The 72,089-nt window shown below is 40.8% G+C and overlaps 1 protein-coding gene across 1 annotated transcript; it reads right to left on the bottom strand.

Annotated features, from left to right (window-relative positions):
• Positions 1-22,487: 22,487 nt before the first annotated feature.
• TMEM170B (transmembrane protein 170B) lies at positions 22,488-46,886 on the bottom strand. The gene is made up of 3 exons (XM_070747259.1): positions 46,265-46,886; positions 31,249-31,419; positions 22,488-26,588 (listed from the first exon to the last, which is right to left on the bottom strand). The coding sequence occupies exons 1-3, from the start codon at positions 46,536-46,538 to the stop codon at positions 26,458-26,460; spliced, it is 576 nt and encodes a 191-aa protein (XP_070603360.1). The 5' UTR covers positions 46,539-46,886; the 3' UTR covers positions 22,488-26,457.
• Positions 46,887-72,089: the final 25,203 nt, after the last annotated feature.

Raw genomic sequence — 72,089 nt, 5'->3', positions numbered from 1 at the left:
AAATAAAATAATAAAATAAAATATAATATAATATAAATAAATAAATAAATAAATAAAAAAAATAAAAAAAAATAAATAGGCACCGATCTACAGGAATAGATTCTTTAAATTTTAAGCATCGTAGCTAATGGAAAAGCAATGCTCCCCCCCATCCCTTGTGCCTTACAGTAAATATTTAAGCTTGCTGTAAGCTCCTCCATAGCACTAAATTCCTGGGGCAAATATATTTCTGAAGCTTCCTTGGCACATGACAGGAGAAGATGTCATAATCAACCACATCATCCCTCAGTGACACTTTTGAGGATTTAAAATGGAAAAGGAAGCTCACATTTTCAGTTCCCCTTCTATAACTGTCAGGGAAAAGATTGATTGATTTAACCTGCTCATGACCCATCTCCTGTTTGCAGCTAGTAATTAGGCAGCTAGTGTTACGGGCAATCTATACTTTCACACAGGTGCCGAACCAGCTGTCGCTGCTTCCCTTTTACTATGGAAGGAGCTGACTGAAATCTGAACAGTCAGGTTTGAAATCCCCTGACAGAAAGCCTTCAGCACAGGAAACACTTTTATTATATATGTATTCTGAGTTGGAACAGAAAAACAACTTTGCATTAACGGCATGGCCAAACTATAGGTTACTTCCTCAAAAAGGCCTGTTGTTCAAGTTTACATTTGGCCTCACACTTTTTTTAACGTCAATTCATATTATTATTTACTTTATATCTGTCAGGGCGAATGGAAGAAGCAGACAGAAGTGGTTTCAAAACAAGAGCTCTTTATTTGGCAACTACAGTGGTACCTCGAGATACGAGTTTAATTCGTTCCGGACCTGGGCTCTTAAGTCGAGCAGCTCTTATCTCGAACGACTTTTCCCCATAGGAATTAATGTAAATAATTTTAATTGGTTCCAGCCCTCAAAAAACTCACAAAGTTAGTCTAAATTATGCAGAAAGACATGTTTTTAATGAAGAAATGTACATGTACATATAAATGAATAATGAAGTTTCTTTCACTTAACTTGTAAACTTTCTTAAACTTTTAAATTTACATATGTTCAACTTCTCTGCCACCCAATCCTGTAGGACAGAGGTCCCCAACCCTTTTTGCACCAGGGACCGGCTTTAAGCGATCAAGAGAGGAATGGGTGAATGAATGGACGGAGGGTGGGAAGGAAGGAAGGAAAGAAAGAGGGAAGGGACAGGAACAGAGGAAGGAAGCAAGGAAACTTATGAAAGGGGAGAGTAAGAGAGGAATGAGTGAAGGGAGGGAGGGAGGGAAGAAGGTGGGAAGGAGAAAGAAAAGAAGAAATAGAGGAAGGGAAGGTAAAAGAGAGAAAGAAAAAGAGCAAGCAAGAAAGAAAGTGTTCTGTCTGGGTTCCCCCAGACCTCAACACCAACTGGAAAAAACAGCCAGACACTCTGGTAAAAGCCAAAAGTATTTTATAACTGGAAAAAATAAGCACAGAGGAAAACCTGTTCTTTCCAACAGACAGGATATAATATGGTACAGCAGGGTCCTGATGTCCAGACAATACAGCAAGCTTCTTGCTGGCACCCCCCCCCCCCAAGGTTTCAATAGTCAAAAGGCACAAACCAGGATTCCAAGACACCAAAGTTCACAGTCAGGTCCCACGACTCTCAAAGATAAAACTCCACAAGCCAGGAAGGGTGGGTCTGCCTTTTAGCCTTTCCCAAGAGCACCACACCCAAACCCAGCTGCTGCCACTTTAATGCTTAAAGTATCTAGCCAATTGACTCCGTCTCTGATTAGCTCTCCGTTGTCGCAGATCAATTATGGCTTGTGCACTTTCCTCTAAGGAATCCAGGCTGCTTGCTGAGGAGAGCTCCCCCTGGTGGGACTCTGGCTGTCCTCCCTCTTCTTCAGCCTGGGATTCCTCCTCGTCTGTCTGCACCTCCTGTTCCTCAGCCTCTCCCTCTGAGCTGGAAACCGACAGAAGGTCAGCCGTTCCCGGAGGGGCCTCAGACGGAACCACAACAGAAAGAAAGAAAGAAAGAAAGAAAGAAAGAAAGGGGGAAGGGACAGGAACAGAGGAAGGAAGCAAGGAAACTTATGAAAGGGGAGAGTAAGAGAGGAATGAGTGAAGGGAGGGAGGGAGGGAAGAAGGTGGGAAGGAGAAAGAAAAGAAGAAATAGAGGAAGGGAAGGTAAAAGAGAGAAAGAAAAAGAGCAAGAAAGAAAGCTGCAAGCACCCCCCCGAGGCCCCCAGGCCGGCTGCAACCTTTTAAAACACGCGCGCCGCTTCGCAGCTGTCTCCTGAAGCCGAACGCGGAAGTTAGCGTTTGGCTTCAGGAGACAGCTCCTTGGCGCTTGTATCTCGAATTTGGGCTTGTAAGTAGAACAAAAATATCTCTCCCCTCCCAGCTCTTATCTCGAGTTGCTCTTAAGTAGAGCAGCTCTTATGTCGGGGTTCCACTGTACTTACAATCCAGCAAAGCCTCTGTCTGACAGCCAGCCCTTTTGTAGGGAGCTGCCAGATAGTCCAGCCAATCGGCAGTCAGTTTTTTCCCTCCAGAATGGAGGACCTGACTGAAACCTATATGTTCAAGTCTGAGAATGTAACACTAACAGAGTCGGCCTACTCCAGGTCCCGTCAACTAGACAATGTTGTTTGATGGGATCTAAGGGAAGGGCCTTCTCTGTGGGGGGCCCGGCCCTCTGGAATCAGCTCCCCCCAGAGATTTGCACAGCCTCCACCCTCCTCACCTTCCGTAAAAGTTGAAAGACCTATCTGTACCGCCAGGCTTGGGGCCATCAGACTTCAGCCCCCTGGCCGATGTGTGTAATATGTCTTGCTGTGTGAATGGGAATGAATGATTTTAAATGTTATTAGAGTTTTTAAAGTTTTTTAGCGATATTAATTGAATTTTCTTTAGATATGTACATTGTATATTGCTTGATATGTTGTCAGGCACCCCGAGTCCTCGGAGAGGGGCGGCATACAAATCCAATCAATCAATCAATCAATCAATCAATCAATCAATCAATCAATCAATCAATCAATCAACCAACCAACCAATCAACCAACCAACCAACCAACCAACCAATCAATCAATCAATCAATCAATCATCTTTTTGTGTTATGAGATGAAAAATATCTTTTGTGTGGAAAACTAGCCCCAAATGAAGTTACACACTTTAAATCACTAACTGTTTTCAGATTAGTACAATCTACTTTTAACGGAAATACCCAGGTTTAAACAGCCTGTGGCAGTAGTGGGTTTAATTTACCTTCGCTATCAGTTTGGACTTACCGCTACCAGTTCTGAACTACAGGTGGCGCTTCTGCGCAGATCGGCTGTGATAACGTCCAGAGCCTCCTGCTGCTGCCACTACCAGTTTGCCCAAACCAGGGTAAAATGGTAGCAACCTACTACTGGCCTGTGGGTAAGATATATTTCTCAACAAATATTTCTCAGCAAATATTTTGCTTGTAGAAACAGAAGGAGAGTGCAATATTCTCGGAGAGGGTCGGCATACGAATCTAATAAATTATTATTATTAATTATTATTATTATTATTATTATTATTATTATTATTATTATTATTATTTATAAAAGGTACAATTTTTGACTAGGTAAAGTGTCTTATTTTCAGTGCTTCTTTCATTTTATATAATCATTCAGTTTTTGAGATTTCTATTACATTGATTGACTGGTTACCATATTTTTGGAGTATAAGACGCATTGGAGTATAAGACGCACCTAGATTTTATAGGTGGAAAACTAGGAAAAAGGTATTGCGAACAAAATGGTGTCGTAATATATTACTTAATAAAATACCAGTGTAGCAGAACTTTTTTAAGCCTTAAAGTTTTGGATTTTTTAAAAAAATTCTCCTCACCTCACCTTCTTCCTTCGGCAGCGACTGTCCTCCTTCTCTTCTTCCTCCTCCTGCTCCCACTCAAATTCCGAGCTTTTATTTCTTTCCTAATGGGTTTGCCCGCATTATTTGCTTTTACATTGATTCCTAGGGGAAAAATTGCTTCTGCTTAAGAACTTCTCTACAGTGGTCCCTCGACTTGCGCGTTCTCGATTAGCGCGAAACGCTGCAATGCGGTTTTTCAAAAAATATTATTTAAAAAAATAAAATATAAAAAAAAAATTTTTTTTTATAAAATATTTAAAAAAAATTTTTTTTTTATTCTGTTCCCTGAATGGAGACCGCCGGCCGCTCAATCGGGCCGGCAGGGAACAGAATGGAGCCTTCCACGGCGGGGCTGGGGGAGCCGAGCCCAGCCCCGTGACATTCGCTTTCCTGCCACCCGCAGCCGAGTGATCGTGGGCTCCTTCGCAACCTCAGAGAGCTTCCTGGTTTTCGTGAGCTTTCATGCCCAGGAAGCTCTCCGAGGTTGCGAAGGAGCCCAGGATCACTCGGCTGCAGGAAAGCGAATGTCACGGGGCTGGGCTCGGCTCCCCCAGCCCCGCCGCGGAAGGCTCCATTCTGTTCCCTGAATGGAGACCGCCGGCCGCTCAATCGGGCCGGCAGGGAACAGAATGGAGCGTTCCGCGGCGGGGCTGCTATGGGGGGGGAGACGAGCCCAGCCCCGTGACATTCGTTTTCCTGCCGCCGGCAGCCGAGTGATCCTGGGCTCCTTCGCAACCTCGGAGAGCTTCCTGGGCATGAAAGCTCACGAAAACCAGGAAGCTCTCTGAGGTTGCGAAGGAGCCCACGATCACTCGGCTGCAAGCGGGAGGAAGGCGAATCCCACGGGGCTGGGCTCGGTTATCCCCCCGGCTCCCCTCCTACCAGCCCCGCCGCGGAAGGCTCCATTCTGTTCCCTGAATGGAGACCGCGGGCCGCTCAATCGGGCCGGCAGGGAACAGAATGGAGCGTTCCGCGGCGGGGCTGCTATGGGGGGGGAGACGAGCCCAGCCCCGTGACATTCGTTTTCCTGCCGCCGGCAGCCGAGTGATCCTGGGCTCCTTCGCAACCTCGGAGAGCTTCCTGGGCATGAAAGCTCACGAAAACCAGGAAGCTCTCTGAGGTTGCGAAGGAGCCCACGATCACTCGGCTGCAAGCGGGAGGAAGGCGAATCCCACGGGGCTGGGCTCGGTTATCCCCCCGGCTCCCCTCCTACCAGCCCCGCCGCGGAAGGCTCCATTCTGTTCCCTGAATGGAGACCGCGGGCCGCTCAATCGGGCCGGCAGGGAACAGAATGGAGCGTTCCGCGGCGGGGCTGGGGGAGCCGAGCCCAGCCCCGTGACATTCGCTTTCCTGCCACCCGATTGAGCGGCCCGCGGTCTCCATTCAGGGAACAGAATGGAGCCTTCCGCGGCGGGGCTGGTAGGAGGGGAGCCGGGGGGATAACCGAGCCCAGCCCCGTGGGATTCGCCTTCCTCCCGCTTGCAGCCGAGTGATCGTGGGCTCCTTCGCAACCTCAGAGAGCTTCCTGGTTTTCGTGAGCTTTCATGCCCAGGAAGCTCTCCGAGGTTGCGAAGGTTACATCTTCCGCTGCCAGCCAGGCCATGCTGGCGGCAGCGGAACAATCGCTGGCTGTCAACTTTTCTTTTTAAAACTGGGCAGGAGCTGACTTGCCTCCCCAGTGCTAAAAAGAAAAGTTGACAGCCAGCGCTGCGAAACCGCCGAAACCGGAAGGGGCGAGGTGGGGGAGAATGGGAGGCTCAGCATTCCGTCAGCCGCAGCGCTGGCTGTCAATTTTTCTTTTTAAAACTGGGCAGGAGCTGACTTGCCTCCCCAGTGCTAAAAAGAAAAGTTGACAGCCAGCGCTGCGACTGACGGAATGCTGAGCCTCCCGTTCTCCCCCACCTCGCCCCTTCCGGTTTCGGCGTTCGGCAACGGAGTCCGGCGCTGGGGCCATGCGGGGCCGCTCATCCAGGGGGGCGTGGACTGGCAAGCGGCAAGTGATCTGGCGGGAAGACCAAGGGAAGGTTCCTTCAGCCGCCCAACACCTGATCCGCTCCGCAGCGCGGCAGCAGCGAGGAGCCGAAGATGGGGTTTCCCCTTTGCCTTTACCCCATCTTCGGCTCCTCGCTGCTTCGGCGCTGCGGAGCAGATCAGCTGTTGGGCGGCTGAAGGAATCTTCCCTTGGTCTTCCCCGCCGCCCACACGCAAACTCCACCATCTGCGCATGTGCGGCCATGAAAAAAATGGCGCACATGCACAGATGGTGGTTTTACTTCCGCATCCAGTATAACGCGGAAATCGGTTAGCGCGGGAGGTCTTGGAACGTAACCCCCGCGCTAATCGAGAGATCACTGTACTTAAGAACCTGGTCACGGAACGAATTAAGTTCTTAAGTAGAGGTGCCACTGTACTGTATATATATAAACAAAATCTGAATATAATTTCTTAATATATTGCTGTGGCGACATTAAAAATATCAAAGGCACAAATCTTACTGAGAACTAAATTTGTCTCTGAATTCAGTGACAAAGGACCATTACTGCTACTCCACTTAATATCAGGCAGGCTATAAAACTGAGCATCTTGTTTGCTTTGGAATGGTTTCACAGTATGAAACGAATGGGTAAAGGCTGCCATCTAGTGGCCCATCTGTAGAACTCTGAAGGTTGCTCATTATACACCAATTAATGTCTTTCAAGTTGGTATTCTGTATCCTTAGCAGACTTTTTTGGGGGAAATTTTGGGAACCTCCTATTCTGGTTGGTTTTCAGAATGTGAACTGCAATTGTTCTGATAGCACATAATTTCATCTATGGTTAATTAGTAAAGCAGCAGCTTTCCCCGCCTCCTAAATCCCACCAATAATATTTGGTACTACTCTGTATATCAACATGAAATTTACATCAAGATAAGATTATAAAAATAGCTCATGAATTCAATGAGCAGTTTATTCTACTTATTTTAACAAGCTAACCTTAAGGGGAAAATGTTGCTTCAGCCTTGGTGATGCAGTGGTTAGAGTGCAGTACTGCAAACTACTTCTGCTGACCACGGCTGCCAGCAGTTTGGCAGATCGAATCTCAGAAGGCTCAAGGTTGACTCAGCCTTCCATCCTTCTGAGGTTGGTAAAATGAAGGGCCAGATTGTTGGCTTATACAGCTTAGAGAGGGCTGTAAAGCACTGTGAAGCGGTTTATAAGTCTAAATGCTATTAAATTTCATTGCTAAAATTACCAGCTGGTTTGGAAGAATCAGAAGTTGAAGGGCCTTCTCCAGCAGCTGGTAAGAAGCTTCAGGATTAGGTTAGCAATCAACCGCCTGAGGCTGACTCAGACATCAATCATCTGGTGCACAGTGAGAAGAATCAACTGAAAGATCACCCAACACTAGGACACATTGAAGAGTTCCATCTGTGACCAGCCTCTCCTGGAACTGCTGTCAGAAACAACCATCTTCACTGAGAACAAAAGTGTCATCCTTCACTCCAAGTTGCTTTATTTCTCATTCTTTGATTCTTGTTGTGAGTGGTCCACATCTGGCTCAGCTGGCTACAGATTTCAAAGGCCAGGAAACGAACGCATATTGGTATCTTAGGCCCGTATTCTTGGCACCCAAGTCTGAGAGTGAGTGAGGGGGAGTTAGAGACTGGGTAGAGACCTACCAGAGAATGTAGTTATGGTATTGCCGCACGAATCCCAGCGACCGGTTAGGTCCTACAGAGTTGGCCTTCTCCGGGTCCCGTCGACGAAACAATGTCGTCTGGTGGGACCCAGGGGAAGACCCTTCTCTGTGGTGGCCCCGACCCTCTGGAATCAACTCCCCCCGGATATTAGGACCGCCCCCATCCTCCTCGCCTTTTGCAAACTCCTTAAAACCCACCTCTGCCATAAGGCATGGGGAAATTGATTCCCCTGGGCCGTTCCCGTTTCATGTATGGTTTTTGTCTGGGATGTATGATTGTTTTCATATTAAGGGTTTTAAATTGCTTTTTTAACTATTGGATTTGTACTGTGTGTTTTTGTTGTGAGCTGCTCCGAGTCTCTGGAGAGGGGTGGCATACAAATCTAATAAATGATGATGATGATGATGATAATAATAATAATAATAATAATAATAATAATAATAATAATAATAAAAATAATAATAATAATAATGAGTGAGTCAGAGGAAGACAATGGGTAATCAAAGGAGGAGTGCCCCCTGTTAGATGCCAGAGTTAGGAAAACGGTGTCTAGACATGAGTATCTGAAAAGAAGGGGTTCTTGGGATTAATAGCTCTATGGGACACTTTGCCAAGCCTTGTCACTATATAAGGGACTGTCTGAGGGAAAGTGGGCATGGTGAACAACGTTTGTATCATGGCGCTCGGAGAACTGAAGCTGAAAGGACTTTCTACTTCCAGATCTTTGTCATCCTTGGCAGTTTCATGTTTTGTAAAACTGTAATGAATGGTAAGTTTTAGTCAAACTGCCAGAAACATTTCAAGGACTGAGATTAATGACTCTCTGGCTCGCGGCCTGGACTTCTCTTATCTGTAGCTCATTATTAGACAGGAACGCTGCCAGCCTGGAGTTAACCAGTTTATTGCATGAACTTGTTTTACCAATAGACTTTTGTTATGATCAAATTTTGGAAGCATGTGTGGCTTTCTTATTTCTGATCATTGACCCACCCAGATAGAACAATTCTTGGTTCTTCAGTCTTGAACTGACTGACCTCCTGGGTCAGGGGTCAGCAACCCATGACTCTGGAGCTGCATGTGGCTCTTTCATCCCTATGCTGCAGCTCCCCTTCACTGGTCAGCTCCACAATTGATAGGGCTTTTGGTTATGACAGGTAGAGGAAAAAGAAAAAGAGGAAAAAGAATAGTGGGGGAACTGGACTTCCGGTCAGCAGAGGAAAAAGAACACCACTCTAGGAGGAGACTTCTGGGGGAACCGGACTTCCAATCCACTCCAGAATTTAATGGGGGGTTTCTGGTTAAGACTTTTGTGGCTCTTTGAGTGTTTAATGTGCCGACCCCTGTCCTTGGTGAAAGGACTTCTAGATTGTTACTGCCTTTGCCTTGCCTTCCCTCTCCTGAAAAATATTGCAGTAGCGTGTGCATTTTCTACCGACCAGAAGTTGAAAAGAATGGAATTGTAGGAAAAAACTGAGTGAAATTATTACTGCAGCACTTGGCCAGATACTGAAGATTGTTAGGCTGATAGATCGCAAGAATGGAAAAATGATAGAGAGCAACAACAAACCTTGATGGATTTATTCAAGCTCTGTTACCAAAGCAACAAGGGGTGAAACCTATCTTAAATCCATAGCTTGTGAGCAGAGATGTGGATAAAAGAGATGATGTCTCATTTATGATTAGGAGATGGGGATGTTGGATGAAGACAGAATAACAGGGAAATATGGCAAGAGGCAAAAGATATGTCAGTTCTGGAGACCTCACCTATAAAGATATTGACAAAATTGAACGGGTCCAAAGATGAGCTACAAGAATGGTGGAAGGTCTTAAGCATAAAACGTATCAGGAAAGACTTAATGAACTCAATCTGTATAGTCTGGAGGACAGAAGGAAAAGGGGGGACATGATCGAAACATTTAAATATGTCAAAGGGTTAAATAAGGTTCAGGAGGGAAGAGTTTTTAATAGGAAGGTGAACACAAGAACAAGGGGGCACATTCTGAAGTTAGTTTGGGGAAAGATCAAAAGCAACACGAGAAAATATTATTTTACTGAAAGAGTAGTAGATCCTTGGAACAAACTTCCAGCAGACGTGTTGGTAAATCCACAGTAACTGAATTTAAACATGCCTGGGATAAACATAGATCCATCCTAAGATTAAAAAAAAAAATAGTATAAGGTGGATCATGATGTCTTTTTCTGCCGTCAGTCTTCTTTGTTTCTGATTCTATATAATATGATGTGAGGATGGAGGATATTAATGTTTGTCCTCTGCCTGGTCAAATCATTCTCTTTGACTGCTATGGAGCTGATTAATGTCTCCTTTCTCCAGAGTGGGGAGGATTTTAGTCAATTGGTTTACCTCAAGGCTGAACCATCTGCTTGGTTTCAAGAGAATGTTTATATTTCCACACACAGACACCTGAAATAGCAGATGTGTCCAAACATTGTTAACTTGCTGGAATCAAGAGGCACCTGTGATTTTGGATAAAATTGTTACTGTGGAAAAAACTGGAGGAGGAAACTGGTATGGATGTGTGTGCTACCTTGAGTTTTTTGTAAAAATAATAAAGGTGGGATACAAATTAAGTGATGTAGGTGGAAAACAAAGGAGAGTCTGTATAAAAACAGGTTATGACCTCAGGTTCAGGTCTACATCAAGGTCATTAAAACAGAAAAACTGTCACCCAGCCATGACTCAGAACCCCTGAGGGAGGGAAGAATATCTGAAGTATATATAGAAGGATGTGTGAAGAATTTGCAATGCATCCTAAAATAAAATAATTTAGATTCACTGAAAGGTTGACACTAGCTGGGCAGGCCTTTATTATCTCTCAGGATTTTCTCGGATGAATTTTAATGTTAATCCGAATGATGTAGAGAACTGCCAGTTATTGTTCTGTCTGGGTCACTCTAGAAGCCAATACCAACCCAAAAAGAGAAGCCAGACACACTGGTAAAAGGCAAAGGCAGTTTTATAAAATTCAAGAAAAACACAGGTAACAGAAAATGTCCTTACAAACAGGAAAATGCTGTATCTTCAGATATATTCACGAAGGCCAAAAGTCCATGCAGCAATACAGAATTCTTGCTGCCAAGCCAAGGCTGTAGATAGCAGACCTACACCTCCCACGGATCTTCCAAAGCTGCTGGGCCACAAGCCAGGAACAGAGACGCCGAGAAACAAGACAGGATAACGCCACGCCAAGCTGATAACACTCCACATGGCTTCAAGGCCTTGTCTGCCTTTTAAACCCTGCTGATGAGGACCACACCCAAACCCAGCTGTTTCTAATTCAATGGTGAAAATATCTCTTTAACTGCTCCTTTCGTTGCTCTGAACATTGCTGTCTCATGTCAATGACAGCTTGTGCGTCGTCACCTAATGACTCCAAGCTACTGGCTGGGGAGAGCCCCCCCCTGGGGCTCTCATGCTGTTCTCCTTCATCCCATTCCTGATTTTCCTCTCTCCTGTCCGACTGTTCAGCCCCCTCCTCTGCGCTGTCATCCTCCTCCGGGCATGGAGCCAGCAGACACAGCTGGTCCCTGAGCAGCCTCAGGCGGAATCACAACAGTTATGGTTTAAATTTCTGCCACTCCTGGCTCCAGGGAAAGGACAGGTAGCTGGGAAGAAGAGTAATAAAGGTGAACACCTAGAAGAGGTGTTGGTGCACCCCCTGCTCAAAAAGTTATTACTTGACCCAGGTATATTAGGTAATTCAAGGCCTTTTCCTATGTCTCTTTTGAAGGGAAGGTTGCAGTTAAGAGGATCCTGGAGAAGCTAGACCAGGACTGACAAACTCCCAGCCTGTGGACCGGATACGTCACACGCTGGCCACGCCCAAGCCTGGGGGGGGAGGAGTCACGATATGTCATGTGACGTTACCGTGATAATATGAGTTTGGCACCCTTGAGTTAGATTATTGACATATATTTGAGACTGCATTCAGGTATGATCTTGGCACTGAGAATATTTAATTATTCCTTTTTATTAGTTTATAATATAAAATACAAAAACAAATAGGAAAAATAGGAGAGGGGAAAAGTGTAGAAAAGGAAAAAAAAGAAAAGGCAATGACTTTTGACTCCCTTTGGTGCAGTAGAATAAAATAGTCAACTTCTTACTTTTACATAATAGTATAAACTAGCCATTTCTACTATGACAGATCTATTCAGTAAAACCTAAAATCATGTTTCATCCCCCCCATATCAAGCACAATATCCAGATACAGTTTCCCAGTAGAATCAAAAGTAGTAGTGCTTTTTTATTTTATCAAAGCAGTCAGTTTAGCCATCTCTGCTAACTCCATCAGCTTTTGCAACCATTCTTCCATTGTGGAGGTTGAAGGATCCTTCCATTATTTTTGTGCATAAAAAAAATATGAGAGTTAGCCGGAAAGTAAGGTTACACAGCACGTAGCTCTCATGGGGAATGTTCAGGGGAGAAGTTGGCATTACTATTGTGTAGTGGGAAGCCAGCGGAAGAGAACAAGCAGCGGCAGTGGTCAGTAGATCATCGACTGGTGAGATTAAGGTCTTCATTTTGTTTCCCTCCAAGTGTGAAGTGCGCACTGCAATACGTTACCTGAATATTAAGGGCATGAACACTGCTATGATGGGTGCCCAAGATGCTTACTGAAGCGCATAAAATTGACAGTCACTGCCACGTGAGAATTTCTTGACTGTTTCGAGATTGAAGGCAAGGCTTTTCTTAACTGTATAGTGACAGAACATTCCCCGCGAGACCTACGTGCCTTGTAACCTTACTTTCCTGATGACCCTCGTATATAACATCACGGTTCCAATTCCCCCTCCCACCCCAGTCTTTTTTGCATGAAACCCAAAATAAGATTAGAACTGCTCCTACTCTCCTTGCCTTTCGTAAACTCCTTAAAACCCACCTTTGTTGTCAGGCATGGGGGAACTGAGATATCTCCCCTGGGCCTATACAATTTATGTACGGTATGCTTGTATGTATGTCTGTTTAATAATGGGGCTTTTAAAATATTTTAAATTGTAAATTATTAGATTTGTCATGAACTGTTTTTATTGTATTGTGAGCCGCCCCGAGTCTACGGAAAGGGGCGGCATACAAATCTAATAAATAATAATAATAATAATAATAATAATAATAATAATAATAATAATAATATTTCTGGTTTTATCTTTATATTCACTTTTAAGAATCTTCTGTATTAGAATGTGAATCCTACTCTGTGATCATAGTTCCCTCTAAGCCAGTGATGGGCAACCTTTTGAGCTTGGTGTGTCAAAATTCACCAAAAAACCGAGCATAACTCGGGTGGTGTGTCACCTTGAGAAAAAAAACATAATTTTGTGATATTTATAGTTTAAATAACAAATATGTATAATTATTTAACTTACCTGCTTAGTGACTTCTTTGTTAATCTATCAGTTGGTTTCTTTTGTTGGTCTTGCAATTATTTAACTTGTGTGGGGTGCCATGAACTAAGATAAGTGAGGGGGAGGGGGAATTCTTCCAGTGATGGCGAACCTGTGGCAGTCCAGCTGGACTGCCACAGGTTCACCATCACTGATTTAGTGACTTTTTTGTTGCTGAATTTCATTGGCTAAATCTTCAATTGAGGTTGAAGGCATCCACTCAAATTAAATGTGTAGAGACCCAGCTTTTAACAGGAAAGAAAAGGAAATACAAGATTCCCTCTTATTTTTCTTTTTTCTTGTTAAAGAAAAAATATTTCTTTTATTTACAGGCTATATTTTATTCAGAAATCCCAAATGGCCTACAGCAGTGTTTTTCAACCAGTGTGCCGTGGCACACTAGTGTGCCGCGAGACATGGTCAGGTGTGCCGCGAAGCTCAGAGAGAGAAAGAAAACAAGAGAGGGAAAGGAAGAGAGAGAGAGAAAGAGAGAAAGAAAGAGCAAGAGAGAGAGAAAGCAAGCAAGAGAGAAAACAAGAGAGAAAGAGAGAGAAAGAAAGCAAGAGAGAGAGAAAGAGAACAATAGAGAAAGAAAGAAAGAAAGAAAGAAAGAAAGAGAGCAAGAGAGAAAGAAAGAAAGAGAGAAAGAGGGAGGGAAGGTGGGAGAGAGAAAGACATAGAGGGAGGTAGGGAGGGAGAAAGAGAGCAAAAAAGAGGAAAGAAGGGAGAAAGAAAGAGGGATGGAGAGAGAGAAAAAAAAGAGGGAGGGAGAGAAAGAGGGAGGGAGAAATAGAGCGAAAGGGAAGAAGAGAGAGAGAGAATTTTTTTGTCCAAACTTTTTTTAGCCGTCCCCCCCACTTAATGTGCCCCATGGTTTTGTAAATGTAAAAAATGTGCCGCGGCTCAAAAAAGGTTGAAAATCACTGGCCTACAGGACAAACAGTAAGATTTTAAAAAATAAAATACTACAAGGAACAAGGGAGCATCCTAAAATGTTGATCACTCCTTTTTTTTCTTTTAGTTTTCTGAGATCCTTAGTACTTAATACTCAAAACCAAACACAGTGTTCAAGATAAAGCCTCATTGCACTTTCCTACAATATTACTTACACTGCTTTATTTTCCATTTTTTCCTAATATGTCCAAGCACAGAATTTGCTATTTAGCAACAAATACAGTAGTTGGCTGGTGTACTCACTATGGATTGTTGACTATATGAAGAACAGCAGAAATGCACGGAGGAGGAGGAGGAGGAGGGAGCAGGATTTGACAGCTATGAATAATGACAGGCGCTCGCTGAGAAAATGGAGACTACCGGGGGAGAAGGGAGGGGGGAGAGGAGGGGGCGCAGAGAAGGGAGGGGGGAGAGGAGGGGGTGCTACCCCCGCGAGCGAGTCCACGCTGTACTTTCCTATTCTCGCTCTTCGCACGTCCGTGTCCTTTTTTTTTTTGGTGCTCGGAAGTCAACAGCGCGGACCCTTTAAGAACCTGCGCTTGCGCCCTGCTGGCTTTTTTTTTTCCTTCCCGGGCTGGGTGGGGGGAAGGCGAAGGAGGCGCAGGCTTCTCCAAGCGGCAACGAAGGTGAAACGGGAGGGGGTGGTGAGAGTGAGGCGGCTTTTTTTGTTGCTCGCGTTGCGTGCGTTCGGCGGGCGGGCGCGGACGGTGAAGATGGCTCACGCGCGTGCGCCAGCGCATTCTCTCTGAAAGTTTCTCCAGCGGCCGCGTGTCACTGAAAATGGCTACGCGTGTCAGTGCTGACACGCGTGTCATAGGTTCGCCATCACTGCTCTAAGCTGAGCAGTGAGCTATCGCTCACTTAACAATCATCATCAACTCAGAGTTTTCCAAACCTGCCCAGAAGCCGAGAGGGAAAGAGTGAGAGGGAACAAGAGAGAGAGGAAGAGAAACAGATAGAAAAAAGAGAGGAAGGAAAAGAGAAAAAGAATGGGAGTAAGGAAGAGAGAAAGAAAATCAAAATCTAGTTTGAAACTAGCTCAACTATTTAAGTGGCATTTTGATATTGATAGAGTTGCCCTATTATGAGCTCACTGTTATAGACACACAGTACAGTATTTTATTTTGAAATTCTCTGAGGCAAAACAGGGTGGGTTTTTTATTTGTTTGTTTATTATTTCTGTGCCGCCCAGTCCCGAAGGGACTGCCGCTCAGACACTATACTTTTCCGCCCCCCCCCAAAAAAATAGAGGGAACACTGACTGTGACTATAGTAGGAGGAACCCAGCCCTTCTTTCCTTTGATTGATGGTATATTTCTTTCCAGCCATTGCAGTGGTTCTCCTTCTTCCAATTACTGGTGTTGATGGGGAGAGATCAAGTCCTAAGGCCCTCTTGAGTGCCCTACTCAAGGGCAGATTCACACTATTTGCTGGCATTTAGAACAGTTACTAAGACTTAGTTGTTCCGGAAAGCCTTGGGGAGGCTACTAATATGTCCTTGCAATAAATAATCGGCTGTTACACACTCTTCAGAGTAAGGATGAAGAGGAGGAATAGTCCGATTTATATTGCAAATAAAGTTAACTTTGAAAGGATGCTGAGCTTCTGAATCAACCTCCATGCAGACTTTCAGGACAAATGCACTAACAATGCTATTTAATATTCCAATGAAATGAATTAGGTTTCCACTGAATTATATATAGGATTGCGGTTGAAATACAGCACTAAAGAAAATATATGAAAGTTGCTCCCCTGACTTGAAAAAATCAATTATTTCAATGAAAACATTTATTGTTCAAGTAATTTACACAGGGTTTTGTACATATTTTGAGAAACTGAAAAATAGTTTATATAAAATGACAATGGTTCTCATTATTTACATATTATATGTCTTATCTTTTTCCTCCAATCTAAATTAATTAATAAAACATGCAGTATAATGCACTAGGTAACATAAAACTTAACAAACACATTAACTTTTCTCAATATAGAACATAAATATTCCCACTGAGTACAAGACTCCTGAATGATCAAGTCAGTTTATATAGAAAAATTATCTTGTTTATAGTTGCATCTTTGCATCGTCAACTATAAAATTTAAACTTTTATATACTATTCTTTCCAATGAAATGGATCAAATACTTTTTGAGCAAAGGTGAAAGAAACACAACAAAATTGGGTTTAAAAAAAACAAACTAAAATATTTCCTAAACAGTACACACCTTTCTTAATAAAAGTGTATAGTATTCAGGAAATATCCATTTTATAGCACTAACAGAAGAAGAAAGAAATTAACTTAACTTCACTCTTTTAGATGGAACAGGTAGTGGAAACACCTTCACATTAAAATATTAGTAACAGCAAATCTCAATTTATAGCTTTTTGTACACAACTTCTTCACATTAAAATACAAAAATCACTTTCCTGAAGGAAAATGCGTATTGCCATCAGTGCATAAGATACAGTGTAACTTCACTCACATACACACACACACACACACACACACACACACACACACAAATGGAGAGGACTTCATTTTATATTTGGTCTTTGTGTATAAAAATGGTGAACTGTTCCTATACAGATATCCTGCAGCCATAACGTTGATATCTGATATATTAAATCTGAACTTGCAATCTACCTCTGTACCAAAGATATTTCTCACTGATGAAGAACATTTAAACAAGATGTTTAACAAAACAGGAATACAGTACATCTAACAGGTAGTGGAGTTTGGGATTGGATTGTCCTTTGCAGAGATTTGTTCTTTCAACACAATGATTGTGCTACAGTCACTGGATCACTGACAGTTAAGAAAAGAACATTTATACTTAATACACACATTTGGGCCACAAGACAATTTACAAATAATGTCAAAGACTCTGATTAAGAGACAGTGGGCATGGTTCTGGTCAACCCCTTTTAATAGGATGACTTTGAGGACTTTTGGAGAGAGCTAGAATCCAATACTGGATGCCACTGCAAATATTCTCTCCTTCCCTCTACTATCCTAACCCTCCCTTTCCATATTTTAAAGGATTGCACTGACACTTGAAGGACAGGGAAATTCCCTTAAACACACATGGATCTAATCTAATTTGTGTAATAATGAATGGGTTCTAAACTTTTGTGGAAAAAGGAAAAGTAAGTCAAGCTATTTTTTAAACTTCTGTTCAATTGTCTCTGGACAATTGAACAGAACATACCCTTGCAATTTTCAAGAGGTGGTTAGGCACTGCTTCTTTTCTAGTGCTGTCTAGCACAAGGTCCTCTGGCTGGCTTTGTGCTCAAGGCAGGACCAAAACTCAAGTCTCCCAGGTTTTAGCCTGGTATCTTCACCACTACACCAAACTGGTTCTCCATCGTAAGTTATAATCACTATTAAATAGATCACTCTGAGGGCTAGATCTGTCAAGATCAGAGCCCAATGCCCTGAATTACTCTCATATTGTCCTTAGTGTCAGGATATAAACCTGAAATAATATCACAAGTACATTAGAATGCTGAGTCATGGTGCATCAGCAGAATGTTCTATAATCTGATTGGTCAGTACATGTATATAATGTAATACACCTTTTGTGTGGGCATGGTCTGGTTTGATGGTTCAGTTTAGTGGTTTACTATAGTGTGGTCTAATAGTGATTGGTTGTGGTGGTTTGGAGACTGTTTGATACTTTGTGTCCACATGTCTAAAAAAATGAATGTCAAATTTATTGGAATTTGACGGCTGGGTCTACACATGGGTAGTGAAAACAACCAGTGGAATTTGGTTAATGAAGGCAACAAGGAGTCCCAGGATGGCTGTTGTAAAATGATGAAATGACATTGTGTTGCACTCTATGACTCCATCACTGTTATAACTTAAGGACTATCTGTATTGTGTATATTGTATTCTGTATGTTGTTGCTTTGTTTTTATGTTATGAATTACCTGGAGTCATTTGCACCCAAGTTAAATGAATGATTTGTTTCCGGGGGAGAGGAGTGGGGTCAATGGTGCCCGCGGCACAGTTTCCCTCCGTCCATGGGGGAACTCCGAATCCCCGCCATCCAGGGGGTTCTGGTTCCAATGGAACCAGACCGGATCCTTCCCAAAGGGAACACTGCTGGGGGTCTGGTTTGGGGTCGGCATATCCCACCAGATGAACTGGCTTGTCTTGCAATGGCAGCGGTGTAAAATTGACTAGGCTGCCATGTCCAAGCCGATAAAGCTGAGCCGACAATGCAACAAAAGGATTTAAAGTAAGCTCATCTGGAGAGAGGAAGCAAGGAATATGCTGGAGTGAGAGGAACAGAACTAAGAATAGTGCTGGTGAGTGATTTTGCTGATCGGAGCTTGGATTGTTTTTCCTTTTGACTTTAAACAGGAACAAAAGATTGGAAAAAATGGAGAGGAAGCAGCAAATTGGCAATGGATAGCGGAAAGCTTCTGAAAGTATATTAAAAGCCCAAGATTGAGGATTTTAAAAATTTGATTATTGAATTATCTTCATGAATTTTAGTAAATTGATTTCAATTAATTTAATTTAATTTATTAGATTTATATGCCGCCCCCTCCGGAGACTCAGAAAATGAACTGAGAAAATTAAGTTTTAATATATAAACAAGTCAAAATATGTTTGTGAAATTAACAAGATTGCCACCTACTGTTGAAGTATCAATTGTTGGAGAAGATTTTGTTGGACATTGTTGTTGATCTTGGCTCTTGGAACATCTTATCTATACTGATTGTGACTGAATATTTTTAATTATTTCCATCTGGAGATTACAATACATTAACGAGGAGGATTTACATTGTTTTAGAAGGATTATTCCTTCTAAATTACAGAATTACAGAAATATATAGAATATTACATTTAACTTTGTGGATACTACATATTTCTTTGCGGCACAAAAACTGAACTGAGAAAGGGCAGTAAGCATTTTAAAAATAAAAGCAAGAAAATAAAAGAGCTGAAACAAGAAGATGATTGTTAAATGGACACATAGCGATAAATTTGAATTTAATGATTAATTGAATTGTGAGATACACCTTATTTGCAATACTAAAATCGAATTGAGAAAATGTAGTAGGTACTTGGTAAATTTAAACAAGAAAATAAAAGAAGAGATGAAAGAAGAAGGAACAGGTGGAATATTTGGACAATGATAAATTTATAATTGTACAAGGTTTTAAAATGGATTTGTAGAGATAAATTTGAATTTATTGATTATCTGAACTATAAAATTATTATAATGGGAATTATAATGCAAAAGAGAAGCAGGGGGAAATGGAAAATGGATATAATAAAGATATGATTATTAAAGGACTAATTTGGAAAAATAAACAGTATCGAGTATGATTAATATTTTTGGAAGTATCTGGGATTTTAACTGAATAGATTAGGGAAGATTATTATACCCGGATTGTGGGGGCAATATGCTGGCTCTGTTAAAAAGCGCTATTGCTAACATGTAAGCCGCCCTGAGTCTAAGGAGAAGGCGGCATAGAAATCGAATAAATAAATAAATAAATAAATAAATAAATAAATAAATAAATAAATATTGGGATGACAGTGAAAACAAATAAATGAGGGAAGACTATCATACTGAGATGATCAGTGGAAAAATAGATTAGGGAAGATTATTACACTGGGTATGACAGTGAGCATAGATTAGGGAAGATTATTACACTGAGTTTGACAGTGGAAGATACATAGAATAGGAAAGATACATAGACTAGGGAAGATTATTACACTGGGAATGACAGTGAAAAACATAGATTAGGGAAAATTATTACATTGGGATTAACAGTGAAAACAAATATATCAGGGAAGATTAGTATACTGGGGTTGACAATGGAAGATACTTTCAGTGAAAAATAAATAAAAAGTATGTTATGATTTGCTAAATTTGAAATATATTTGCAAAATGAAATAATATAATGCATAAGTACAGAAAGAAGATAAGGCAATTTACTCAATAATATTTTTTGTTTTCTTCCTGAATTGCTGTTGTTATAATTAGATTTAAGGCACGAAATAGCTGATATGAATTGATTTTGTTGTTGTTTGAAGAGAAGTAAATTTGGAATTTTCCTCTTAAAGGGCAGTTATATTAAAATGAGGGTTAAAAATAAGTAAGTAAGAATATAAGAAATGGACTGAAGCACTATGGTAGATTTAGTAGAAAAAAGCAAATAGCCAATAGAAATTTCAATAGTTAATAGCATTTTGAATCTGAATGAGAACAGAAAATCCAAAACAATCTTTGAAATCCAGATGACAAAATTAGAAAAGGAGGTAGCACAAGATAAATAATGTACATCAAAACAAAATAGATATATAATTAAGAATTTTAATTAAGAATTTGGTAACTGACACTATATTGTATTGTATTGAAATTTGAAGGTATGCGAATTTGTACTTCTATAAGAGGTGGAGGGGAAAACATAAAAAGTTATAACCCCCCCAGCACCTCCCCCCCCCAAAAGGAATGCTTTGTTTCCTAATAACATTTATACAGCTTCCCATTTCACACACAACTCTGGGCAATTTACACAATACAAACCATTAAATAGAAACTATGGGAGACCATATTCAAGAAATTATGATCAATGTAACCATTTTGCAGGACTCCCATTTCCCCAAGATCACCATGTCTGCCTGCAAAAACAGGTTTCAAGGGATTTCTGGAAGATCAATAGGACTGAAACTTCAAAGAGAATGATGTTCCAAAGGCTTGATCCCACAGCAGAGAAGCTTGATCCCTAAGTCCTGCTGCCCTTGATGGGACTCATATACAGAACCCAGCCACATGCCATATAGGGCTTTAATTTTGAGTTGAACCCAGAAACAGACTGGCAGCTAATACAAAGAGGAAATGCAATGCAATACCATTCTAGAAGCAGACATGACCACACCGCTGCATTTTGTATAAGCTGAAGCTTTTGGATACTCTTCCTGGAGGTGACCATGCCACGAGAACCTGAGAGTAGAGTTTCCTGACCAAGGAACAGGTGCAAAATTGCACAAAGGGTCTCTTAGCCACTGCCACAAGCTCTTTGAGCAGAATTGTGAATCCTGACATTGTGCATAGGGTCTGTTTGAGGCAGTGCACCCCAAGACCCTAAGCCAGTCAATATTGCCAGGGTTCAGTTCATTGGGATGGAGATTGGGTACGCATTATGGCAACAGATTATCTCACTTTATGTAGAGTTAAACAGTAGCGGAGAGTACCCTACATAATAGGGGTTGAGAGCTATAATTTTCATGCAATGTTAACAGGAATCTTCCAGGTTAGAATTCAGCTCACAGATCTTCACACTGTAAAGAACTCGCAGTTGGCTAGAGAATCTTCTATTATTTGTGCTTTAAGAAACCGTAGAAGCAGTTATGTAAACATAAAGGTGGCAGAAATTTTTGTGATCAAACAATATTTATTATGAAACAACTTCTGAAGCTATTAAGATAATCTGTATCTCTCAAAAACAAGTTACAAGTTTGTCCTATCCCAAGAGCACATTGTATGGAAAATGTACCTACACTTATACAAAAAAGGAATGTTTCTGAGCAATAAATAGTTTTGTAATGACTGACTGTGTAATCTAGAACATCTTCAAAACAAAAATTTAAAAAATATTCCAGAAACATCTAGGCAAACTAATCTAAGCCTTCTGATGGATAATTTTCTGATTTTGATTTTCATTTTTAACTGAAATTCTTAAACTTTAAATGGCATTAATCAAAAGAAAAATAATTACACATCTGGCCAGATATTTGTGTAAGCACTGAGGCCCTGCTCTTATTTACTGTAATTCAATCAGGTACTCATTTGAATTATAGGAGAGGGAAATTCTGCATTTTGCTGGATTTTCAGTGCTTTCTACAATTTGCCTATATTTTATTCTCCAGGTTTTATAATAAAGGGAGAAATAGCTCCTTCCCACACTTTAATCCTATTCTTTTCAGTTAATCTTAATGAAAAAGAAAAAATATTTTGCCGGAGACCCTATAAAAACACATTTATAAAAAAATACTGAGCAACTTTTATTTTCTGTGACTGTATTTGCATCTGAAGTTCATAGTTTTATAGCTGAATTGTAATCTCTAATACTGTTTTCTTATTTCAAAGCAGCTACAAGTTGTGTTGTTAAAATTCAGGAGCAATTGCTAACTTTCCTTCTTTCCCCAAAAGTAGAAACAAAATTTGTATTATGCTTTTGTAAGCTTTAACATAATTATTTTGCTCTTTAAAAACTACTCTCCCACTGGACATGTCCCTAACAAATTAATAAATTAAATCCAGCTATGGATTCATGAAAACCATATAATCCTCACCTTTGCAACACAGGTTGAAAATAAAAGTGAGGCTTGGAGGCACACATTACTTTACCACAAAATCGAGATAGAAAAAAATCTTTACTGAAATAAACAAGCTTGGCCCCATCAAATATTTTATACAATGATGCAAGATTCTAATAACATATGCAAAATTAGTGTCTTAAAATATTAATGTTAATACTTTTATTGAGAGGGAAAAGAGACATGGAGTCACCTAAATGGATAACAAAATTCAACCATAACTAATTTTAAAAATCCGTTTAATTATACCAAAAGCTGATTGCTTGGTTTTACTATAGTACAACAAAAATATGCAAGCTTCAAGTAGAAATAAGTTTATCATACTGAAACAAAATATAGCAAAGTGCAAACTAAAGAGGAAACACTACTGCTTTCCTCAAATTACTCAAGAAAAATATATTTAAAATGCTATATTACAAATAAATACAACAAAGATTGAATCACCTCTTTGGTCCACATGTTTATAAAAGAAACCAATTTAACCTGTTAATCTAAGTAATGTTAAAGAGAATACCGGGAATGCCATTAGATACCATTTTTTAAAACTTAAGTTATGTTATTTACTTTAAAAAAGGCCTGGTAGAGTTTTATTTTGAATTGTATGAATTTTTCAATTGTTCTCAATTTTTTGTTAATAACTCTGTTCATGTTCAAATAATGGTACTGCTGAAGTTACACTGCATTTTTTCTTAAGAATGCTTGGTCCAAGTTGAAACAATTGTTCAAAGACATTTTTGGAGAACATCATAGTTAGTTCTTTGACTTATTTTAGTTCCTGGAAACATTATGGTAATACCATTCATACAAAAAACATTTCACCCTGAACTACAGCATTCTAACATAAACTTATATGGAATTCATACACGCTCAACCTTTTTAGAAGATGAAAATTTGTCCTAGTATATAAGCATTTTCCTTTTATATTATTTTCAAGACTGAATATAAAATAATATTGCTATAAAACACACTTCCTTGGTTACTTCATTCTTGTTTTTAATATATAAATCCATTTTTAAAAGCAATAAATAACTATCACTGCAGTCACTTTAAAATACAAGTTTGATGTATTCTGTTCAAAGGCATGAGAGGCCAAAGATGTCTTCACTAAATGGTATCTATTGTCTATTCAAATGTGTATTTAAATATCCATTACTAAACAAGAACAGTAAGAGGTTCTATACACCATCCTTTTATACAAAATAATAATAATAATAATAATCATATACAGTGATTTATCTACAAAACACTTCATCGCTTTAATCTTACTAGGGGTTATCTATGATTGCCTCCTGTTGTAAAGTAATTTTGCTTGTTTTTCTCAGTAGATCCATTTTTAGATGGCAATGTTATAATAAAGTGTAACATATTCTGAGGACAATAAATGTATTGCAGTATTTTAACAAAAAGTGCATTTCTACTATCATATAAATTATTCCCAGCCTAGTTTTAATACCAATAGAATTTGTTTTATGAAAACTGACGGTAGTTTCATCTGATGAGGCAATCACAAACATAAGAAGCATCTGAGTTTCCAGCATAACAATGTTTCTGCATATAGCCCTAAGTTCTTTATAATTAGCAATTTACAAATACAATCTATATAACTGTCTAGTTCTGGGGCCTGAGAATGTTTGTTTTGTAAAACCATTAGTTTTGTACAGTAACACTAAATATTAAACCAGTTTACATATAAACACAACAGCATTACATATACCATGTTTTGGTGCTCAATAAAATATGGAAAATAAGATGCAGGATTCTTATGATAAATATTGAAGAAATGAATTTCCTCAAACTGAACTAAATTGTCTTTTAAAAATCCTCATGGCTTGAATTGGGGTAATATTCTTCACTTGTGTTTGTTGTTGTCTTTTTAATAGGAACTGCCCTACCACATCCATTACAACATTGCCAAGCAGTAATCCATCAATAGACACAGAATATCAAAAAAAATGGAAAACTAAAAAATTAATTCTAATTTACTGCTCCTAAAATCATTTTATACTACTGCCTATTAAATAAAAATAAATAAATAAATAAATAAATAAATAAATGTATGTACCTTGGTATTTAACTTTAAATTAGCTGCAACAAAACATATTTTATTAAATTCCTAGTATTAATGCTATTTCTACTGCCTTATGACCTTGATTCAGAGTGCAGGGTAAGCACAAAATTTATATTTGTGGCTACTGCGGAGAGCAAATGACAAAGTAGTTCCATATATATTGATTAATTCTTGTTGGAACTGCCTACCATTGCGAACAAAGAGATAAAAGGTAAACAATAAATCTCTTTTAAACCAAGATAAACCTTGATAATTAACATATTAATACATATGAATATAAATTGAGATTTTTACCACAATGTTTAGAAAAGCTCTGGAGCAAAGAATTGTACTATCTAATTATTATTGCTATGGGTATGATCCTATTATCATGACAATGTGGCTGTCTTTTTATCTTTTTAAAAAAGATTTATACATAGGCACAATACCTACTTTAATCTTAGTTTTAAGATTAAATTCACACAGTACAGTACTTCCTTAATGGAGGAAAACACACACAGAGACAGACTTCCACTGTTAATATATCAGGGTTGTTTGTTCCAATTTCCAGCTAGAAATCCCACTTTTTAAGGAAGGAGCATGAATGATTGATGAACCAGTTGGGCAATGAAAGTACCTATGTTTCTATGGTAAAACAGTGTGTTTTTCAGCACACTGAACACACTTTACAAAAGACTTGTAATCTTTTCTAAAAGTTTTTTCAAGCACCAGAACATGCAGTGCAGGCTTGGCTGCTTCGGAGGCCTATCGTATGAGTCAAGACAAAATACAATTCAGTCACTTCTTCCTAATACTCACATTGGTGCATTAAAGTACTTTCTGTTCTTGGTGTTCATTTCATAACATTTTATAATAAAGACAGTTGCAGCCGCTCCACTATTGCTTTTGTTGAAGCACACAAACAGAATGTATCTATTCAAAGCTAAGCTGATAAAAGTCACATATAATTGCTCCCAAGCTATCTAAAAATTGGGAAAATTCTATGGAGATTCTCAATTATGCAGTTCATGTTGCTGCACAGGTGCTTTTCAAAAGGCAACTGGACTTTCTTGGAGGTTTTTGTTTTTTCCTTGAAAGTCCAGAGGCCTTTTGAAAAGCACCTTTAGGATAAAAATTAGGAAACTGAAAAGGAAATGAAACTATCCTGTTTTTAAAATTATAACAGCTTACCAGAATAATTTTGTTCTGAATCACATACAAAAAAGGTTTTCTTTCTTTCTTTTTCTTTGTATTTGTCAAAGTATAATCTGGTAAACATGAGTTTTTCAAAACTTATGGTTTCTACTGGTCTTAATGATATTACTGAATCCTTAACATTAAAATTGGATTTGTAATGGATCATTTCATTAAAGACATTTCATTTTGTATTTTTTGACCCATACAACTTTTCAAAATCTGTAGTGGACTACTCTGTATACCATAAATTATAAGGTGTGAAATGTATAAATAACTGAACCTGACTTTAAATGCATCTTAATAAACCCCTTCATAAAATGCTCTCACTCTGAATCAATAACATTCATATCCTTATTAGAGCTTTGCTTCAGCTACTGAATCTGCTCACATATAACATCAGTTCACAATTGTTTTGTTCCCACGGCCATGCTAATATTCTGTATTGAATGGGATTCAATTAATAATAAGCAAATATCTAGCTGCTGTACCTGAATTTTTAAAACTATGTCTGCAGCATTCAATTACTACACATCTAAATGGTCACATTATAAATCTTTTTTTTAAAATCAATTTCACATTTGGCACATTTATTCATTCTTCAGAAATGCCCCTGTATTTTTTTCAATACCATCACAAACAATGATCACAACACCAACTGTTTGACTGATTAGCAGCTTCACAAGGTGGTTTATCTCACGCTTCTCCTTAATGGATCACACCTTGCCTATGACAGAGGCACATTAGGTACAGTGCAGTAGGGTGTCATTTTTGGACTAGAGGAAAACATTTTCCAAATGGATAAAACCTCTAGTTTGCAGTCCACATACCATGCATTTCCCTGGTAATTCCAATCCATCAGCTACTGAAGCCATTTCTGGAAAGCTTCACTGCAGACTGCTTCCTTTTATGCGCAGCACTTTCGTAAAAAATTCAAAGTGTAACAAGAAGATTCAAAGTGTTGCAAGAATCCTTGAAAATGAAATAATTATTGTCAGTACAGTCTGCCCAACTCCAAACACCAGTGCTTCCATGGGAGCCATGCTTTTCCCAGCCACTCTGTAAATTCCAGCTACTGCTGCACCTGAAAGGGATGAGGAAGACAATTATAATTAGAACCAGATTTTTATTCAAAAATCACCATATAGTCAATATGTAATGTTCCCTTCCTCCATACACAATTGATTTTACAACTCTTATCACACTGGACAGCAAGAGCAGTACAGTATAGCGTTCTATAATTTACTAAAATGTAAACGAACACTCTTCTACACTGTATTTAAGGATATTTAAGGAATGACCCATCAAAAGTAAAAAACTTCTTTCCCATTCATTTGGGGAGAGATGTAAATATATGTTCAGCTCCCCCATTTAAAGTTCCCAACCCATGTAAGAAACTAATAAAAGCCTACACAAAATCGATGATCAAATATAAAGATTTAATTTTTGATTGTTGATTGTTGATTGCTGAAGAAACATCCTAAAATAGAACTCAGTTCTGCAATGATGCTGTTCTAACAACTCTTTATTTATTACTATACAGTCTAGACCGATTTCCTTTGATCCACTGTCTAATTGTTTCAAATGTTTAAACTTTATCAAGCATTCTGCATATGGCTAGTTCAACAAGGCATGAACTAACGTCTACTGAATTGCAATGAGTTGAAACTGTGAGAAGTATTTCAATTTGATCAGTTTCCTATTTCAACTGAGCAGAAAATAAACTTTAAATCAAGAAAAAATCACCAAAGCAACTTTAGACCATAGTTTAATATACTGTATTGGATTGGTTCAAAGCTGGTAACCATACTATAGATAGTTCTTGATTTACAACCATTTATTTATTTATTATTTATTACTTAGATTTGTATGCCGCCCCTCTCCGAAGACTCGGGGCGGCTCACAACCATACTATAGATAGTTCTTGATTTACAACATTTCATTTAATAATGGTTCAGCCTCAGAAAAAAATATTTGTAACCAGTCCTCAAAGTTACAATTGATGCACAGACCCCATGGTCATGTGATCCAATTTGGGTACTTGGAAACCAGCTCACATTTGCAACTAGTTGCAGCCTCCTGCAAATCACATGATTGCATTCTACAACCTTCTGGGTTAGTTTCTGACAAACAAAATCAACTGGGGAAGCAGGATTTGCTTAACAATCGTGACTTGCTTAACAAACATGTGATTAGCATAATGATTGTTATAAAAACAGTCATAAAATCAGATTCAGTCACATAATTACCTATTTAACTTAACAACAGCATTTCTAATCAACCAAAATTCCTGTCCCAACTGTAGTTGTAAGTTGAGGACTAGCTGTATTCTACTTGAAATAAACTGAACCCCCCCCCCAACAGAAAAGTGAACTATTGATGTTTTTTTCTTAAGGAAATAGGGTTCATTCTAATAGTTATTGTTCAAATATCTGAAAAGTAGTTTGCTATTTAATATAATTTTTCTTACAGAAAACTTCCATAAAGTATATCATTAGCATAAGATTAATCTACCATCTTTCTCACTCTACCTTACCGTAACTGTTTCTGTAAGATGTTTATATTCTGAATTAAGCTTATTTTTTGATATGAAGATTTTAAAAATATAGAAAGTTTATTATATGTAAATAACATCCTGTATGCACTGAGTATTTTTTATTTAAAACAACAATTGACAATAGCATTAATCACAATATGTGGGTCTTCATAAGATATTGTAGATCTGAGTATCTTTATATTAAAACTACCATGTGTGTATGTGTACATAATTATTTAATTAAATTAAATGCGACAGATAAAGACATTTCATTTTTATCATATTAATTTTTATAAGAGCAATTTTTGTAATACAAGTCAAATATAAAAATAATAAGAACAAATCTTGGATAATGAAATTACTCATATAGCAAACTAAATGCATCTTTCTTTTCTACTGCAAAGACATAACTGATTTCATATCAAGTGCAAATCTAATTGATGGCTTAATTTATTAAACCAAAATATCACAACTCCAAATCAGTAGAAGATAAAAATCCCAAAAGTGAAGACTGCACATTAATAGCTTGCTTAAAGTTATATTATCAAACATTTTTTACATTTCTGTGAGTATCTCAAAGAATGTATCAAAATCTGTGCATAGGGGAAAATCCAATACTAAATAAATCATAAGTAAATCACAATGAAAGAATTCTATCATCTACAGTTAATAAAGCCAATATCTATACAGCAAGTTGTACTATACAAAATAGTTACAAGGGCATTCCACAGATTGTTGCTCCTAACAAATTTATGAAAATTTCTATAGGGAAATCTACCACACAGGTATACACACACATGCGCGCCAAAATAAAATAAAATAAAAACCATACTCTCTCATATATTTCCCCAAAAAATGACTGTAAAAAACTAATGTCATCCCAATTGTTTTATGATTCCATCTCCTGGAATCACTAATTACTAGCTTGACAACTCCAAGCAATGCTCCTTTTCCATATGCCATTAGTAAATCTTTTAAGAATCCGAAAATCATGAAAAGAAGGTAATGATGCAGCAAGTGTCTAACTTGACCCTGGAGAGAACCACTGTTCAGTACCTTCCACTTTCATTAAGCAATTTTGCTTTTTTGTTTTTTGGGGTAAGTGTGACATATGTGTGTGTGTGTTTGTGTGTTTGTGTACGTACGTACATACATACATACATACCTCAAAAAATAAAGGGGACACTCAAATAACACATCCTAGATCTGAATGAATGAAATATTCTCATCTTTGTACAGAACAAGGATGAATGTGCACAACAGGATGTGAAATTGATTGTCAATCAGTGTTGCTTCCTAGGTGGACAGTTTGATTTCACAGAAGTTTGATTTACTTAGAGTTATATTGTGTTGTTTAAGTGCCCCCTTTATTTGTTTGAGCAGTGTATACACACACACACAAACTTGTAAAGAACTGATAAAGAAATAGAGGGAGATTAGGATAGATCTATTTCAAGCTTTTTAGCTCTCGTCAGCTGGTCATACCTTATAGGATTCAAACCTGGGCTGGAGATTTTAACTTTTAGGTCACAGGCTCTACTCTCTTTTATCAATTGAGCCAGGGGAAATTTAAATGTTTTTAGATATACAGTAATAGTGCACCAATTCTATAAAGGGTCAGATAACATTTATTCTTTTGAGATGCTATTCTTATTAAGTATAACTATTTCAGTAGCTATTTCCTAAAGTACAGTGGTACCTCTACTTAAGAACTTAATTCGTTCCGTGATCAGGTTCTTAAGTAGAAAAGTTCTTAAGTAGAAGCAATTTTTCCCAAAGGAATCAATGTAAAAACAAATAATGCGTGCAAACCCATTAGGAAAGAAATAAAAGCTCGGAATTTGGGTGGGAGGAGGAGGAAGAAGAGAAGGAGGACAGTCACTGCCGAAGGCAGAAGGTGAGTTGAGGGGAATAAAAAAAATCCAAAACTTTAAGGCTTAAAAAAAAAAGAGAGGGACTCTGAGGCAGCACCCAGAGAAAGGAAAATGCTTTGTTTGCTCTGGGCTGCCAAAGCCTCCTTAAGTGCCACCGAAAGGCTCCTCTGGCAGCCCAGAAAAGCCCGAGGTGGTCGGGATTAAAGGGGGAATGTCAGGAAACTGTCAAGGCCTTGTTGCTGCTCTCAAATTTCCTGGGAAATTTTTCCGGGCTTGGGTTCTTAAGTAGAAAATGGTTCTTAAGAAGAGGCAAAAAAATCTTGAACACCCGGTTCTTATCTAGAAAAGTTCTTAAGTAGAGGCATTCTTAAGTAGAGGTACCACTGTATTTAGATTATAACAAAATCTTGAAGAGAATGTAAGTGCAACAGATTGTCTTAACTGCAAAAGTGCAAAATTATCTTAAGAATACAAAGACAATATCTTTATTGGACAAAGTCTCATTGTCAAGTTATTAAATGGCACTTTAGAACCTTCATTCTCTTTAATACAATACGAAACATGCATTAACATAAAAATGCAAAGTTTTAGTTGCTATTTACTAAGCTCCACTGCAATATTACATTAACATGTACCAGCAATTCAAGCAAATTTGTTATACTGTACTGGCAACTGAAAACTTACTATACAATGTGAAAATTATGCTATTATTATTTATCCAGAATTCCAGTATATCGCAGCAGATCTTTCAGTGCTTTACAAAGTGTTGCCATAACTTCCCATCCCCTACTACCATAGTTGCACTAGGCATCTTTTATAAGGGAAAGTTTTTTTTAAAAAAGCTATTGCTATTTTCACCAAAGCTAGAATGGCAATAAAGTAATATAGAACCCTTTTTTAAAAGCTCCAGATTTTTCTTAGCAGTTTGACTCATGGAAATGGGCACACCTACTTTAGACTTCAAAATGCAGGGTTTTAAAAACTGTACTAGAATAAAAGGACAGGCTATGGAACATATCTGGCACACAAATGATCCAAGTACATTATCAGAAATTCACAAAATATGTATATAAAGCCATTATGTAACGAATATGAACTGTGGTTAACTCTGCAATCATTTATCAGATAATGGCACTGAAGAGAGTTATGCCTAGGATGTTTTAATAATATAATAACTACAATCTTATACGTGATGTTTTTCTTTCAGAGAATGAACAGAAATCTAATAGAAAATTCCAAAAATATGAACAGAAGCAATACATGAACATTTATTACAATTGCTAGTAATAATCTTCAAAAAGAACCACAACTATATTTGAACATGTAAGACTTACTGGTTATCATAGCTCCAGTTACAGAACCCAGAAATCCAATGCTGACCACAATGACAGAGATTACTCTCCCTTGCCTATGCCTTTGCAGCATGACAAACATTAACACTCCTGCAGCACCGTGGACAAAGAGAGAAGAGAAGAGAGCCCATAGGAAAACCCAGTACCACATTTCTGGAAAAAAAGTAATCAAACAGCAGGTTAATATTTCTTATTTCTTTCTGATTACAACAAATATATATACAGTACTGTAAGTATTTGAAAAATGATAGATATAAATGCATGCACAGTGGTAACTCTCACTTACAAGTTAATTTTATTATCTCATCCGCTATCCCTTTTTAAAAATATTATGTACACCTCAATGTTTTTATTTTTTCCTTTTCTATAAACTACCCAGTGGACAATTTTTGTCAGTGGGGAATGTGCAAATTATATAAAAAAATAAATTTTAAATAAATATGAATAGGCTATATGTTAAATGCATGAGAAGTAATTCTCATACACAGTACCAATTCATTTTATTACTCTGCCACTACCCATTATCAAAAGAACTGTGCATACTACTATATTAGATTTTTTCTTCTTCTTTCCTTTTCTCTAAGCTACCAAGATGACTTTCTTGGTTCCACACAATTATGTGAAGAATTAAATATTAAAACAAACAAAAGAAATTTAAAAAGGATCATTTCACAGTTATGCTATTGTGTCTCTGGTATCTTATATTTGTATGTATGTATGTTGGTACACACTGCACATATGTGTGTGTGTGCATATAAATATCTCATACAGAATCACACTATTTATAAAATACTCAGAGAATATGTATGAGAATGTAATTTAAGGGAATCAAAATACAGAATACTAACTATTCAAAAATAATACTGAAAGTATTGAAAGTACAGTACTGTATTTGCTTTTCTTAAATGGGCAATGTGCATCTCCTGATGAAGCTAATATTTCAGCTATCAATACATTGCTTCTGAATGCTTATAGACTGTGATTTCTTATTATTTGAGGACTGAATGTCAGCTACATAGGACTGATATGTAAAATAAGAGAATATTAACTTTTTGAATTGCTCAATGCTTTATGTTATATTAAAATTCTGTTTACTTGGAAATGTTAAATATTCAAATAAATAAAACAAATCTTTAAATTTGTGAAATTAACTCAGTATGCAGATGTAGGATTATTCAAAAATATATTTAAAACCATAGAATTTCACCACACATACTAGTTATAGTGCTTTACTTCTATCATACATTCATTTCAAAAAAACTATTATATTTTACAGTGCAATACCACAATATGCTTTACTGTTTTTAATTTTCATCACTAATTTGAAAATATCCCTTCATTTAAAGAGACATATATTGAATCATATAAAATCTATGCAACTAAGCCAGAATCCAAAAGGAATGTAAGTTATCAATTTACAACTGTTTGACCATTCAAAGGTTTGATGGACATTACAAAATTTATGATCCATCATCAAAATTGCAATTGCGCCCCCACCCCCGATCATGTGATCATATTTTGGAATATGGTAACCGGCTTGCATTTCTGAGCAGGTGCAACATTCAAGGTCACTTGGCACAATTTGTGACATTTCCGTTTTCTGGCGGGAAATAGAACAAAGATGTCTATTGGATATGGTAGCTTTATTTAATGTCTATGTTATTCACTTAATAAGCGATCTGCTTAATGACTGTGTTGACTCATTTTATGACCATCATAAAAACAACTTCAGTCACTTAGTGCTACTGTACAAGTGAGCCTAGACACCATGCCATCTTTGATACTGTATGGGATTGCACTACATTGGACAGACCCAGTGAACAATCTGGAGATCCTCTTAAGAGTCTGCTCATGAGCTGCATTTGTTGCCAATTTGTTCCAAGCCTAATTTAAGGTGCTGGTGGTTTTAATCTTTTTTCAAGGGCTTCATGGCATGGCACCATGCCATCTGAGGGTCTGTTTCTCCCTCATGTAATGGGGTAGACTGTTATATCAGTCTACCCCATTACATCTTGCCTTTATTATTGTAGTGTCCTTATTATTGTAGTGTCCACCTTATGGAACATCCTTCCACTGAAATTAGATTGGCCCCATCCCTCTTGATTGTTCATAAGACCCTCAAGATCTGATTATGGTATTAAACTCATTTATATAACCACTGATCTCACAACATAACTGGGTGGCTTACAAGAGAGCTAAAACAGTTAATAAATACATTAAAAAGTATAGAAACCAAAATAAAATAAAGAATAACAAAGAGATGTTAAAAGTAGGAGAGCCACTTTGTAGTTCACCTGTTATCAGAACAGAGGTCTCAACTCTATTTCATTGAGAGCTACATCAGGATAATGTTTGACCCCAGGAGGCCAAGGTGGGTGTGATTAGACCAACATCACTCATGTCAGGGGTACCTATGGTGGCCCGAGCTCCGTTTTTGGCTGCAACAGCTTCCTGCAATCCTCTGCGAATGACAAAGGAACTTGGAAGGGCCTCCCGAACTCCATTTTCACTGGCAGAGGCACCACGGACTGGCCTTTTGTGGTTTCTAGAGTGGCCCCATGGGTCAGATCTAAGCACCCTGTGAGCCAGATGAGGCTCCCGGGCCTTGAGTTTGACACCCCTCTTCTAGAAGCTCAACAATAATAAAGCCAACATCATCTGAGCAGAGACATGATTCCACAGCATAAGTGGCCACTGTTTAAGAGCCATTAAGTATAGATCTTTAGGCAACAATCTGAAACATGCCTCCCACTGCTAGATCCACTGGATAAATAGATCAAAGAGGGAAGAGTAACAACCCCTGTGGCACTCCACATAATAGAAGCTGAAGGTAAAATCTTTTCCCCAATCATCGCTGACCAATAGAAAGAAGGTGAACCAACACAAGATCATGCCAATACTACCCACCCCAATCCTCTGAGTCAGTCCATAAGGTTACCATGGTTGATGGCACTGAAATCCACCAAGAGGTCAAGTCATGCAAGCATGACGCACTGTTACTATTCTGCCCACATCAGAGACCATCCAAAAGTGTGACCAATACCATTTCCATACCTTATTAAAATATGAATCTGACTGAAAAGGATTCAGATAATCTGCTTCAAATTCCTCCGAAGCTGCTACACAACCCCCCCCCCCCCCTAAAAAGGCGAAGCTAGACACTGGCTTATTAGGATGAAGAACTTTCTGTTCAGCCAGGGATTAAAACTAATTAATGCAACCTGTTGTTTGGAGACCTTGCAAGTTTTGCTCTACCATATTTTATGTTATTTATGTTATACTATTCTATTTTTAATCAAATTATTTTGGTTGATCATTAAGTCAGAGAATTATGAGACAGCATACTAATACCTAAATAGAATAAAATACTATATTAGTAGGCATTATTTATCTTGAAAAGGATTAGAACTAAATATTAAGTTTAGCAAATGGATTTATTTTGGTATAATGCAAAGTAGTGGACTTTTAAAATCTGTCATGCAGTAAATCAGATGTTTTCATAAATAGTATTGATATCCTTCAGGTTCCATGTGTCTAATGGCATTTCCATTCATTAGCTGCAACCCATCTTCTATTCTTATCTCCATTAAGTGCCACATTCTTCAGGCCAAATTTTACTCCTGTATTTCACTCTATGCATCTGATAAAGTGAGCTACAGCTTACAAAAGCTTGTCTTTTAATAAAATTTATTAGTCAGAAAAGTTGCTACCAGACTCCTGATTTTTGGCTCCTATACATTAACACAGCTTTCTTCCTACAATGTCTAGGAGTATTGATCTGAATGCTTTTTAAAATATATATATACAGTACAAGTCTCTCTCATTCTCTCTCTGCTTTTTTTTTGGCAACTGAAGGAATATTTTATCAATTAGTAGCTGGTATTTTGTGCTACATGAATTTTTAAAACCTCTTTTGTTCTATTATTTATTTCAAATAAACATGTAGACTTTTCATAATCCCACTTAACAATTTCAATGTTGTGAGCCAGCAAGTTATAAGCCTAGAGCAAGTCTATTCCACAGGCCAGATGCATCACATGCAGGCCACGCCCATCCCGGCTCCACAAAGGCAAAAACTATTGCAATATGTCGCGTGACGCGATCAAGTTTGACACCCATGTCCTAGTCATCTTTTGCTTTCCCCTTGCCTTTTGGTACTAGAAACGTTCTTTCATTCTTCTGCAGGTTATTCAATTGTGTTGCTAGCTTTGAGTGTAGGCTTTTCAAGATTTGAGGTCAATATCATGCAGTTAATCATTTGGGAGGGTACTCTAGTTCTTTATATTTTTGAGTTACATCTGAATCATTTTTATTGCTCTCACTACATCTTCCATTTGTTTTCCATCAAATTCTTTCCAAAATGTTGCACTTTTCATTGCGCTCTTAATAATTTTCCAACATTCAACAATTTCTTTATCAGAATTTTTTGTAAAGTATTTTGTTTAAAACAATTTATTATTATTGCTTATTAGGGAAAACATACCCAGAGGAATGGACTAGCATAGATTGTTTAGAAATTAAAAAAAAATCTTCAGTGTGAAATTTATTAGGGCCTTGTCCCTATTCTGTAGCATGTGAGCCAGCAATAGAAGTCGAATTAACTAATTTAGGTTAAAAACTGAGCTTGTTAACTTGTACAGTAGTTGTTTTTGGATCAGATTAAAACAGCATAGGAAGAGGTAGCTTGCTTAGGCAAGTTCTCTAATTAGGGAAAGAAGAAAGGGTCAGGCACAGGACAATGCCTAATGACTGTAATAGTAGAAAAAAAAGTTACTTTTTCATCACCGTCCAAACCCTGAATTATCACTATTTGAACCAGTAGCTAAATGATGACTACCTGTATCTTTTATATACCCTGTTTCCCCGATAGTAAGACACCCCCGATTGTAAGACGTATCGGGGGTTTCAGGGGGGTCGGCTAATATAAACCGTACCCCGAAAGTAAGACATATGTCTTACTTTCGGGGAAACACGGGGGTATTGCCGCCTCCCTCTCATCTAGCTGCGCGCCGCCTCCTGCCCACGTCCGCACCGTCCCCCTCTCCATACGTCGCCGCGTCTGCGACCTCCCTCTGATCTTAATGAGCGCCGCCTCCTGCCCACTTCCGCGCCGCCCCCTCCATACGTCACCGCGTCTGCCGCCTCCGTCTGATCTTAATGAGCGCCGCCTCCTGCCCACTTCCGCGCCGCCCCCCCTCCATACGTCACCGCGTCTAAATGTTAATTTTATGGTTAAAACAAAAAATTCGACAATTTTTTTCCAATATAAGACATATCCCGAAAGTAAGACATAGTGGGGCTTTTGGGGATAAAAAGAAAGTAAGACACTGTCTTACTTTCGGGGAAACACGGTATATATGCTTTTCAAAACACTTATGATCCTTAATAGAAAAACCTATCTCTTTACACAACCCATATACTTTTTGAATTCTCAAAAACGAAGAGATTGTATTGGGTCAGTTGATCTGTCTAAATAATCTAGAATTAATTTTAGATGACAATTATAAAAAGTGGAAAGTAAGTCCTAATGTGCAAAATGGAATGTATTTCTCAGTAAAATACATAGCATTTAATTCTAAATACTATAGCCTTTCAGACTACATAATACAGTGTTCCCTCGATTTTCGTGGGGGATGCATTCCGAGACTGCCTGCGAGTCGAATTTCCGCGAAGTAGAGATGCAGAAGTAAATACACTATTTTTTGCTATGAACAGTGTCACAAACCTTCCCTTAACACTTTAAACCCCTAAACTGCAATTTCTCATTCCCTTAGCAACCATTTAGATTATTACTCACCATGTTTATTTATTAAAGTTTATTAAAAAAAAAATTTGTTAAAGGCAGATGAAAGTTTGGTGATGACGTATGACGTAATCGGGTGGGAAAAACCGTGGTAAAGGAGAAAAAACCTGCAAAGTATTTTTTAATTAATATTTTTGAAAAACCATGGTATAGCCGTTTCGCGAAGTTCGAACCTGCGAAAATCAAGGGACCACTGTATATCAATTTCACAGTTGCACTGGCTTTGCCCAATATATTATGGACTTCACTCCAAACGTGAGATTGATCAGAAAGTAACTTATTGTATTTTTCAGAGTATAAGAGGCACTGGAGTATAAGACACATCTTAGTTTTGGAGGAGGAAAATGGGGGGGGGGGGATCTGCTGCATAAGGTGCTGAAGCTGACCAGACAAAGGATGCTAGCCAGATCTGGCTAGCATCCTTTGTCTGGTCAGCTTCAGAACATTACCTTATCCTCTGCTTTAAAAAACCCCTTATTCTGAGAGGGTAACAATAAAAGAGCTGAGAACATCACTAACATTAGGGTTGGAAAGAAACTTATTCGGAGCAAGTAGAGCAATGAAAAAAATAAGCCTGCAAAGACTTAGGGCTGGAAAAACATTCTTCTGATAGAGTAACAATGAAAAAGCCTGCAAAGTAAGAGCTGGGAAGATCATTAGCACTTAGGGCTGAAAAATAAGCTTTGAAAAAGCTACATTTAGAGTATAAGATGCACCCAAATTTCCAGCCTTTTAGGGAGGAAAAAGGTGTGTCTTATACTCCATAAAAACAGCAAGTAGGAGATTGTAAGGTGTACAGATTTTTTTCCTTTTTCTGTACACTGCTTTTACTTTCCATCTCTTTTTAAAAAGTATGTCCTTAGCTTACCACTTCTAGATCTACCATTTGTGAAGAGCCTGAAACAGGAAAATATTATTTTTTTTCTATAACAGTTATGAATATACAGAACTGGAAAGAAGTCCTATCTTCCAAAAGTTTGGCTTCTATATGAAACACAATGGAGCGGGGTATTGGTGTTCCTAACACGACAGTAATTGTGGTAGTGGTCATATGAAACACCAGGTCAGGAAGGGGGGAAAATTCCCTATACTTTTTCAATCTATTACAGTTGTAGTTTTCCCTATAGGTAAATTTACAGGAAGGCTTCTTTTAATCTCAGAGTCCTCCACAGTGTTTTTTAAAAAAAGAGCTAAGCCTTTGTACCCATTCATGGGGAAGGTTTGTTGCTCCATGCAGTTCCTGGCCCGCACACTTTATGTGAGATGTAAAATATGATAACACTAGGCAAAAATGTATTTCCAAAAAGAGAAAAATACATGCCCAGTATTTAAAAGTAGTAAGTCTTCTTATGGTCAGAAATATTCAAAGTTTCAAATTTGAACATGTTCCTAAATTTGGTTGATTGTAAGACATAAATATGTAGGATACCATTTGCTGGATTTTGTGAACTAGAACTAGAGGACACATATTGTCATCTTAACACTCCTCCACAAGAAACATATTTTTTAGAAAATAGCCTTCATGTATAAAATTTTTAGAATAAAAATTTCAATTGTATTTCGAATATGTTAGTTAAATTTATACAATAACTAGCAACATTCATACATCAAACATTCTTATTCATATTAATATGTAACATTAATAACCAGAAATAAACAAACAAACAGAAAAATTCTCCCATTTATTGAGTCAGTGTATCTAGCGAAATAATAATAATTTAGGGAATCAGTGATTATTTAAAACCAGTGTATACAAAATTGTCTTCGCCCACCAAAAATATGATTATCAATGAAAAATGAATTAGTAAACCAATGAAGAAAATCCATCGATGTCACTTTTGCCATTTGATCGGGAAATATATGATTCGGTTTAGTGTAGTGGTGCAGGCATCAGGCTAGAAACCAGGAGACTCTAGGTTCTACTCCTGCTTTAGGTGCAAAGCCAGCTGGTTGACCTTGGCCTAATCAGTTTCTCTCAGACCCAGGAAAAAGGCAATGTCAAATCTCATCTGAAGAAATATGCAGGGTCTTGTCCATGAGGTGTTTGAGAATTGGACATGATTGAACGGAAGAAAAACACAGTTCTACATCTTGTCATGCCCACCATGTATCAACTGCTCTTCCTCATCTTCATCATCCTCCCCATCCCAGAGGTCCACTGCTGTACATGTGGTAGGAACGAAGGCAGGGTGTGATTCCGCCTGCAGATGATCCCTGCGGCAACAGGAGACAGAGTGGTGCTAGCTTTCCTGGGGTCTGGCCTATTGGAAGTACAGTGATCCCTCGATTTGCGCGTTCTCGATTAGCGCGAAACGCTGCAACGCGGTTTTTCAAAAAATATTAATTAAAAAAATAAAATATTAAAAAATAAAAAATAAGTCCACACTAGTTCTCTCTCTCTTTCTCTCCCTGTTGCCGGCGTGGTATATGAGAGAGAAAGAGAGAGGCAGAGGTCGGGCGCATTACCGGGAGGTGGAGGCGGCGTGGGGACGCTGGGTGCCGGGGACTCCGAGGAGGGGGTGGACGTCTGTTCCCTGAATGGAGACCGCCGGCCGCTCAATCGGGCCGGCAGGGAACAGAATGGAGCCTTCCGCGGCGGGGCTGGTAAGGGGGGGAGCCGAGGGGGGAGCCGAGCCCAGCCCCGTGGCATTCGCTTTCCTCCCGCCGGCAGCCGACTGATCGTGGGCTCCTTCGCAACCTCGGAGAGCTTCCTGGTTTTCGTGAGCTTTCATGCCCTGGAAGCTCTCCGAGGTTGCGAAGGAGCCCACGATCAGTCTCGGCTGCGGGTGGGAGGAAGGCGAATCCCCCGTGGGCTCCGTTACATCTTCCGCTGCCAGCCAGGCCATGCTGGCGGCAGCGGAACAATCGCTGGCTGTCAACTTTTCTTTTTAAAACTGGGCAGGAGCTGACTTGCCTCCCCAGTGCTAAAAAGAAAAGTTGACAGCCAGCGCTGCGAAACCGCCGAAACCGGAAGGGGCGAGGTGGGGGAGAACGGGAGGCTCAGCATTCCGTCAGTCGCAGCGCTGGCTGTCAACTTTTCTTTTTAGCACTGGGGAGGCAAGTCAGCTCCTGCCCAGTTTTAAAAAGAAAAGTTGACAGCCAGCGCTGCGACTGACGGAATGCTGAGCCTCCCGTTCTCCCCCACCTCGCCCCTTCCGGTTTCGGCGTTCGGCAACGGAGTCCGGCGCTGGGGCCATGCGGGGCCGCTCATCCAGGGGGGCGTGGACTGGCAAGCGGCAAGCGGCAAGTGATCTGGCGGGAAGACCAAGGGAAGGTTCCTTCAGCCGCCCAACACCTAATCTGCTCCGCAGCGTGGCAGCAGCGAGGAGCCGAAGATGGGGTTTCCCCTTTGCCTTTACCCCATCTTCGGCTCCTCGCTGCTTCCGCGCTGCGGAGCAGATCAGCTGTTGGGCGGCTGAAGGAATCTTCCCTTGGTCTTCCCCGCCGCCCACACGCAAACTCCACCATCTGCGCATGTGCGGCCATGAAAAAAATGGCGCACATGCGCAAATGGTGGTTTTACTTCCGCATCCAGTATAACGCGGAAATCGGTTAGCGCGGGAGGTCTTGGAACGTAACCCCCGCGCTAACCGAGAGATCACTGTATACTGTGATACCTTGTGTTCAATAGCCTCCGCTACTAATGCCGTCACATCCTCAGGAAGTATGAGTGTAGATCCTTGAGCTTCTCGTGTCCCGGTTATAGTACGCCCATGAATGACCTCCTTTGGGGCATGCTTGGAGGCAGATTTAGATATTGTCACCTCTGCTAGTAGAGAATCTGGCCCAAGGCACCATAATTGGGAGTCTGAGTTAGGAGTAATTGATTCTAAGTCAGCGCACTCTGACACCTCTGATTGTGTGGGAGTCCACATGCTTGCACTTGGCTGCTGCTTTTCTACAAATTTTGCCAAGAGCCTTATGGCGGCGCTTTTCAGCTCTTGTGTCCTTTGAAATATGTTTTCTGGTGGAAGGTTTGTGAGCCTGATCTGGTTTGATTGAATCCATTACTTCTTCAACGCTTAGGTTTTTTCATCTCTGGCGCAGGTGAGAAGGGGCCTGCTGGCTCCATTTGTAAGTAATAAGTGGGGAGTGTTGGTAGGGCTGGAGACCCCTATCCTTGGGTGTTCGTGCCATGCCCAAGGGACGTGGCGAATAGGTGACTTGGTTACAGACCCCTAAGAGGTATTTTTGAACTTGCCGTGCCATAGGAGCAAGGTGTATCTAATAGTTGGTGCCATGTCCCAGGGGTGTGGCTGCTGTCGGCCAGGGAACAAGAGACTCCACTGGGGGTGGCCAACAGCCTAAACTAGCCCAATACTAGTATAGTTCCGAATTAAGATAATATGCAAATTGTTCCTTGACTAAGAATTGATTGTTATTCTGTGGCCCAATTAAGTAATTTGCCTTGAGGTAGCCTGGAGGCTCTTAAGTAGGCCTGACTGTAAAAATGTGGCTGTCTTACCATGTGGTCGAAGGAAGGGGAACGTCTAAGAACAGTCATGCAGATGCCTTGTGAGTTGAACAAGAGTCTGTTAATCTAATACAGTCCTTGCTTCCAGCTGTCTTGGAATTATCCGATGAAAAGCCCCGAGAGAAAAGCCCCTGCTGAGCGGTGGATTTTAAAGACATTTGGATTGATCGCTCCTTTTCAAAATGGCGAGTGCAACTTACTCCGTCCACTGAGCAATCTTTAATGTTGGTGGCTTCCTACGATCCTAGCTGACTGCGGAGGGTATCAGCTGTCTTGCTACAATAAAATCCTGAGAGCCCCCAGGGACTGATTAAGGATAGAGAGGGAAATGTGAGGGATTCTAAACTCTCGGTTCCCCCCCCAGGGAGCGAGCAGTCGCTCCCACTTCTGCCACCTCCCCCCAATCAAATTACAATGATTTCACAATAGGGATGGTGAATCCAATCTGAAGCTTCCTTGCATTCTAACTTCACTCAAATCCAGAATAAAATAGTTTAATCAGTGCATGGCACTGTCCTAGCTGAGAGACTTGAGAAAATGAAATTGGGGCCAGGAAGGACGTCACCAACATAAATAGAAGCTTTAGTAGGCTCAGTCCAATCACTGAGCAGATAGAATTAACACATGCATGGCTGCTATATCCACCATGATGGAGAATAGATGTTTTTTATTCTGATGCTTAGAGAGATATCTATTACTGTAATAGTGGTGTGTTTAGATTATCTGATCAATATTTTCTCAGTCCTATGTCAGGCAGGTGTTATATTAGTCAAATTCAGTGCCTAAGACCAAATTCTGTCCCACTGTCATTACTATTGAGAAGCTTTTAGTGTATAGTTCATCACTTCTGAGGTAGAAATGAGCCGGGGTGACGCAGCAGGTAGAGTGATGTACTGCAGGCCACTGAAGCTGACTTGTAGATCTGAAGGTCAGCGGTTCAAATCTCATTACCGGCTCAAGGTTGACTCAGCCTTCCATCCTTCCGAGGTGGGTAAAATGAGGACCCGGATTGTGGGGGCAATAGGCTGGCTCTGTTAAAAAGTCCTATTGCTAACATGTTATAAGCCATCTAAGGAGAAGGGCGGCATAAAAATCGAATAAATAAACAAACAAACAAATAAATGGCAAATAGTTCCATGACAGCGAATCTGACAATTATAATGGAATAAAGAGCTAGTGAATGGACAGATTCTGTTATTCCTCTTTGGACAAGTAGGATCCAAGTGTTCCAGAGTTGCTACCCAGAGTTGCTTTGGATAGTAACATGGGAAGCAAATAATAAATAAAATAATAAAGCAACCTAACCATGGTTCAATAACTTCAAAAAGTAATTTGCTTGTTAACCACTTTTTGAATATTAGCTACCTTCATGAAAGCAAGTTTTACTATACTGCATGAGTTATCTTCAATCTGTAAAGAAAGAAGTTTCATACAAGTTTAAGGACTTAAAAACATGGTTTGTCTAGATTGGATTTGGCATTCTTATCTTTCTATCAAGTGCTGGGAAATGCAGATGTTGTTCTTTGATGGTGTTAAAGGTATGATTGTAAGGTGTAAGCTGTTCCAAGTAAAGCTGCCTTTTGCAATTGACTGGGGGTGATTTTATCAATATTGATGGTGTTCACAAGGTGCTCCACATTTTCAGGATGGCACCCAAGGCGCCTATTATGATTGGTATTATCTGTGTTTTCTTTCGTCATAGTCATCCTACTTCCACCTGAAGGTCTTTGTATTTTGTGATTTTCTCCAATGCTTTCTCTTCTCTTCTGCTGTCTCTAGATACTGGAGCTAAGGGCCCAAATGGATTTGAAATAAGATTCTGGAATTAATTATCAGAATTCTTCTCATGGGAAAATGCTGCTGTTTTGAATACTTAATAAAATGTATATAAATGGGATTTTGAATGTTGGACACTAGACAGAATCAGTAGGCATTAAAGATTACAACTAAATGTAAATTTAAATGTAAATTAATGATTACAATTAAATGAGAAAAACATTTAAATTTGACTTATTTAGCACAGAAGCAAATATTTTTTTATGAACAATGGATCTGGAAGTTAATTTTTAAAATGTCTGCCATTATATACGGATTGTATTTGGAAAATTATATGGAAGAACAGCAAACTTTAGGAGACTGAGTCTGATTTGAAAGTAGGTTACTTATACTTGTTATAAAGAATAAGTATTTTCTTTTTTTCATAGTTTGTTATTTTTATTCTTTTAATTTGTACTGGTTCTAAGCTTTTTAAATTATAATATTTAATAAAATTACTAAGAAACAAATGCTTTTAGTATAGCTCTGAAATCTGATACTGTATTATGAAATACATATTATATCACTTGATACAGTGTATCATTCAAACTTTCCACATCTTTGTGCTAGTGCAGTGATGCTGAACCTTTTGGGGTTTGCGTTCCAAAAAGGGAGGTTGTACGGAGAGTTGGGTGCATGTATGCCCACAGCTATAATTCCATCCACCCTGTGCATGCGTGCATGACAACCCCCGCTGCTCTTTCTCTTTTCCCAGGCCTCCCCACCAGATGCCAAGTTCTGGTTGAACCAGAAGTTTCTTTTCTTTTCTTTTTTCTTTTTGCTCCCCCAGGCTTTAGACACAAGCCTTAGGAGGGCAAAAAGGCCTCCCTACCAGAGACCAAAAACGGCCTCAGTACCAGAGGACAAAAACGTCCTGTTCGCCAACTTCTTCATGTTGAAGAGTTAAAGTTTCACTCTCCACAGGCTCCTAGAAAGGCTCTGAAGTCTGGGGAGCAAAAGAAAAAAACCGGAACCGGAAGTTGGCAAACGGAATATTTCCAGCCTCTGGAGGATCTCTGGGAGTGGGGGGCGTTTCCACCCCTCACCAGGTTCCTAGAAAGGTTCTGGAGCTTGAGAAGAGCAAAAAGCAGGCCTTCTCCACCATCTCCAAAGGCTGAAAACAGGCCCAGAAAGCCTGAAAATCAGCTGGCCGGCGCGCACACACACGTGCTGGACCTGAGCTTGCATGCCCACCAATATGTGTGCCATTTGTGGCCTGTGTGCCATAGGTTCGCCATCACGGTGCTAGGGAATGTATTTTTGTTTCCATTGTATACAAAGAATAAAAAACTCTAGAAATCTTTTCAGGTATCAACATCAGAGTGAATGATAAATAAATTCCCTGGATTAGCCTCTTTCCCAATTTGGGAGATAAGAGACAATACTTGCCAATCACCAGTCATGTCAATTCAATGATTTTCCAATGTGCATGCAATTTAAATAGCTCTGGAGATTTAAACTCATTCAAAGTACATCGTTCCTGCCCATTATTTTATCATTATTCTATCAAAGCCCCCACCATCTCTAAACTTTAACTCTGCCCATTATTTTGCTTTTCACCACTCTTAATGGGATACAATATGCATATATTCTTTGTGGAGAGGACTAAAGAACTGGGAAACTGTCTTTTCTTTGCTACTTGTTAGAATTTCACCACTTTCAATCAGCAACTAGCAATTTGAACATATCTCTCTTAGACACTGTTCTTATCATTTAATGTTCTCCTATGATTCTGAGCTTTAGCTTCCTGGTATTAAACTTATAGTTCTAGACTACCTGCACATGCTTTTCTTTCATCATCTTCCTTCTTTCTCACATTGTTTCACTTTTTGCTCTTTTTTCCCCCCTTTACTGAAATTATTTGTATTGATACTTTCTGGTCTTCCTTTTTAGCAACTCTCACATACCTTAAGCTCTTTTTCTCATTACTTTCTCCTAACTATTTGCTGATCATCTGTGAATACCACAGGCCCTATTAACTAACTACCGGTAGCCTTAAAAGAAACAGAAAATTAGATCTCACATCCCAATGTACAAGAGACATATCTGATAATTTCCTCTTGGATATTTTAGTAAACAGTGCACATTGTAAAATAAAAATATCATCAAAATTCATTCTCAGAATGTTCAGAATCATTCTATATATCTAAGCTGTAAGATACTGTACCTTTTCTTGAACACACACTGGCTTAAAAAAGCATCTCATTTTCTTTTTATATTCCTACAGAATATTTATCTGATGATCTATAAAGAATGGTATCATCTCATCCCAACTAAGATCCAGTTTGGTCTAATCACTAATCTAACTTCTAGTTCTACTCTAGGTGTGAAAAAGAGTTGGGTGACCTTGGACCAGTCGCTCTCTTACTCAAGGAAAAATGTACATCAGTCTTGAAAATTTTTGCCTAGTTTAACATTTTTAATAGTTAACAGAGTTGGAAGAGACATTGGAGGTTATCTAGTCCAACCCCCTGCTCATGCAGGAGACATATACCAGGGACTGGAACCACCAAACTCCTGACCTTTCTGATCCACAAGCTTAGTGTCTTCGTTTTCCTAGAAGACTGACCGACTGAAGATGAAGGCAGGGAGAAAAATCACCCTACCTCACCCACCCAAATTGCTTCTATGCCAACAGTTATTAAATTAGCACCAGCTATTAAAACGCAACCTGCCACTCCTTACTCACCTTTTCACCAGGTAGCCTGAGAGATCTGCTACATGCCAGGTTGAGAACATGGGTAGGCGCGGTGTGTGACAGCTCCCATTTTTAGGTCACACTGGTACTTATCCTAAACATCTGGGCAGCGCCACATTGTCTACAATGGGAGATGTCCCTCTCCCTTTCCAAATGCTCCCCCCCCGTAGCTCCCTACCACCTCCCGCCCGTCATCCCCGGCCTTTACCCGTGAGATGCCGAAGCGATGTACCGTGAGCCCATAGGCTCAGCACCTGCTGGACCGACAGGTTTATCATGTGGTCTCCCGCCTCCGCCTTCATGGTCGCCGCGGGGGAGACGACCAGGCCGATTCTGTCGTTGCTGGGCCGCCGCTGCCTCGGGTGTTGGGTCTGGTTTGGGCAGCAGCCTTGGGAAACGGGAAGCTGTGGCCGGGCTCCCACGAGGCCTCGCAGGGCCGAAGGGGCGCGGGTGGGGTGAGCTCCCCCCGGTGGGGGAGACATCGAGGACGGCAGCTGGACAAACAAGGTGGCGGCGGCGGGGGCGCTAGCTCGCTCTCCGCCTCCCACCGCCGTTGCTGGTGGACGGACGACGCGGCCCTCCTAAGGTTGCCCGGCACACAGAGCCCCGCGGTCAGGGGCTGAGGAGGGGAAAGGAGGCGGAGGTAGGCGTCGGGCAGCCGCGGCGGCGGCAGCAGCAGCAGCAGCAATGGCCATCACCGCCCCCTTTCGAAGCCGCCGCCTCCTCATGCCCCCCCCTCCCTTACTCAGTAGCTCGCGCTGACCGCGAGGAAAGGGGAGGGGGGAAGGAAGAGTAGGAGGCGGCGTCCGCGAGACGCGGCCGGCGAGCAACTGCCACCCCTCCGCGATTGGCCGGCCAGCTGCCGGACCAACCGCCGCTCGTGGCAAGATTGCGCGCGCGGCCCAACCTCCAATCAGTCACCAGCCGGCGCGAGGCGGGCGGGGGCGCTCTCACGGGTAGGCAGGCGCGCACGCGCGCGCGAAATCGACCCATAAAAACGGGCGGGGCTCCCGCAGCGGCTCCTTGTATTTCAGGGGGAGGGCGACATGAGGCGCGAGGGTGGTGGTGCTCGTTCGCGAGGCAAAGCTGAAGAGGGAGGTGGTGGCGTGTGTGTGGGAGGGTGGTGGGGAGGTTGTTTGAGTAGGACGCAGGGTCGTTTGCCCCAATCTTTCCTTCAGACTTCGGTTATTAAGCGAGGGGTTGTTTTCCCCCCTTAAGGGAAAAGGCTACATTCGTCTCTTTAACAATTGCCAATACTGCTTTAATAAAGGAGGATACTGTATTTGTAGCCCAGAGCTGAAATTGGGGACTCTTGGTGCTGCTATCCGAGCTTAGTTTATTTATTTTATTTATTTACTTATTTATTTGTTTTGTCACATAGGTATTGGTGGTATGCAAAGATATAATATTTATATACATGGTACTAGTAAAAGAAGCATTAGGACAGGGGATGGAAGGCACTCTGGTGCACTTATGCAGATGTTTCCTTACCCAAACTAGGAAATTCGCTAGCTCTGATGGTGTTACCTAGTTTGGGTAAGGCAGTGTTTCTCAAATAGATGCGGGTGTGTGTGTATATGTGTGTGTGTGTGACCCCGGGGAACGTGCTTTTTTTGCCACAGGGAGTTGGGGGGAGGGTTGCACTGAACAATAGCACACAGCAGAGGAAGGGGATATGAACTGCATATAACAAACCCTTAAGAGAAAAATATTTAATCGGGATGAAAAGAAAGGAGGAGAGAGACTGAGAGACAAATGTAAGCCTCCTGAAAGCTAAGAAGAGGAGATATGATGAAACATGTAGCACTTGGCTTCACTGTGACTATGGTGGGAGATGACTGGTATGTTTACTGTGTCTAAAAATGTTAGCAACAGACAGCATGAAGCCAAATAAATTAAGGCGTCATTTAAACAAAGTCATGCTGATAAGCCACTTGAGTTTTTCCAGTGAAAACTTGCTGAATATTGCAAACACTTGTCTTGGGGGAGAGTTGGGATGTGTGTCCAAAATGTTACTTCTTCCTGGGTCTGTCTCTCTCTCTCTCTCTCTCTCTCTGTGTAACAGAAAATAATTGAGAAACACTGGTAAGGAAATGTCTGCAAGGAAACTACCCAGCTCAAGAGACTATCAGGGACACCCCCCCATGCCCCCAGTACTGCTTTCTTTCGGTTTTTCTCTGCTATGGCTCTTTGGTTTGTGTGAGGTGCTGCTTGAACAGATCATCAAAGCAAAAAGGGGAAAAATAACTTTAGTTCTCCTGAATTTAACAAACTGAGGGGAATGGGGACATCAATAGATATAGGAATGCAGGCTGGTTGATGCTTGGGGAAATCATGGATAATGTGACAGCATGCCTTCTGCAATGAATTTCAAATTCTTAGTCTTGTCCCTCCCCGGATACTGGTAGATTGCAAGCATACTAGGGGAAGGCCACAGTATTGTTGTTTTTTTAAATAACTGGCCTATGCAGACAAAGTAGAAGAACTGTAAAAAAAAAAAAGTCACTTAGTCTGCTCAGGTCAGCTGCCGAGATACCAGGCAAAGTAAGAGTAAGTTTTGACATAAGTCACACTACAATGTTCAGGCAAAACAGGAGTGATATTGAATTCACTCTGGGCTTTACTCCTCAGGCTTCCAGGTCAGATTTTAAATAGGAATTTGTGGCACTGTAAATGTAAAGATGCCCTATATGGTGCAGATTATGTGGCATGTGTATTCCTTGTTCAAGCCCAAGTCCAGTTAATTTTTGTTTTATTAATAGAGATGGCGTGAGGTTTATCATTTTACGGAGTTATGATTGTGCCCAAATTTGAGAACTAGAATTATGCCACACTTCAGAGCCAATACTTGTGTATGGGAAATTGGAGTACTGTACATTGTACGTGTGTAGTCAGTATTGATAATATTTGGGAAATCTATATACAGTATAAGTATGTTGCTCTTCCCAGTGATATATAGATTAGCTAGACATAAAAAGGTTTTCCCTTTTGATTTGAACAAATGACTGAAGACTAACATGCTGAACCAAACTCTGTTATGGCTTAGTATGACAGTTGAACAAAATAAACCATAGTTACAAAATGTGTACCAGGCTGATTTTGTATCAACTCAGTGTCTTGCAGTACATAGCACTGAAACCCTTACATATCAAAAGTGTCCAAAATTCTTTTAACATTCTAGGGAATGTAGAGCAATGAGCAGGAGTCACCTAGGTGAGCAGGACAGCTATATAAATTTGTTTACTAAATTAATAACTTGTGTTGATTCATAGACCTACATTCAGTTATTCATGGCTTGATTATGACCTGTGTGGATTACTGTAAAATGCTCTGCAGGACATTATTCCTGAAGAATGTCTGGAAGCTTAAACTGGTACAAAATTCAGTAGCACAGAAAGTAATGTGTGCATCTAGATCAACACACATTATTGTCCTACTTCCCAAACTAACAGTTTGCTTCTAAGTATGACTGATGAACTATAAAGATTTACTATAAAGATTTACTATTTAAATGAACTATAAAGATTTACATGGCGTAGAGCTGGATTATTTGAGAGACTGCTAATGCGATGGGTACATATGATTTCACAATCAGCATGTAGCTTCCAGATACATCAAGAAGGCCAAGTTGTAGGTCCTATCCACAAAGCAGTGCTATCCGACAGGATGCAAGAGGAGAGCTTTTCTGCTGTGGCACCTGTTCTGTCCCAGCAATGAGCCCCCCAAGAAATAGGTCCACTCCACACACACGGATTTGACAAGATTTAAGCATATAATTCTGATAGTTTAGTAGCAAATAGGTTTAACATTTAAAATGCATCAGCAAAAGCAAGAAATAAGTCTGTTCGTTTTCAGCTGTTCCTTAGAGTCTCAAACAGAAAGCCAAAAGCTCCCAAATAGTTCTCTTTGATTCAATGTCTAATTAACATGACTCACTGTTAGTTGGAAGGAAGGCTGAAAAACCAAGATTTCACCATCTTATTTTGTAATTCACATAAATAGTTCAAAAGCTAGATCCGACCATCTATCACAATCAAAAGTTGACTTTCGCACTGGCTCATCACGAAGCTCACCCTTATATAGCCAAAAGGCGTGGCCAAGTGTTGTAGAGATCCATTCACGCAGAGACCTCCTCCTGTTCAGCCCCTCATGTCTTCTGACATTCTGCACACCCTGGCATCAAGAAGAGGCCCTTCCTCTTCTGAATCACTCACGGGCATTTCTGAAGGTGCAACAGGCCCTGGTTGGCTTTCAGCCTCTGACCCCACATCCTCTCCGATCTCCTCGCTATCAGACTCGGGTGCCAAATAAACTGGCCTAGGATACCAACCCACACCCGTCTCTCGATCCTCAGAATCCATGATCAGTTGTGCAGGATGCAGACAGGCCACAAGAGCTCCCACCTTTTGGACCATCCTTTGCACTGAGATCAGATTGGGTCCAACCTTGCTGGCCTTCTGGAAAGGCCTGAAAACGTAGTTCTGCCATCCGGCCTGGAAATCTGGCAACATGGAGTTGAAGCTTGTGAAATGGCTGTGTTGCTAGGGAAATTAATTCCTTCTCTTGTGGATTACAAGATAGCTCCACATTTGGAAGACAGCACAGCATTCCCAAAGCAGCACAGGAGTCAGGGAGGCAACTGTAGCAAATATTCAGTGAAGAGGGTGGGTTGAAACAAAGCAAAACAGTAGAGTGTTTCTGCTTTGGCCATGGGACTGGGTGCAAAAATTAAAAGGTGGTTGTGGGCAACTAACTTGGGAGAGAAGGTAGCTGAGCAAAGGAATGTTTTCTGAGACTCCATGGGTACTGTTGCTTGGGGCCATGCTTTGAGGAGCCACATGTAGGAAGCTGGAGATGTTGAAGTGCCTGGAGTAACGTAGTGATAAAAGGAGAGAGCAAAGAGATTCTGGTTATGGCAGTTGCGTGTAAAACATGAAAGGTTGATATGGGGAACTGAGATAGAAGGCATCTGGGTGAATGGATACTTATTGATGTATGTTGGGGTGCAGTGGTTGGTTGCTACCAGTTCACCCCAGATCTGGAGAACCAGTAGTGACAGCAGCGGGAGGCTCCGTCTACCCACCTAGACATAATAAAAAATGCTCTCTGCGTGTGCAACAAGTTCTGAGCATGCACAGAAACATTGCACACAGTCATTCCTGAACCGGTAGCAAAGATAAGTGAAACCCACCACTCCTGGGGTGGCTTGATACTTAAAGGGGTGGGTGAGGCAACCCAGGGTGGTATGGTTCTGGGGTTGCTTGTTGCATCAAAAGGCAGGATGTTGAATAGCCAAAGGGCAAAGATTGGGAGACAATAGGCAGAGTTGTAGACAGTGCCTTGTGTGATTGGGAAAGACCAAGTCCAGAATGGCTTATATTGGGATGGATGACAATTCTTGGTTAAAGACTAAAACTGAGGGCCAGAATTCCCACTATAAGTTTAGGCAGTCACATCACACCTCTCTTTACAACTGTACCAACTTCTCACAGCAATTCCAGTCCAAATTGCGGTTGTAAGTGGAAGACGGTTTGTAATCAGGAGTTCATGAAAGACAGTGCTACGTAGCTAATGGTCCCGGTGAGACACAAATAAATAAACAAAGAATTCCCTAACGAAAAGCAGGGAGAAGGTAAATTGCATTAATTATTAGAATTGGGAATAGGTTGTTAAAATGTTTTGACTGTAACAAAACTGTTGCATCACACTTGGGTGTTTTTGAAGGTATATTATAAATGCAGTTAAAAAAAGATTCCTTTCAAAACATTTCTATTTTGAAACAGAACTTACTAAAATATTCATAAAATCAGTATGGCTCATGTAATCCTATGAACAGAGCTGCTAAGTTTCACAAATACTTTGATTATTGCCACAAGGAACAGAATTGTACCTAATGCAAGAGGAAGGATTGTTCTTACACGTTTTCATACTCTACAGCAGTGATGGCGAACCTATGGCACTGGTGCCACAGGTGGCACGCAGAACCATATCTGCTGGCATGCAAACTGTTGCCCTAGCTCAGCTCCAACATGCCTGTAGGTGCTGACCAGCTAATTTTTGGCTCACACAGAGGCCCTGGGAGGGTGTTTTTTTGGCTTCCAGAGAGCCTCCGGGGAGTGGGTGTTTTTACCTTCCTCCCAGCTCCAGGGAAGCCTATGGAGCCTGGGGTGGGTGAAACAGGAGCCTACTGGGCCACCAGAAGTTGGGAAATAGACCATTTCTGGCCCCTACAGGGCCTCTGGGAGGCAGGAGAAGCTGTTTTCGCCTTCCCTAGACATTGAATTATGGGTGTGGGCACTCGCACATGCGTGATATTGCACACACACACTCTTTTGGCACCCGAGGGAAAAAAAGGTTCATCATCACTGCTCTAGAGCCAATGATGGGCTGCCAAAATTTTTACTGCCAAATTGTGGGCGTGACTTATTTTGTGGGTGTGGCTTGATGGTCATGTGACCAGGTAGGAGTTGGCTTGGCTGCCATGTAACCAGGTGGGAGTGGCTTGACAATCATGTGACCGGAGGTGGCTTAAAGGTTATGTGAGAGTGGGAGTGGCTTACTGACCAAGATAAATTTTCAAATAGGTGTTTGGACTCTTTTTCAGTTGATTAAGTCACATTATTTGAATAGCCACAAAAAGGAAAAATGATAGCATTATTTGTTGAGGAGCACAGTAACATTTTAAGGTTTTGTACTGAACCCATAAGGTTCAGTATGATAACAGATTAGGCAAGTAACTCAATTTTCTTTAATTGCTATAAAAGTTCAGTTCTAGATAATGTTTTAAATGATTAAAGTGTTTATGGGTGAAAACACTATTTAATTATTTCCTATTTTAAAAGTAATTAACGATAATATTAAGGTACTAGAGAAGGAAGGACAATTAAAAACCTATTAAGTATTCAACAAATATTGCATAAACTTACTACTCCCACTGCGTCCCCCCACCTGCCCCGTGGGGGCAGCAGCCCATTACTGTATAGAGTTCTACATATAAGATGCTAATGGCATTTGGAAACTATAATATAAACACTGTTCAGAATTTGTTTACACAAAGGATATTTCTGAATACTGTAAAAAGATTCCAGTTCCATACATTCCATGGCTTCTTGTTACGTTAAAAATGCACATAAAATTTGCACAACTGCATGGTACACTGCAGTCACAATAGCAAAAGTAATTCTCTGAATTGTTTTTACTTTCAAAGTATCAAAGCTCTCATCTCAACTCAAATGACCTGCCCAGATGGGACAAAGGTTCTCCTTTAGATGAGACAGTCCTGTGTATATATAATACAGTTAATTATACAAATCACATAATGTTAACACTTTATGCCCTTGTGGGGCTGCGTTATTAGCTGTCCAGGACTGCATGCAGCCCATAGGCTACAAGATTGGACACATCTGATATAAAATCTTTGTCTAACATGCTTGACTAGTGTTCTACCGGGCTCTCTGGTATGAGCCTCCCGAAAATTCAAGGGCACAAATTTCAGACACACTTTTGAAAATTCAAAACAATGTTCTTTATCACAAAATTCAAAAGAAACAAAGCACCCTTTTTTTATTGCAAAGAGCGCTCGTTCCAAAACAACGTTTTAGGCTGTAAAATTCCCTTAATCAGTCCTTAAGTACTTAGCTAGCAGCTGTGAAGAAATGTCACAGCCCTCCTTCTTCCAACGAAGTGAGACACACACACTTTGCTCTGCTTTGGTTTCAAAGGCATGAAAAATCAACAAAGTCCGGAAAACAGCAAAACACGGTCCTGAAGCACAACGATCAGATAATCTTCCACAACGGCCAAACCAACATGCTGCTATTTGTATCAGCAGCTCTAATTACTAATGCCCCACCCAAACACAGGTGGCCTCTCTTATCTCCTGTAATATGTCCTCAATTGGTCTCTTCTACGCATAACTCTGCACCTGTGTGGGTCCAAGACTTCCGCATACGAATCGACCGAAGATAATGGAGATTGGCTTCCTGGGTTGTGTGCCAAGCCCCCCTCTTCCAAGTCACCCCCACCTTCTTCTTCGTGCGAGGAAACTGCACTACCTGCCTCTGTCGGCAATAAAACAGGCCTATGACATGTTGATGTTTCCCCTGCATCCACCTCCACATTCCTTGGGGCAGGAGCTGGGCCAGAGCCAAACACAACAACTAGATTGCTGAATAAACCCATTTGTAAACCCATAAACCCAGATCTTTAATTAACTAGCAAGTATTGGTATTAGTACAACTAGGACTTTAATTACCATATTTTCAGAGTGTAAAACACACCAGACTATAAGACGCAGCTGGATTTTAGAGGAGGAAAACAAGGAAAAGAGTATTCTGAACCAAATGGTGTAGCAATATATTATTTAATAAAATACCATATAGCAGAATAATTTTTACAACCATATACAGTGATCCCCCGCTCGTTGCGAGGGTTCCGTTCCAGGACCCCCCGCAACGAGCGGGTTTTCGCGAAGTAGCGCTGCGGAAGTAAAAACACCATCTGCGCATGTGCAGATGGTGTTTTTAACTTCCGCAGCGCTAGCGAGGAGCCGAAGATTGGGGGCGGCGCGGCTGTTTTAAAACGTCGCCGCCGGCATGGGGGGCTTCCTAGCAGCCCCCCAAACCCGGGTTGGGGGTCCGGGGGGTGCTGGCAAGCCCCCCATGCCGGCGGCGACGTTTTAAAACAGCCGCGCCGCCCCCAATCTTCGGCTCCTCGCTAGCGGGCTTTCGAGATGAGTCCTGAAGCGAATTCGCTTCAGGACTCAGCTCGAAAGCGGCGAGAGCTAGCGCCCAGCCCCGTGACATTCGCTTTCCTGCCACCCGCAGCCGAGTGATCCTGGGCTCCTTCGCAACCTCGGAGAGCTTCCTGGGCATGAAAGCTCACGAAAACCAGGAAGCTCTCTGAGGTTGCGAAGGAGCCCACGATCACTCGGCTGCAGGCGGGAGGAAGGCGAATCCCACGGGGCTGGGCTCGGTTCCGTCCTCGGCTCCCCTCCTACCAGCCCCGCCGCGGAAGGCTCCATTCTGTTCCCTGAATGGAGACCGCCGGCCGCTCAATCGGGCCGGCAGGGAACAGAATGGAGCGTTCCGCGGCGGGGCTGCTAAGGGGGGGGAGCCGAGCCCAGCCCCGTGACATTCGCTTTCCTGCCACCCGCAGCCGAGTGATCCTGGGCTCCTTCGCAACCTCGGAGAGCTTCCTGGGCATGAAAGCTCACGAAAACCAGGAAGCTCTCTGAGGTTGCGAAGGAGCCCACGATCACTCGGCTGCATGCGGGAGGAAGGCGAATGCCACGGGGCTGGGCTCGGTTATCCCCTCGGCTCCCCTCCTACCAGCCCCGCCGCGGAAGGCTCCATTCTGTTCCCTGAATCACTTTGAATCCAGCAGCTTCTGCTGGATACGGGCGGTGGGTGGGACGAGCGGTGAGGAAGCCAGGGGCTGTGGCAGCTCGCCCCCCCATCGCCCGTATCCAACAGAAGCGGCGGGATTCAAAGTGCTGGGGTGGGGGGGGGTGTCCCGACAGCCCCCCACCCCAGCACTTTGAATCCAGCAGCTTCTGCTGGATACGGGCAGTGGGTGGGATGAGCGGTGCGGAAGCCAGGGGTGTGGCAGCTCGCCCCCCCATCGCCCGTATCCAGCAGAAGCGGCGGGATTCAAAGGGATTCAAGGCTAACTTCTGCGCTTGGCTTGAGGACTCAGCTGGGAAGCGGCACGGGTGTTTTAAAAGGTCTCCGCCGGCATGGGGGGCTTCCTACCCCCCCCGAGCCCCCAACCCGGGTTTGGGGGGGTGCTAAGAAGCCCCCCATGCCGGCGGAGACCTTTTAAAACACCCGTGCCGCTTCCCAACTGAGTCCCGAAGCCAAACGAACCCGGGTGGCCGGGCGAGCAGCGAGCAAATGGCGGGTGGCCGGGCGAAGGGCGGGCGAACGGAGGGCGAGCGGGTGCTGGGGGGGGCTTCTCGCCCTCCCGCCAGCAAGAGGGGAAAGACCCAGGGAAGCCGCCCAGCAGCTGATCTGCCCGGCGGGGAACACCATCTACGCATGTGTGGCCATAGGAAAAAAGGGCGCACATGCGCAGATGGTGTTTTTACTTCCGGGTTGAAAAATCACGATGTAGCCCATTCGCAATGGTCGGGGACGCAATAACCGGGGGATCACTGTATACTTTTTATAACCATGTAAAGTTAACAGCAGTATTAAGAACCATAATCTCTGTCATTAACAAATGAGAAGATACTTGAAGGTTTAAGCACTCCTAATTTTCTGGAAACCCCAAGAACTGATCATCGTCACTGGTGTCAGAGTTTAGGAAGTTCAGTTGCTCACAATCAGTGATAATCACTTTCTTCAGAACTTTCATAAATAATATGATCTTCAGTTCCATCTAAGGCATTGCTAATGCCACATTTTTTGAAGGACCATGTAACAATTTCGTCCCTCACTGAGTTCCATGATGTTTTCACCTATTCACAAACTGATAGTGGGCCTCATAGAACAGAACAGAACAGAATTCTTTATTGACCAAATGTGATTGGACACACAAGGGATTTTTCTTTGGTACATATGCTCTCAATGCACATAAAAGAAAATATACATCTCTCAAGAATCATGAAATACGACACTTAATTATTGTCATAGGGTACAAATAAGCAATCAGGAAACAATAACTATAAATCATAAGGAACAAGTTACAGTCATGCACAGTCATAAGTGGGAGGAGATGGCTGATAGTAACAATGAGAATAGTAATAGTAATGCAGCCTTAGTGAATAGTTTGACAGTGGTGAGGGAATTATTTGTTTAGCAGAGTGATGGGTTCAGGGAAAAACTGTTGTTGTGTCTAGTTGTCTTGGTGTGCAGTGCTCTATAGCATTGTTTTGAGGGTCAGAGTTGAAACAATTTATGTCCAGGATGCGAGGGGTCATTAAATATTTTTACAGCCCTCTTTTTGATGGTGCAATATACAGGCCCCCAATGGAAGGCAGGTTGGCAGTAAATGTTTTTTCTGCAGTTCGGCTTCCCAGCAACAGTGTCGGTTCCGTGGCGTCCTGATAGCAGCGATGCAGGGCGAGCAATGTTCCCTCTGCATCCCACCAGCAGCGATCATATAATCAGACAGGTAACCTAGAAACCTGCTTAAGAACCAGCATGACTTATAGTCAAATTCCAGGATCAGCTTTGGTTGCAGGCCAAGGACTACTGTATATAAATATATCATATTGGAAACAGAAACAACCATTTGTCACATATCAACATATCCGTTGACGATGAGAGTCCTATTCAGCTAATCTCCTAATTCAATCTCCAACTTCTATTACATTCACAGCTAGGGAAGCATCTGTGGGTATTGTTTGTATCTGTGTGTTTCAAGCTCCCATTACATTTTAAATCAGGGGTGTCAAACTTGATTTCTTTTTTTAAAAAAATTTAAAATTGATTTTTATAATATAAAAACACACACACAACATATAACATATAACATGTGTTCAGTGTATACACACAAGCTTTTTAAGCCAGTGTTTAAGTTTAAGTTTAATCAGATTTGTATGCCGCCCCTCTCCGCAGACTCGGGGCGGCTCACAGCAACAGCAACACAATGTACAACAAATCCAATATTTAAATTAATTTTAAAAACCCCACAAGTTAAAACCAATCATACACACTAGCGTACCATACATAAATTTTATAAGCCTAGGGAGAAGGAACATGTCAATTCCCCCATGCCTGACAACAGAGGTGGGTTTTAAGGAGCTTACGAAAGGCTAGGAGGGTGGGGGCAACTCTGATATCTGGGGGGAGTTGGTTCCAAAGGGTCGGGGCCGCCACAGAGAAGGCTCTTCCCCTAGGCCCCGCCAACCGACATTGTTTAGTTGACGGGACCCGGAGAAGGCCAACTCTGTGGGACCTAACTGGTCGCTGGGATTCGTGCGGCAGAAGGCGGTCCCGGAGATATTCTGGTCCAGTGCCATGAAGGGCTTTATAGGTCATAACCAACACTTTGAATTGTGACCGGAAACTGATCGGCAACCAGTGCAGACTGCGAAGTGTTGGTGTGACATGGGCGAATTTAGGAACGCCCATGATAGCTCTCGCAGCTGCATTCTGCACGATCTGAAGTTTCCAAACACTTTTCAAAGGTAGCCCCATGTAGAGAGCATTACAGTAGTCGAGCCTCGAGGTGATGAGGGCATGAGTGACTGTGAGCAGTGACTCCCGGTCCAAATAGGGCCGCAACTGGTGCACCAGGCGAACCTGGGCAAACGCCCCCCTCGCCACAGCTGAAAGATGTTTCTCTAATGTGAGCTGTGGATCGAGGAGGACGCCCAAGTTGCGAACCCTCTCTGAGGGGGTTAGTGACTCCCCCCCAGGGTGATGGACGGACAGATGGAATTGTCTTTGGGAGGCAAAACCCACAGCCACTCCGTCTTATCCGGGTTGAGCTTGAGTCTGTTGACACCCATCCAGACCCCAACAGCCTCCAGGCACCGGCACATCACTTCCACTGCTTCGCCGACTGGACAAGGGGTGGAGATGTAAAGCTGGGTATCATCTGCATACTGATGATACCTCACCCCATGCCCTTGGATGATCTCACCCAGAGGTTTCATGTAGATATTGAATAGTAGGGGGGAGAGGATTGACCCCTGAGGCACCCCACAAGGGAGTAACCTAGAGGTCGACCTCTGACCCCCCACTAACACCGACTGCGACCGACCAGAGAGGTAGGAAGAGAACCACTGAAGGACAGTGCCTCCCACTCCCAACCCCTCCAGCCGGCGCAGAAGGATACCATGGTCGATGGTATCGAAAGCCGCTCAGAGGTCAAGAAGCACCAGGACAGAGGATAAACCCCTGTCCCGGGCCCGCCAGAGATCATCCATCAGCGCGACCAAAGCAGTTTCCGTGCTGTAGCCGGGCCTGAATCCTGACTGCTGAAGACCTAGATAATCGGCTTCTTCCAAGGACCACTGGAGCTGGAGGGCCACCACCTTCTCAACAACCTTCCCCATAAAGGGAAGGTTGGAGACTGGTCGATAGTTGTTGAGAATGGCTGGGTCCAGGGAAGGCTTCTTGAGGAGGGGGCGCACAAGTGCCTCCTTGTAGGGATCCGGGAAGGACCCCCTCCCCAAAGAAGCATTGACAATCTCCTGGACCCAGCTCCGTGTCACCTCCCTGCTGGCCGAAACCAGCCAGGAGGGACACGGATCCAGTAAACAGGTGGCGGAACTCACAGCTCCAATGGTCTTGCCCACTTCATCAGGTGTCACCAGATCAAACTCTTCCCAGACAGGTGGACAAGTACGTGCCCCAGTCACCTCAACTGACTCGTTGTCAGTCGACTCTGTATTCCAATTGGAGTCGAGGTCCGCTCGGATCCGAGCGATTTTATCAGCGAAAAACGTGTTAAAATCCTCGGCACTACTCTGCAAGGGCTCCCCAACTCCCCCCTGATTAAGAAGGGAGCGGGTCACCCTAAACAGAGCGGCCGGGCGGGATTCCGCTGATGCAATCAAGGCGGAATGATACGCGCATCTTGCCGCCTTGAGCGCCACTTTGTAAGTCTTAACATGTGCTCTTACAAGTGTTCGATCGGATTCGGACTTACTCTTCCTTAAGCCATTCGCTGGCTGGGGAATTCTGGGAGTTGAAGTCCAAATATCTTCAAGTTGCCAAGGTTGGGAAACACTGCTTTAAGCCATATAAGATGAGGAAAGAATTGTAACATTTCCTATTGTGATGAGCAAAGCATACCAGCAGATGGCAGAGTTTTACACCCTATCAAAGTTACATACCAAAGCATCTAGTTTATGCCTGGCATTTTTCTGGTAAATACAGTACAGCTCACTTTTGTGACTCCCAATCAGAACCCTCCTTCTGGTAATGATTATATGGAAAATTGAAGTGAGAAATGCTTTTCCCTTCCATTTTTCAATCTGGGCAAGGTTTCGCTCCAAGGATTAGGATTCTGTGCCCCCCCCCCCCAATTTTTACAATGATGATAACCATCTTAACATAGTAATATTAATATAAGGATGCGATTAAACCTTGACTTTAGTTGAAAGAAGGGTCCTGAGAGGGAAACTTAAGAAATGGAACAAGTAGGGCGGGCGGGAAATCTTTTACCCAAGTCTAACCTTTGACAGGCTGTGGGGTCAAGACCCAGAGATAAAGAAGAGAGGCAAAATGTGGTCAGAGTTATTTGCACAAGGAATTCTTTTACCATTCCCTGCTGCTACATAGTTGTGTTCTGAATATGCCGGGTGATAGAAACATAGAAACATAGAAGTCTGACGGCAGAAAAAGACCTCATGGTCCATCTAGTCTGCCCTTATACTATTTCCTGTGTTTTATCTTAGGATGGATATATGTTTATCCCAGGCATGTTTAAATTCAGTTACTGTGGATTTACCAACCACGTCTGCTGGAAGTTTGTTCCAAGGATCTACTACTCTTTCAGTAAAATAATATTTCCTCACGTTGCTTTTGATCTTTCCCCCAACTAACTTCAGATTGTGTCCCCTTGTTCTTGTGTTCACTTTCTTATTAAAAACACTTCCCTCCTGAACCTTATTTAACCCTTTGACATATTTAAATGTTTCGATCATGTCCCCCCTTTCGCTTCTGTCCTCCAGACTATACAGATTGAGTTCATTAAGTCTTTCCTGATAGGTTTTATGCTTAAGACCTTCCACCATTCTTGCAGCCCGTCTTTGGACCCGTTCAATTTTGTCAATATCTTTTTGTAGGTGAGGTCTCCAGAACTGAACACAGTATTCCAAATGTGGTCTCACCAGTGCTCTATATAAGGGGATCACAATCTCCCTCTTCCTGCTTGTTATACCTCTAGCTATGCAGCCAAGCATCCTACATGCTTTTCCTACTGCCCGACCACTTTCCTTATTCTCTCCAAGAAGCAGGGGTCAGAGCAGCTACAAGTTCTACGGAAATGCTCCAGTCTTTGCCACTCAATATCTGAGGAGCCCAATCTCCATTTATTTTTATTTTTTAGATGGGCAAGTGTAGTCCTTCCAGATACATTCTGGGAGCTGCGACCTCAGCTTCCAGATATCTGGAGGTTGCTAGCTTATGATGGCAATACACAGATATCAGGTTGATAAAAAAAAGATTTGCACCAACGAATTTGAAGCTTTCAGGTACTATTCGATTAAAACTCACAGACTTCTTATGCAAACGAAGACAGGTGGAAACTACGGGGTGCGATTTGCATGCAACTCAGCATTCATACAAGTAGGTCCTTGATTTACAACAGTTAATTTGATAACTGTTCCATAGGTGATCGAAATTTGGACGCTTGGCAACTGATTCAGATTTAAGACGGTTGCAGTATCTTGAGGTCATGTGATCAACTATTATTATTATTATTATTATTATTATTATTATTATTATTATTATTATTATTAATTGGATTTGTATGCCGCCCCTCTCCGCAGACTCGGGGCGGCTAACAACAATGATAAAAACAGCATGTAGAAATCCAATTAATAAAACAACTAAAAACCCTTATAATAAAACCAAACATACACACAAACATACCATGCATAACTTGTAATGGCCTAGGGGGAAGGAATATCTTAACTCCCCCATGCCTGGCGGCATAAATGAGTCTTGAGTAGTTCACGAAAGACAGGGAGGGTGGGGGCAGTTCTAATCTCTGGGGGGAGTTGGTTCCAGAGGGCTGGGGCCGCCACAGAGAAGGCTCTTCTCCTGGGGCCCGCCAAACGGCATTGTTTAGTCGACGGGATCCAGAGAAGGCCAACTCTGTGGGACCTTATCGGTCACTGGGATTCGTGAGGTAGCAGGCGGTTCTGGAGGTAATCTGGTCCCATGCCATGTAGGGCTTTAAAGGTCATGACCAACACTTTGAATTGTGACTGGAAACTGATCGACAGCCAATGCAAGCCAAGGAGTGTTGAAGAAATGTGGGCGAATCTTGGAAGCCCCACGACGGCTCTCACGGCTGCGTTCTGCACGATCTGAAGTTTCCGAACACTTTTCAAAGGTAGCCCCATGTAGAGAGTGTTGCAGTAATCGAACCTCGAGGTGATGAGGGCATGAGTGACTGTGAGCAATGACTCCCTGTCCAAATAGGGTTGCAACTGGTGCACCAGGCGAACCTGAGCAAACGCCATCCTAGCCACAGCCGAAAAATGATGTTCCAATGTCTTCTGATGAGCAAACTCAAGGGAGGAGCCAGATTCCCTTAACAATCTTGTTACTGACTTAACAGCTGCAGTGATTCACTTAACAACTGTGGAAAGAAAGGTTGTAAAATTGGGCAAAACTCAATAAATGTTTCAGCTAGCAACAGAAAGTTTGGGCACAATTGTCATAAGTCAAGAACTAGCTGTAATTGCACCACTAGAAGTTGGTGGTAAAATAATAGTTTCAAAATCTTTGACTCCACTCTATGGTCATTACTATATCGCTTCACCTGCTTTCTCCATTCTTAGTGGCCTAAAGTTTGCTTTAAAATTCATTAAGGCCAATGGGGGTTTTTTTGAAGTGCGAGAAGCAAAATTGCTCTCGATCCTGCACTCGTGCCCCAGAGTCATGGAGCTGCACACAATTATTTATTTATTTATTTATTGGATTTGTATGCCGCCCCTCTCCGGAGACTCAGGGCGGCTAACAGCAATAATAAAACAGCATATAATAATAATCCAATACTAAAAACAGTTAAAAACCCATTATTATAAAAACCAAACATACACACAGACATACCATGCATAAAATTGTAAAGGCCTAGGGGGAAAGAGTATCTCAGTTCCCCCATGCCTGGCAGCAGAGGTGGGTTTTAAGCAGCTTACGAAAGGCAAGGAGGGTGGGGGCAATTCTAATCTCTGGGGGGAGTTGGTTCCAGAGGGCCGGGGCCGCCACAGAGAAGGCTCTTCCCCTGGGTCCCACCAAGCGACATTGTTTAGTTGACGGGACCCGGAGAAGACCCACTCTGTGGGACCTAACTGGTCGCTGGGATTCGTGCAGCAGAAGGCGGTCCCTGAGATAATCTGGTCCAGTGCCATGAAGGGCTTTATAGGTCATAACCAACACTTTGAATTGTGATCGGAAACTGATTGGCAACCAATGCAGACTGCGGAGTGTTGGTGTAACATGGGCATATTTGGGGAAGCCCATGATTGCTCTCGCAGCTGCATTCTGCACGATCTGAAGTTTCCGAACACTTTTCAAAGGTAGCCCCATGTAGAGAGCGTTACAGTAGCCGAGCCTCGAGGTGATGAGGGCATGAGTGACTGTGAGCAGTGACTCCCGGTCCAAATAGGACCACAACTGGTGCACCAGTTGCTGTACTGACAGGAGCCTACTATTGATTGTTTGTTACTAACAGAATGGACATTTCTGTTCTGAGAAACTGGCACTCAGTTTCCAACTGAATGACCTAGGTATAAGGTGCTGTGCTGTCCGGTGGCAGTGGTACCTTCCTAGATCGGGACTGCAAAATCTGTACAACCAGAACAAAGCTTTTTCCATCTATCTTTGCTGCCATCTTGTGTTTAGTAGCCCCTTTATCTGACTGCTGTTGTGACTGCTGTTTATCTGACTTAATGATAAGTCTCATTAATTTCAATAATTAAAAAATGAGCAATTTCACATTAGGCTGGATTTCCATGGAGATCTTTCTACGGAATTCACACAATGTCACATGAATGATCTTATTTTATTCTGGTTTTGAATTTATTTACCGCAGCGGATTAAAAAAAACACCGAACAGTTTTCATGATATTGAGAAAATTGAACAGGTCCAGAGACGGGCTACAAGAGTGGTGGAAGGTCTTAAGCATAAAACGTATCAGGAAAGACTTAATGAACTCAATCTGTATAGTCTGGAGGACAGAAGGAAAAGGGGGGACATGATCGAAACATTTAAATATGTTAAAGGGTTAAATAAGGTTCAGGAGGGAAGTGTTTTTAATAGGAAAGTGAGCACAAGAACAAGGGGACACAATCTGAAGTTAGTTGGGGGAAAGATCAAAAGCAACGTGAGGAAATATTATTTCACTGAAAGAGTAGTAGATCCTTGGAACAAACTTCCAGCAGACGTGGTTGGTAAATCCACAGTAACTGAATTTAAACATGCCTGGGATAAACATATATCCATTGTAAGATAAAATACAGGAAATAGTATAAGGGCAGACTAGATGGACCATGAGGTCTTTTTCTGCCGTCAGTCTTCTATGTTTCTATGTTTCTATGATTATTTTCACTTCAAGGATCAATAAATCATCAGGAGCTTCTCAGCTTTTGAGATCACATTGTATCCTGCTATTTTCCTTGATAAGGGAAATATTAAAGTTTAATTGTCCCACTGTTGCTGCCCCATGTTTCTTTGCTGAACGCCTCACCGTTTTTTTGCTGTTCTTGCCTGGGGTTTAATTTACTGATAGGACAAAACCTTTTGGAGCTGTGCTTAACTTATTTTATTGATTGCAGACCTCTGTATGGTTTTAATTTACATTCCTGGCATTTTTAAAGCAGCCTTAACATGCTCTCAAATTCCTCTCCTTCCTTACAATTTCTGTCTTTCCTTGAAGGTGTGATCTAATCTCCCCCTCCCCTTTGTCTTCTCCCATTAAGTGATTGAAGGGGAGGTGGGGTGAGGCTTAATTTGGCAGCCCTTGTTAAAATGTTTGTTTATGTTGTTGATGTAAGCCACTGACAAGCAGACTTGGCACCAAATGCTCCCAGCAGCTGAAAAGGAAATTACTAATTTTCCACAGGCCCCATTCATGAAGTAGAAACCAATGTCCTTATTTGGCTATTCGATTCCCCTTCCCCGTCATTACCATCAGAGGGTAAGAATTTTGACCAGCACTGTTCGCTGGGCAACAAAGCTGATTTTTCCAACATTATTTTGAGTGTGTCGTTTCGTTTTGAGCTCCACTAACTGAGACTCTATTGAGTCTGATGGAAATAATATAACAACTGTCGCAGTTATGAAAACTCACTAAGTCTGAAAGGTTCACTCCAAATAAGCCTGCAAGATTAGTTTGCACTACAAAACTGGAGTGACTGAGGAAGGGGAGCAAAAATGTTAAGGGGGCAGTCATAGCTGTACAATCAAAACCTCACCCACCCTTGACAAAATAGAGGAAATAGTAAAGGAACCAATATTAGTGTAGGCAAAAAATATAGGACATAGTATCCACATGGCTGACTGGGAGTGGACTTGGAGTATAAAAGTATAAAATCGGCAGCATTTAAAGAAAATTATTATAAGATGTTTTATAGATGGTACCTGGCACCATCAAGATTAGCAAAATCTTGCATCTGTTAGCATATGTTTTGGGAATGCCCAATAGTGCAGGAATTTAGGTCAAAAGTGCAAGAGGATATTAATAGAATGCTAAACATACAATGGACAATCACTAAGGAAATGGCAGTACTAATTAGAAGAAATGCAATGGGAGAATTTAGAGAAATAAAAAAAGCAGCAATAGAAAGCGCTCAGGCGGTAATAGTTTTGGGTTGGAAGGATGTGACAAAATGGACAATGCAGAAATTAGGGATAAAAGGATACATTTGGATAATGAAACTGAATTGAGACAACTGATGGGACGGTGGGACAAGGTAAGACGATATATGATGAGTAGAATCCGAGACCAAGCTACGAGAAATAAATTGGAATCAGTCTATAATATGTAAATAGATATATTGCTCTTGGGTCAAGTGGACTATACAAGAAACACCCCCGATTGGTGGTGGGGTATGTGTGTGTGTTGGGGTGGTGGGCATATTTCACTATGCACTGTTTTATGTTGTGTGTATATTAAACTTGTTAAAAATTAATTAAAAAAAAAAGATTAGCAAAAAATTACCCAAAATTGAATTCGACATGTTGGAAATGTAATAAAGAAATAGGTATTTTATTTGTGGTGCACATACCCCAAAACAAAAGGATTCTGGAAAAAATTCATGAATGGCTAATAGTAGACATGGACATGGAATTCACCCAAGAATGTATGCTATTAGGAATCAGGAAGAAAAAATATTCCCCAAAATACGATATTTAATAACTCACATAATAACTGCTGCAAGAATATCATACAGACAATTTTGGAAAAATAAAGAGACTCCACCAGAAAACAATACTACAGACAAAATATACAGATATGCAGAAAGGGATAGGATGACCATGGAAATTAAGGGAACAAGTAATTTGAAATACCATGGGATCTGGAATAATTGGTATAACTGGAGTGGAAATAAAAGCAAAGGATAGGGATGAAATGTGAAAGGATATATGACAAACGATAAACAAACAAACTAGTAATGTAATATATGTAATCATATAGAGGTAACGTGAGAAATTTAACAAACACAAACGGGCATTGATCTGTATTAATTCATAGCGATGTTTCTATTTTTAAAAAGTTTGAAAATTAATAAATAAAACTTTCAAAACAAAACCTCACCCACCCACCCATAGCACTATGGAAGACCAATTACTGGTCAATGGGGATAAACTGGGAGAGGTTAACACCAAGAGAGAAGTCTTTCAAGGAAGCTCACTCTCACCACTGCTATTAGTGCATTGATTCCTCTGTCAACAGTATTGAACAAGTCAGGCCATGTCTATCAAACATCCAAAAGCATCTTCCAGGCTATCCTACTTCCTTTATGTGGACAATTTGAAACTATGGAAAAACACCATCTGAAATTGTTGCTCAACACAGCCAAGAGTTTTGGACTGGACAAATGTGCTCCTTTCATCCTCAACAGGGGAAAAAATTATGAAATTATGAAAACTGAAGGAATTAAGATGCTGTATGGAAATAACATCAAGGGTCTCGATGAAGGTCATCTCTAGAAATCATCCTCAGGCTGACCACATGAAGCGCTGAAATCAAGGCGTTAGATAGGAATGTATCATGAGAGTAGAGAAGATCATAAAAGCTCAAACTCAATGGAGGAATACTATCAAAACTCTTAACACATAGGAAACTCCAGTCATTAGATATACAGCTAGAATAATGAACTGAAGTCGAGCAGAAATTAAAAGCCTTGGGTAGGAAGACCAGAAAAATATTAACAATGAATCATACCATCACTGTTGCCCTTCATTTGTACCATATATAACAATAACAATAATATAATAACAGAGTTGGAAAGGACCTTGGAGATCTTCTATTCCAACCCCCTGCTTAGGCAGGAAACCCTACACCATTTCAAACAAATGGTTATCCAACATCTTCTTTAAAACCTCCAGTGTTGAAGCATTCACAACTTCTGGAGGCAAGCTGACCCACTAATTAATTGTTCTAACTATCAGGAAATTTCTCCTTATTTTTAAGTTGCTTTTCTCCTTGTTTAGTTTCCACTCATTGTTCTACCCTCATGTGTGTTGGAGAATAGTTTGTTCTACTCTCATGTGCGTTGGAGAATAGTTTGACTCCCTCTTCTTTGTAGCAACTCCTGAGATATTGGAACACTGCTATCATGTCTCCCCCATTCCATCTTTTCATTAAACTAGACATACCTACTTCCTATAACCATTTGTTCACATGTTTTAGCCTCCAATCCCCTAATCACCTTTTTGCTCTTCTCTGCACTCTTTTTAGAGTCTCTCTCTCTCTCTCTCTCTTTATATACATATATATATATATACATACACATACATATATATGCACAATATATATATATACACATATATATATATACACATACATATATATGCACAATATTATGCAAAATATTACACAGGGCAAAACCCGAACTCAGAACAATCTACATATATATATATATATATATATATATATATATATATATATATATATATATATATATATACTGTATATATATACACACACACACATACATACATATGCACAATGACCATTAAAGTTGCAAGAAAAGGACTGTTATACCTCTACACTATAATCCATGGTCAAAGTGCCTATAATTTCAGTTTCCATCTGCCCCAGCAAATATGGCCAATGGAAAAAGGACTGTGGAAATCATAATTCAAAACATCTGGCAGCTTCATCCTGTCCATCTCTGCAAAGCATCCCTCTGAAAGTAAATCTCACAAAGCCTAATGAGTCTTACTTCTGAATAAACATATATAGAATTGCACTTCTAATCTCCAGTGGCCTTTCCTCTAACTGGTCTCCAAAAAGCACAGTAAAATTTACATAGTTCTAATCATGCCTTGTTCATATGAATCTGTTAATACTCAAACGTGATGTCAGCCACAGACTCAGGTGGGATGCTTCAGGGAGATTAGATTTCTCCGAATTACAAGAAAACCCCTTAAAAAACAACAACAACAGACTTTTTAACACCATGTTTAATAATCTACATCAAGCATGTTTAGACTTTCGATGAATTACATTACCGTGGAGAGGTTTACTATCACAAAAATCTGTTTTTACATTACCGTGGAGAGGTTTACTATCACAAAACTCAATAGCATTTAATGACAGTTGCTACTGGTATATTGAACAGAACCTAATCTGATATATGTACTGTATAAGCGTTCAATATATTCACATGCTGTCTTTGTTGTGGAAAATGAATTAAATGTACTACATCAGAAATTCATATAGAAAGACTTGTACAGAGAACTTAACTACAGTGTTCCCTCAATTTTCACGAGGGATGCGTTCCGAGACCGCCCGCGAAAGTCGAATTTCCACAAAATAGAGATGCGGAAGTAAATACACCATTTTTGGCTATGGACAGTATCACAAATCATCCCTTAACACTTTAAACCCCTAAATTACCATTTCCCATTTCCTTAACAACCATTTACCCACCATCATTACTGGTACTCACCATTGAATAAGACACTTAGTGATCCTGATATTTATAAACATAATTATTTATTAACAATAATTATTTTTTTGTTATTTATTTGCAAAAATTATTAGTTTGGCAATGACGTATGATGTCATCGGGCGGGAAAAACCGTGGTATAGAAAAAACCCCGCAAAGTATTTTTTAATTAATATTTTTTGAAAAACCGTGGTATAGGCTATTTGCAAAGTTCGAACCCGCGAAAATCGAGGGAATACTGTATTCCAATTGCTATGGCATATCTAATTTATGACCCACTTTTATTATTTTTATATAGAACTTAAGGCAGTGAAAATATCTAATATTCCTCCCTCCTCCTATTCTTCCCAAACAGCAATCCTGTGAGGGGGGTATATAATATGAGTCATTAATACCTCAGGTATAACTGAGAAAAAAATTGCCAGATACAATCCACAACATTTTTATTAATAGCTCAGGTTGCATTGAGGGACTTCAGGAACATGAAGTAATATAAGTAAAGCAGAAAGGCACTTCATGATAAATTTTACTGTGATGAATTGACTAAGCTATGGTTTGCTTTGTCCACACTGTTCCAAAACTCAAAGCATAGATTATAAACTGCACATGACCCATATTATAGAATAGAATAGAATTTTATTGGCCAAGTGTGATTGGACACACAAGGAATTCGTCTTATGCTCTCAGTCAGTGTACATAAAAGGAAAGGTAAGTTCATCAAGAATCATGAGGTACAACACTTAATGATAGTCCGGGTACATATAAGCAAACAAATCATATTAGAAAGCAGTCAATATAAGTTATAAGGATACAAGCAACAAAGCTACAGTCCTACAGTCATTTGTGGGAGGAGATGGATGATGGGAATGATGAGAAGATTAATGGTAGTGCTTAGTAAGTAGTTTGGCAGTGTTGAGGGGATTATTTGTTTAGCAGAATGATGGCGTTCGGGAAAAAACTGTTCTTGTGTCTAGTTGTCTTGGTTTGCAGTGCTCTATAGCGTGGTTTTGAGAGTAGGAGTTGTCCAGGATGTGAGGGGTCAGAAAATATTTTCCCCACCCTTTTTTTGACTCGTGCAGTATACCGGTCCTCAGTGGAAGGCAGGTTGGTAGAAATCGTTTTTTCTGCAGTTCTGATTATCCTCTGAAGTCTGTGTCTGTCTTGTTGGGTTGCAGAACCAAACCAGAAAGTTATAGAGGTGGAGATGACAGACTTTGTTATGACTTTGTCCAGTATTTTAATTATTATTTTAATAATAATAATAATAATAATAATAATAATAATAATAACAACAATAATAATAATTATTATTATTATTAGATTTGTATGCTGCCCTTCTCCAAAGACTCGGGACGGCTCACATAATAATGCATTTATTATGGCAGGCAGTTCACAATTTTTTATTATTATTATTATTATTATTATTATTATTATTATTATTATTATTATTTAGATTTGTATGCCGCCCCTCTCCGCAGACTAAATTTATAGTTTAGATATAAAGTACTTGTTGACATATTTTAGAACAGGTGTTCAGAAATTACTTTCAAAGTTTGTCCTGCAAATAAGATATGAAATAAATAAGAGTTATTCTTGATAAGGAATATCTTTATGGCTTTCTGTCAAAAGTCTAAATTGAAGGAACAAAGCTTATTTCCAAAGGGGTGGGTGGGAATCACTGGATTCTAGTAATACATGCCACATTTCTTGATCTTGAAGACTATTAAAAAGATCATAGAGAACAATTGAGTTTTTGTAACATAGACTGTAATAAGCAGTTGGTCATCCTCTGTTTAGTCTAATAAACAATGGGCAACCTTGATTATAGGTAGTCCTCGATTCAGGCCAACATTTTCATTGCTAAGCAAGATAATTGTTAAGTGAATGTTGTCCCATTTTACAACTTTCTTGCCACAAGTGAATCACTGCAGTTGTTAAGTTAGCAACATGGCATCAGGGTTCCAAATAGCATCCAAAATTAAATCAGAATCCAAGTCCAAGTATTCCTCAAAGTCCCAATTTATTAACAGAGCCATGTTGGTACATCTGGATGAAACCCAAACCTGAAGTCCTCCAGGTTTCACCACCTCTTGAAAGTTCAAGTCCTTGCCCCCACACTGACAAACCCATCACGTTGTCCAATCTCCATTTGCCATGCTGGCAGGGTCCACCCATCTCCTTCAGAGCAGGTGTAGAGGTGCAGAGGCAAAGGATGACCTTGGCTTTCTAGAAAGAATTTGTTATGACTACATACTAACGACCTCATACAATTCCCCCCTCCCAAATTCCTACAGTAGAACATGCGGCAGGCCAAAAAATTCTAATAAAATAGCTTTGGACTGACACATGGCTGGTTAGAGAAACTGGCTTCTCTTTTGATTTTGCCTGTCAGAAGATCACAAAAAGTGATTACAGGATCCCGGATTCATGTCATTTGCCAAGTGCCCCAATTCTGATCACATCACCACGGGAATGCTGCAATGATTATGTGAAGAGTCACTTTTGTCGCTTTGAACGGTCACTAAACTAATATTTATGACTTGAGGACTACCTATATATTTCTATTCTGTTCTGTTCTTTCTACCTTCCCACTTCGTTGGCGAAGAGCTAATTAAGGGCATGATGGAAGGCTGTAATCTAAATCTTTGGTGGCTAAGTGATCTATTTTCTTTCACAGAGTCTTTTTTTTAATTAATATTTTTTATTGATTTTTTACAATTTAAAATCACACAACATAAAACAGTGCATAGTGAATTGTGAATTGTGCCCACCACCCCGACATACACACATTCCCCACCACCAAATTGGGGGTATTTCTTGTATAATCCACTTAACCCAAGAGCAATATATCTGTTTACATATTATAGAGTGATTCCAGTTTATTTCTTGTAGCTTGGTCTCGGATTCTGCTCGTCATATATCGTCTTACCTTGTCCCACCGTCCCATCAGCTGTCCCAACTCAGTTTCATTATCCAAATTTATCCTTTTTTCCATAATTTCAAATTGAATATGGTCCACCATGTACCTATACCAATTTTGCATTGTCCATTTTGTCGCATCCTTCCAACCCAAAACTATTACTGCCTGAGCGCTTTCTATTGCTGCTTTTTAAATTTATCTAAATTCCCCCATCGCATTACTTTTTACTAGTACTGCCATTTCCTTAGTGATTGTCCATTGTATATTTAACATTCTATTGAAATCCTCTTTCACTTTTTGCCAAA

This window comes from Erythrolamprus reginae, chromosome 3, assembly GCF_031021105.1.
Source record: "Erythrolamprus reginae isolate rEryReg1 chromosome 3, rEryReg1.hap1, whole genome shotgun sequence".
Taxonomy (NCBI): Eukaryota; Metazoa; Chordata; class Lepidosauria; order Squamata; family Dipsadidae; genus Erythrolamprus; species Erythrolamprus reginae.
The sequence above is the reverse complement of the archived record's forward strand: the minus strand, read 5'-3'. Positions and strand labels throughout refer to the sequence as shown.

What these genes read in the sequence shown, in the direction of transcription:
- TMEM170B (XM_070747259.1), bottom strand. Translation starts at nt 46,538, where the DNA reads ATGTCTCCCCCACCGGGGGGAGCTCACCCCACCCGCGCCCCTTCGGCC. An exon ending in ATCGCTTCGGCATCTCACGG is followed by an intron (nt 31,420 to 46,264) that starts GTAAAGGCCGGG and finishes CTTTTTTTCCAG; the next exon opens with AAATGTGGTACTGGGTTTTC. An exon ending in AACTGGAGCTATGATAACCA is followed by an intron (nt 26,589 to 31,248) that starts GTAAGTCTTACA and finishes CATCCCTTTCAG; the next exon opens with GTGCAGCAGTAGCTGGAATT.